This window comes from Chelonia mydas, chromosome 5 (genome assembly GCF_015237465.2).
Source record: "Chelonia mydas isolate rCheMyd1 chromosome 5, rCheMyd1.pri.v2, whole genome shotgun sequence".
Lineage (NCBI taxonomy): Eukaryota > Metazoa > Chordata > Testudines > Cheloniidae > Chelonia > Chelonia mydas.
Genome location: NC_051245.2, coordinates 83953443 through 84025531, shown reverse-complemented (window position 1 = coordinate 84025531; position 72089 = coordinate 83953443). Strand labels below are relative to the sequence as shown.

The 72089-nt window shown below is 40.2% G+C and overlaps 1 pseudogene; it reads left to right on the top strand.

The window, feature by feature from the left end:
* Positions 1-61815: 61815 nt before the first annotated feature.
* On the top strand, positions 61816-63470 carry LOC102943515 (annotated as a pseudogene).
* The last annotated feature ends 8619 nt before the right edge of the window (positions 63471-72089 follow it).

The following is a 72089-nucleotide window of genomic DNA, read 5'->3' as shown; positions in this document are numbered from 1 at the left end:
CACCCCAAAAAAACCAAACTGAGAAACTCCAGCAAACTGAGAAAATACTCAAGTAGAATAGCAGTTAGGTAAATATTTTGCTGCTGTTTGCACACAGCAGACACTCTACTGAATGGTACATTAACAGTTCTTTCTTTAGTAAATGTATGGACTGATTCTCTCTTCCACTTCAGCTCCTTTACATCACTGTGGTAGCAAAAAGGTCCTATTAAAGTGGCCGCAACAGCCCCCAGGGAACACCTCTTCAGAAAGGGATTCCCTAGGCAGCAAAGAGCTGCTTCAGTGGTGCTACATTGCCACCCAATGTCAGCCCATGCATTCGGGCATGCCAGAATGGGGCAAGAAGGAGATGCAGCAGAGTGCAGTGCATTCTAGTTATTCTAGGCTGCTACAGGGCTGTTGTGGCCAAAGTGAAAGTTGGAGCCACCCTGAGGATGATCTAACTTTTGCTGAGGGCCACAGAGATCAATCAGCCAACCTACAAACATGGGAGGCACAAGATATCATAAAGCTACCTTTGCCTCTCCTCCACTGCTGGGCACTTAGTCTATACGGAAGTGGGATGGGAAAAAATACTTATAACAAAAAAAATTTAAACTGATAGAAGGAAGCCTGGACTGAGGGGGAGGGAATGACAAGTTTATTAAAAAAATACATCTTCCAAATAGCATTTTGTTAGCGGAACCTGAAACACTCAGCGACCTGCAGTACTAAGGTTATATGTGCAATGCTACAGTAGCCACATCCTTGTAATTCCAAACATCAGATCCCTCAAGTATTTGTGACTGGAGCAGAGAATCTAATAATGCTCAGCATCAGCCACTTTGGAAGTAGAAGAACTCCCCATCCTGCTATTCCCAGTACTGCTGGCACTGGAGAGTCCATGATAGCCTACAGGGAAGATATTTTATGGCCCTGAGAGACTCATTTCTATTAAATGCCAAAACTCTCACAGTATCTCCAGCTGGGCTTGATAAAGGTGCAAAGGGCACATGCAGTGGCCGTAGCAATAAGTTTAACTCTCTGAAGTAGAATGAGAGAGGGCCCTGGCAGCTCTGTCCCATCACTGCTAACTCACCAGGTTCCTAAATACAACACACAGAGCAACTACCTCTTCGCTGCCCCCTCCCACACAACTGCTGTGGTGACAGATAGCTGAAGATCAGCACCCTCTACTGGTTTCAGGCTTGCAGAGGAAAGTTCCCAATCCTCCTCCTCCTGGGGCTGCTACTTGCATAAGTGAGCAGTGAAGGAGCATGTATCGGCAAGGACAGGCAGAACTTTGACTCCATCCCCAGCATCCCAGACAGTGCTACTGAGCTAGGAGCACAAGGGAAGCATTCTACACCTGGTAACGGGCTGCTACCGATTACTTCCCCCCTAGACCAGGCAGGGACCCTGGAACTCATCTGTGTGAGTGAATTGTCACAATTCATTCCTGAGGAAGCACAGCTACCTACTGCTCAGGACAGAGGGCAAACCTGCAAGATAGTCCTTAATTATTTCATATTTTCATAAACCCTTTTTTCATGCTACTAAAGTTAGTTGCAGAACTATTAACTTCTTGTTTCCTAACGTTTCTTTTATTTTGTAAATAAGGGAAAGCTTTTAAAAAGGAAATACACCACATGCAAGTGAAACAGCAATTAAACAACACTAATGCATTCAGCCTCAAACAGTAACTTTCAAATTAAGTAAATCAAGCCTAAGTGTAAGGAGAGTCAGGATGAGCTCTACCCTGACATCTGGTGGCGAGTCATGGTGGGTTGTGGAAAAGAACTTCAGGGGCTGATTTCATTTGCATAGGCACACCCACCCTGCCTAGGTGGTCACTTTGGCTGCTGTAGGAGCCCCAGTTTCTCTGTTATTGGGGCAGAAATAAACTGTTATTATCCTGATTATGTGAATCAAGGACAGTGGAACTGTACTCGGCCTTTTGTTATGATGGAGGAACCCACCATCAACTAAGCAGCACTCGCTAGGCAAGGGTCATGAGTTCCAAAACCCAGTAAATGGAGAGAGGCTGGGGACAGGTATTAATACTTGGTGGCATAGGGCCCCCTGGTGAGGGCCTTACATGCTACTTGTACTTTCTCCTCTCTCCACTGTGGAATATCAGAGCTAATTTTGGTTCCATTAGTAGTCTAGTTGTAGGCTGCTGAGCTGAATTCACTTTGGGCTAATGGTGTAGCAGCACTGAGGCTCCCCTACTACAAGCTGAAATCACAAAAGAGCTAAACTTACTAAGAGTCAAGTGTTGTGTTAAGTAGTGGGGGAGCCTGAAGATATATGGCAGAGCAGTTGCGGGACGGTGAGCAGAGCGGCTGGTGGAGCAGAGCAGTTTGCGGGACAGCTGGCAGAGCAGAGCGGCTGGTGGAGCAGAGCAGTTTGTCGGATGCCTGGAGCAGCTCATGAGGGCGACTGGCAGAGCGGAGCCCCATGGAGAGGTGAGGCAATCAGCTTTGGACCATGTAAGGTTTCCCTTAACCTTCCCCCCACCCCCAGTCTCCACCCAGGTTGGGAGGTAAAACTACAGATAAACTTTCGAACTCTGGGGCTGCCCTGACCAGGGACAGAGACTTTTGAGTCATTGGACTTTTGGGACTTTGGGTGATTTTGGGTTGCTGGACTCAAGAACCAAAGGGAAAGGACACGCCCCAATTTGCTTGGGGTGGGTTTTTTGCTCATGGGTTGTGTTATGAATCCTGTTGGTGGTGTTTCCCCAACATAATGCCACATTGTTTCTCTCTGTTATTAAAAGGCTTTTTGCTACACTCAGACTACGTGCTTGAGAGAGGGGAAGTATTGCCTCTTAGAGGCGCCCAGCGGGGGTGGTATATATTTGTCCCAGGTCACTGAGTGGGGGTACGGGCCGGTTTTGCATTGTGTTATTGGAATGGAACCCCTAGATACTGAACCTGGCCCTTGTTGCTGCCAACTCTGACGGGCAGAAGGGTTACATAAGTAATGCTAATAGAATAATGAATGTATTACCCTCCAGATCATACAGTAAAATGTAACATGGAGCTTATGAAGGTAAAAAAGAAATTTTAGGAGCAAATTGTCAAAGATCTCAAGACAAATTATTTTTTTAAGTATGCATAAGCAAGAAACCTACCAGTTAGTCCAAATGTCCACTAATCTACCACAGTGTAAAGAAAATAGGGAAAAAAAGGATAAGGCAAATGAATACATTATTTTCATGATTCATCAGCAGAAGATACCAATCCCAAGGTTAATCTTTGCAGATAATATAGGTGAGGCACTTGCAGGGTTATCAAAGAAAGCAGTGATGGAACAGCTCATTACTGCTCCCTTCATTACTACGACTTTCCCACACTGCCTTGCTAAATGCTTTGTGTTTTGCCTCCCAACATTTGGCATTGGCAACATTTTTCCCTCCTGCTGTTTACAAACAAACCATTCTTGAAATCTTCCTCCATATTGAGTGTCTGATAACACGTGTCATTTTTTATCCAGAAGTTTCCTTCGGCATGCCACAATGCCACTTTCATGAAATTTAGACAAAACATCGAGGAAGAGTTAAGAAATGAACTGGAGATTTTGAAAGTTAATAAATTCCTCGTGCTTTCACCATCTGCATCAACAACTCTGTATAGCTGTATTTATAACTCTAGGCACTGATCCTAGAAGATTTTGCTCCATAACACATGCTTTTAGCTGACATTTAGTATATTTTACCTACATCTAACTTTTAAAACATCTTAGAGACTAACAAATTTATTAGGGCATAAACTTTCGTGGGCTAAAACCCACTTCATCAGCTGCATGCCCCAATGAAGTGGGTTTTAGCCCACGAAAGCTTATGCCCTAATAAATTCGTTAGTCTCTAAGGTGCCATAAGTACTCCTCGTTCTTTTTGCTGATACAGACTAACACGGCTACCACTCTTAAAATATCTTGTGCACCTGCCCTATAATTTTCACCTTCCTCCTGCCACTCACTTGTAATATTATTTCTCCCTGTATGAATGATTATAAATATCATTTAACAGTAAAGTTTCCAGCATCACATTTGTTGTAACCTATTTGCAACTGTATCTTCACCTCTCTACTGCACACGAAACAGCCTTTCAATGTAAAACACTTTATTTGAGGGTCTTGAGAAAGACTTTCATTATAAAAACAGCTACATGGGACTTGAGACACAGAAAAACCTCCATCAAATGAATCAAGACACGCCAGTAGCTCCAGAAGACTGACCAGAACTGCATACTGTTCTTATAGCAGCCAACAGGGTTGTGACACTGAGCAAAAACCTATGGAAATTTAGCTCACAAACATTTTGAAATATTCATGAACATAAGTTCAGTGCAATTCTCAGTGCAGCACAGGCTACCACCTCCTCTGAACTGACTTGGGGGTGAGGTTTGAAGTCTTGTGGGAGGAATGTAGGTATTTGGTTTACTACCTGCAAACCTATGTCTGTAGCAGCTTCAACTTTACCATTCAGATAAATGTCATGTTCAACAGCAACAAAGTAGAACTTCAGTTGCGCAAACAAAACTGGGGTCATTCAAGTAACTGACATAACTAGGGTACAGATTAATGGGGGATCCAGTTTTTTGGGTAAGTGAACTTTTGTGTGCTGCAGTCTTTGCACATAGGGCCTGGTCTAAAGCCACTGAAGTAAATGGAAAGACTCACATTGACTTCAATTGACTTTAGATCAGGCCCATAAAGGGAAAAGTTGTGGCATATGTCACTTTGGTAGAGCAGTGCAGAGGTGCACCTCCCCAATGGGCATGGCTGGCAGCTTTGTGCCCAGCTTCACTAGCTGGTAGGAAAGAAGCAGGAGCAGGACCAAGGCCGTGCACTCTCACCCTGCTGCCCACACAGGAAGGTAAGAGCCTCTGTTGGCACTAACTTCACACAGCGAGTAATGAGATTCTGAACAGCCCCTGCACACTAGTAGGAAAGGTGGGGCAGACTTCTTGCAACCCCTCCACCCCACACTCTCACACCCCTAGCCTATACCTGCAGGACTATTCAAACACTAGCCCAAGGAAAACATTCATGTGTAGATTTCTCCTTACCTATGGAAAGAATTTCATGTGTAAGTTCTCTCTGTGCAGGGAACTCTAGATACTGAAGCCAAATCTCAAGAGTTATATGTGTGATGGTGTTGTAGGGCAGTTATAACTCCATCACCCTTTGGGGGTGTTACAGCCCTGCAGCCAAGTCCAAATAACTGTCCTTTTCCTCAGGGCAATATGACCTAATGGTCAGAGTCACAAGGACCACCCTTCAATGCTGGGTGGTATTTCCCAGTGGCCAGAGTCAACAAGGTTGCCCTTATATGCAGGGCAGAATGACCTAAGGCCCAAGGAATGGTGGACTGCCCCCCAGGGGTGAGTTGACAACCAGGATAGGAGGACCCCAACCCTCCCTACTTTACTGGGTCCCAGCCCAGAGCCCTATCCACAGTGAATGCAACACACTGGCTCAGTTCCCAGTTCCATAACCGGATCAATATCTGGTTCCTCTGGGCTACTTCCTACCCTGTCTTCCTGCTCTGTAGTCTACAAGCTCTCTGGGGTAATTAGCAGACAAAGCTCCTGATGACTCCTTCTCACAGGCTTCCACAGCTGGCCAGATATTTGCCTGGGTCTCAGCATGTCTGGCCTCTGCTGTCTGAGGCTCCAGCAGCTCCCAGCTGTGAGCCTGCAACACACATCCTCTCTCATCCACAATCCCTGAAGACTGAGCTGGGCTGCTCCTTTTTATACTGAGGTTCCAATTGGAACATCCGCAGCAGGGGCAAGGAGGTGTGGCTTCTTCAGCCCACAGTAAGGGGTTAACTCCTTCTTGTCCAGTGCAGGGCAGGTATACTCTGTCACTGGCGGTCATAAGTAACTCCATAAAAACTGTGAGGGATCTTAATGCTACTGACAATACAGTTTCAGTGATGGTAACCTGAAGCTGAGCTTTTACCTCTGCTGGCTTTCTCACATCTGTCTCTTTTTCTTCTCCAGTAAATAGAAACCAAGGGTGTGTCTACAATGCATTGTAAACTCAAATCTGTGGGACCCAGCCTTATAGACTCAGTGTTTCCAAGCCCACTGTATTGTAAACCAGAGTTTAAAATTGCTGGGTCTGGATCTCACCGTCACATTAATGTGTGCCTACTGCAATAAACAGACCTCCTGACTCGGGCCTGAGACTTCAGCTGTGGTCACACTGAAAAATGACACAGTGACAGCTTGGACCAAAGCAAGGACTCTGACCCACCACTTCAGCAGGGTTCTAGGACTTGGATTCTGAGTGCTTGCTGACCTACGTCAGACTGATTTGTGTGTGGTCAGAATTGATGCTTGGACTCAAAACTGAATCAGATCCCAGGCTTAGCACATAGTATGGACATAGACTCCTAAATGAGCTGCGTGATGGGAGGAAACAAAGGTGGCTCTAAGTTACCTTTTCAACAAACCAAAGACTGTCCCATTCATCAGCACAAGCTACAGAAACCAAAAGAGATGTGCAGTCACAAAGAGAACTCCTTTTGTAACCTTCAAATAGCTTGGTAAACCAGCTTCCTAGCTTCTGCCAGTCAGGCAGTGACTAGAATCTGGTCAAAGAATATTTCACAACGTTTAAATCCCATTGCATGCCTGTTGTTCCTTCCTCAAGAGTTCTTTCCCTTTATATGCAAGTGCAGCTGGAAGAGTGTAAGACTCCACACAAAAACAAAATTGCATCAAGGAAGGTTGATCCCCTACGCTTCAAGTTCTCCTTCACGGCGACATAGACTCATGACTCCCAAGTACAAAGTCAACCATTAGAACTGCTTGAAACTTGGAATATCCATTCTGTGGGAAATTCTGACATAAAAAAAATAGCTCCAAATCAGAACAAAAAGTCAAAAACAAAATTTCCAAAAAGAAATCGTTTCAGGTCAATCAAAAAGTTTCATTTCGATTTCAACTTTGGGGTTTTGGTGGTGTGTTTGTTTGTTTTGACTGATAAAGTGAAGTCTTGCACTCAGATTGACAATCCAATATCCTCCCCTCAATCTCACCCTCCCAATACAGTTTAAAAATGTTGACACCTTGAATGCCTTATCTCCCAGACAGAAAGAGAACAAATAAGAATGGTGGAAGAAGTGGACATGAGAAGAAGGGGGGAATAGGGTGGTATGCAGAAGGGAAGAAAATGGGAGACCCTGGTATGAGGAGGAGGAGGGAATGGGGGTACACGGTGCCCTTTGCAGGAAGGAGAATAGGGGACATGGAGGAAATGAGGTGACACACTAAGCCCCTAGCCTAAGGGATGGGGCAAGGGTTTGCAGAGAGTCCTTGAAATAAAGGGAGATGGACGGTGGCAAGCAGGGAGCTTGTGATGGGGCTGAGTGTGGGAGTGAAAGGGTACAAGGACCCCCTGCTGTGTGCAATATGCTCTCCCTACAGAAGAAAAGTGTACAACCCTCCAGTTATATTTTTCTTTTATATCTTATTTATAATATAAAATAAAATAAATTTCTAAATGAAAAGTTATTTTGAAATGAAAAACAAACATTCCATTCCAACAGGGCCACATCCTTTACTGAAATACTGTGTTCTGATTTTCTTTTACAACAAAATTTCATCTTAATTGACACTGTTCCACCGAACATTTCAATTTCAACAAGTCAGCATTTCCTGACAGAAAATCGTTACATCAGAAAATTTTTGGCCTGCTCTGCTAGCCATATTCTCCTGGATGAGACCAATTTAAAGTTTGCTTTCCTCACCCATTAAGCACTAAAGTAAAACCCAAATGAAAAAAGAACTGCTTCTAGTCATAGAAAGCAAAATTCTCTCCAGCCCCTGAATGGATGGATAAGAGGCAGGGACAGGGACTGACCAGAATCTTGCCCAGGAGTGTGATCCCTTGATCCTGGTTAGCAACCCCTGTGGGTACTAAATGTGAAAAGGAACCAAGTGACAACAGGTCCATGCCCCCAGTCTGCACTGGCTAGCAAAACTGGCTGGGTATGGAGCACAGAGTGGCAGAGCTATTGATCCAGGGCAGGCTGCCTAAGAACATCCAGTAGGAATTCTGGCTGATCAGATTTCATCTTGGATGTTCCAAAATAATGCTCACTCTCAGCATCCCTTCTAGCACAGCAGAGGGAACCCAGGGCAGAATCTTGCCTAGGATTGTTTCAGCATGACTGTAAAATCTATTTTATCCCTTCCTAAAGTAAGTTAGACACAAAGGAAATGCACCCAGATAAAGAAAAGAAAACTTGCCTCCCATGAGGAACCATTACACCACATCACCACAGATGAGAAATGAGCCATTTTTTAGACCAAGTGAACAATCTGCACGTTTTCACAGTAGATCAGCGTAAAGTTATTTGGCACAAGCTGTTTCTTTAATTGTGATATATTGAGGGAAATTCACAGTGTTCAGTGACCCTCAAACACCTCCTTCCACCTGGATAGGGTAGTGCCGTGATCTTGGTACATAGTAGTTGTATAAATAACATAGGGATACTGGTTGACTGAAGACCTACTGGAGGGTTTTATTTTCTTATACTGTATTTATCTATCCATATTTGTTTGTGCAAACCTGAAACCTATAAAAGAAGCACAGGAATTTTTATTAGTTTTAAAACATTCAACTTAACTTTGTCCCCAGAGTCATTTTGACCAGTGATATATCCCTATGCTTGGAAGCAATGAAACAAGGAATGCAATCCTACCACTTTATAAGTAGAATGGCTCCACAGCCTCCAAATTAGGTTAATAAATATCAACATTAATTTATATATCCTAATTACCCAAACATGAATACTGCAAACACTTGGATAATGTGGTAAACAGGTTAATTGTTTTAGCTTCTTTTATACTCTGAAAATTGCCTAGTGAAATCAGAGGAGGAAGATGTAGCTTACTGAGAAAAATAAGGTTCTTTTAAAGGCACCCTTGCTCCTCCTCCCTCCCAAAAAAAACAATGACATAATAAAATGTTTTTGACTCCAAAACTCAGATACTTGTGAACATTCTGAACAGGAGCAAGGCAGTCTCAAGGGATTAGCATGATTTAAACCAGGCCCTGGGGAAGATGCTGTATATTTCAAGAGCAATCAAAATTACACTCATTCTCAACAAGGCTAGCTGGAAAAATCTCTTCATTCATGTATTGTGGGTATAGTCAGATATGAAGTCTTGTGTGGAGGAAGGTGTTCCTGATCTCCATACATGTTAACTGTGGACATTAGGAAGTGGTCAGAGAATACCATTAGTGTCACACCAAACATGAATACTTCTCTCTCTCACTCAGAAAGTACAGATGAAGGTTTTGGGCAGAGAATTAGGAATGGATATAAAAAAATACTGGAGCCTATGTAAAAAAAAACCTGCATATTTATATCCATCCCTGACCATCTTCATGTTCTTATTTTTATATACATATAAACACCCATGGGATCACAACATTTTACTGTAGCCAAGCTGGCAATTATTGCAGTTCTTTACAAATTATAAATCTGAAGTGCAGAGAGAAAGAATCACTTTCATTCATTACAGGATTTCCATCTTCAGTTAATTTCATTTAGAAGGAACCAGATATTACTATGAATCCTTCCGGATCATAAAATGCATTCTCAGTTTTATTTAAAATGTTACACTTTAAATGCTTGCCAGATTCTGATCTTAGTTACATGGTGTAAATCCATTATAGTGAATGGAGTTACCCTTCATTTACACCAATACAACTGAGATCAGAATCTGGTGCTATAGCACCTGTGGGCCTTAAAGGTATAATGAATAATTTTCAGTGTGTTGTGGTGGAATTTATCATATATAACCAGCGGTGAGCTGGAGCCGGTTGTTAAATTTAGAAGACCTTTTAGAACCGGGTTGTTCCGCGAGGGACAACTGGTTCTAAAAGGGCTTCTAAATTTAACCGGCCAAAAGTGGCGCCCAAGAGGAAAATTTGGTGGGTGCAGAGCACCCACCGGCAGCTCCCCGCCCCACCTCACCTCTGCTCCGCCCTGCTCTGCTTCTCCGCCCCCCACCCCAGGCTTCCCGCGAATCAGCTGTTCCCGTGGGAAGCCAGGGCGGGCTGAGAAGCAGGCGGCGGCTTCGCACTTAGGCCCAGGGAGGTGGAGGCGGAGCGGAGGTGTGTTGGGGCAGGGGGGCGCGAGAAGGGCCGCCCACGCTGCAGCAGGTAACCTCGGGGGCGGGCGCGCAGGGGAACCAGTCCCCGCCCCAGCTCACCTTTGCCACCCTTGGCCTGAGTGTGAAGCTGAGTGTGAAACAGCTGATTCGCGGGAAGCCGGGGGGCGCAGAGAGGCAGAGCGGGGCGGCGCATTCAGAGGAGGAGGCGGAGCAGAGGTGAGGTGACCTGGGGCCAGGTGCGGGGCGGGGAGCTGCCGGTGGGTGCTCTGCACCCACCAAATTTTCCCCATGGGTGCTCCAGCCCCGGAGCACCCATGGAGTCAGCACCTAAGGTGCCACTTTTGATGTGATCAGTGGTGGGAGCGGCCGCTCCCCCTGCTTCCCCCCCAGCTACACTACTCTGCCCCTAGGAGCCAGAGGGACCTGCCAGATGCTTCCTGAGAGCTGCCCCAGGTAAGCACCACTGGGACTCCCCAACTCGCCCCCCGGCAGCTCCCTCTGGCTCTTAGGGGTGGAGTGGGCACCCACTATGCTGGCCCAGTCAGGGGACAGGGGAGGGGGTGGATGGGGTAGGGGTCCTGGGGGGCGGGGGGGCGCATCAAGGAACATAGGGGGTTGGATGGGGCAGGAGTCCCTGGGGGTGGGCAACGACCCCCTCCTGGGGTGAGGAGGGAACCAGTTGTTAAGATTTTGGCAGCTTATCACTGTATATAACTCTCATTCACATTCATAGAGCTGCATAGCTAAATCTACAGGTACCACACTGAATAGCTTTTCCCCAGCTGTTGTTAGTTTCAGCCTCACCCTAATCCCCACCCTCTCCTTGATTTTACTGATATGGAATAATAAAATACATTTTAAACAGATTATAGTTAATAATACAGATAATATCTTTTTAGAGAGATTCCCCCCTCCATTTACTATGCACTCCCTCTGTCTGGATCACACATGCACAGCACAACCCACACACTTGAACAGCAGGTGGGAAACAGTAACTGCTGTTAGCGACATACTTTAGGAACTGTACACAGATAAATAGGTTGTTTAGGCCTGATTTTATACTATTAAACTGGTGCTGAATATGAATATGCAAAAGAAATAAAGTGCAGCCATTTTTTAAAAAAAACACACACAATAAAGGTTTTTGTTCACAAGTGTAGCTGGAAAATTATGTTAATGAAGGTGCACACGTTTTATTAATTAAACCCTACATATTCTCAAAACTTCTACACTGAAATTATTGCCTAACTAATCACATAACAAACTATTTAATAAGATCTCATTTAGGAGACATCCCCAGGTGGCAATGTTCCACTGTATAAGAATCTTTTAATGGTTTTCATATTAAAACGTTTGAATCATTCTTGGACTTAAGCTTATGGGTTCATTATGAAATATAATTACTCTTGGGAAAGAAAAAGAGTTTGGTTCCAAGACATTTAAGGACTTTTTTTAAATTATTATTTTCCCCTCGTTAAACCTGTTTTCTGATCCTACTGATTTTCCTTCAGTAAGAGCTGATATTTTACACTTTGTGAGCCAAGGCAGATTTTGCTGCATGAAAAATCCAGACACCATAAAACAGAAGTGGAAGTAGTTTGACATCATGTGAAGTAATTTATTAGCTTACGTGTAATTAGATGTACGCTCCTGAAGGCAGGGACCTTCCCTTAGTTTACTTCTGAATTTTAAAATAATTAAAAAAACATTATAAAATAAGAATAAAAAATTAAAGAGGGCATCACTGCCCTCTGCTGGAGAGACTTTCAAGAGATAGTAATGATGGCACCCTCTAGTGGCTTTGCATTCGAGGATTTATTCATATTGTGGCAGCTAGGAGAGAGTCTCCTTTAGCTTGTATGGTATAAGCTTATTTTTTGTAGCAGAAGATCCTTGTTTCAATTCTCTATGCTGCATGTGTGTAGTTAAAATAGTTACTAAAGGGTCTGTATGTACACAGCAAGATTTACCTGATATGCTCAGAGGCCCTAGGTATGTCTAAACTGCAGCTCAGGTAGACAGCTTTCAGCCCCAATAGACAGATTTGTGCTAGTGGAGCTGAAGCTAGTGCACTAAAAATAGCAGCAGGGATATTGCCACTCTGGGACAGCTCCAGATTTCAAGTCTGCACGAGGTCCTGTGTCTGAGCTCAAATAGCTAGCCCAAGTCTCTGCCAGGGCCACAATATCCACACTGCTGTTTTTAGAGCTAGCACAAGTCAGTCTAACTGGGCTGGGAGGCTCGCTCCCAGCTGCCATGTAGACATACCTTGGGCCCTATCGAATTCACGGCCATGAAAAATGTGTCACGGACTGTGAAATCAGACCTCCATGGTGAAATCTAGCTATTGGAGAGGAGGGGAAGGGAAGGGAAGGGCTGGGATGCCCAAGCTAGGGGCTCCTACCAGGCCCTTGGCTCTAGCTGCTAGTCCACTCCAACCTGGGGAGGGATGGGACTTCTTCTGCACAGCCACTCTGGCGGGGGAGATCAGACCCACCTCCAGGTACCTACCCCAGTTTCCTGCAGCACAGGAAGTTGCCAGAGATGGGTCTGATCTCCCTGTGCTGCTGGGAGTGCCCCAGTCAGGGGCTCCTAGTGGCTAGTCCCAACTGGACTGGGGAGGGACGGGACATGCTCTTCCCCTGCATGGCCGCTCTTAGGATGACATCAGACCCACCTCCGGGTACATACCCTGTGCTGCTGGGAGCACCCCGGGGGAGATCTGACCCACCTCCACCTCTGGGAACCTTCTGTGGCTGCAGGAAGTGCTGGGGGAGTGCTGCCTTCAGAGCCCAGCTCTGAAGGCAGTGCAGAAATGAGGGTGGCAATCCCGCAATCCCCCTACAACAGCTTTGCGAGCCCTCCACATCCCCATTTTGGGTCTGACCTCCACGGTTACAAGACCATGAAATTTCAGATGTAAACATCTGAAAATGTGAATTGACTAATTTTCAAATCCTATGGCCGTGAAATTGACCAGAATGGACTGTGAATTTGGTAGGGCCCTAGATATACCCTAAAAGTCCACAGCAATTTTTGATATTTTCATATCTGTGCTAATATTTTCTACTATAAGGTTCCCTGGCAGTCCCAAAAATACTCCTTGCTATGTCAATACCATCAATTACTGCAGAGTGTAAGAAGAACATCGTTCACCTAGGCCCAGACCAAATCTTCAGATCTAAATTTCAAATCTGAACTTCCTGGGTGAAACCTTGGCTCTTGGAAGTCTATAGGTGTTTTATCATTGACTCTATTGCAGCCAAAATTTCACCCCATGTGTCTCAATCAAGGGCAGAGCCAAAAAGCCTGGTTTCAAACATTCCTGAATATTCCCATGTCAATGTCCAGATCCAAACTTTCCCAAAGCCCAACATTTTTCAGATTCAGCGTTTGGATTCAGCCCATTATAGATAGCTTTAAGCTAGAAATTGAGATTCAAGCCTAGATCTGGAGCTGGTGTTTGCAAGGTGGCGGGGTGGGGGGAATTCCAAAGGTAGAAAAGCTGGAAAGAAGAACTTAATAAAGGTATCTATGCAGTGTGTGTATTTCTGTGCCAACAGACCTTTACTGAGGGTATTCTCCAGAGCTCTCCAGTGCAGGCAGAAATAAGAACTTTGCATGTGGTTTAATTAAAATATATTTGAATGTGTTTCCAAATGTGCGTACTACAATGTGGTCTAAAGGATTTATATGAAAATGTTCAGATATACTTTCCAATAGGTCTGTGGTGGGGGGTTGACCCCACATTAGCTTGGAAAGAGTTTAGAAGGCTGAGATGAGGCCAATTAACCAGAGAGGCCACACCTGAGGAGAATTAGGTGGCCTAAGCAACCCCTGAATGATGATGGAATCCAGCTGAGAAGGAACTAGTCAGACTGATATAAAGCTAGGAAGTTGGCAGCAGAAAAGGGCTGCAGCAAGGGTATGTGTAGTCACTTTCTGGGCATGGGGGGGGGGGGGGGGGGAGAGAGAGAGAACACGTGTGCGTGCGCGCGCGCTCTCTCTCTCTCTCTCTCTCTCTCTCTCTCTCTCTCTCTCTCTCTCTCTCTCTCTCAAACCTAGGGGTCTAGGCCCTGAAGGAAGAGTTTACCAATAAGGGTGGTGGAACAGAACCCTGAGAGATGAGGCAGGAAAAGGCTCAGAGAAATGGCAGAAAGGTGGGACTTTGCAGACTTTGGCTGCTGATTAGAGGGTCCCTGAACTGCATCCTGGAGTAGAGGGTGACCCTGGGTTCCTCTACCAGCTACTGGGGAAGTGGCATAGTCAGGACAGTGGATTTGAGGACAGCCTGGGATGGTTTCTCCTGTGGGACTTTGAGACCCCAAAAGTGGGAAAACATAATGAGCTGGCCAGAAGGCCACGCCAAAAAGACAGAGAACCTGAATTGCATAGGGAGAAAAAGAGGATACAGGGTGTGTGAATGAGCCATCGAAGGGGGTGTAGGACTTGAATGCTGCTAATTCCCAGAGCAGCCAGGAGGAGGTGCCCTAGCAGTGCATATACCCTGTGACAATGCCTATTCCTATAGTTCTGAAAACAGCCCTAGTTTGGTTGCATCTTATATTCATTTTGAGTAGGTGTAAATAATAGACAAGCTGCCAGGAAGAATCAGGCCTTTTATGCCCTGAATTCTTGTCTACCTACTTTTAGTAATCTACCACTCCTACCTGATAAATTAGTGGTGGCATAATCCCAATGTGAGTTACTGCAGTTTCATGCAACTGACACTCTAAGATTTTCAGAGCTGTCCCTAGGAATTACAAATTAAAATCTCCTATCCAACAAGCTTAATAAGACTTTTTTTTTTCCTTCTTGAGTGCCTATAATTCCCTTTAATGGAGATAGGTGACCTCTATTAGAAAGAGCTTGGAAGCTTTGCTCTAAGGGTTTCTTATGGAGAGGATATCTCCTTGGCTCATAATATTAGAACATTCCCAAACACAAATGACCCAAATCAAATTTAGTTTAGTTTCCAGTGGACTGTAACTCATTTCAGAAACCTGCTGGAAGGTTCTGAATTTTTAAGCAGCTTGCCACCCTCAGATTGGGTTATTTTGCTACTCAAACAGCCCTGGAAATGCCATATTAAAAATGAACAGTATGCACAGTGCTATTGGAACATATTACTTTTTAAAGATTTTGAAATTTAAAATATTAAATACTACCTTTTTTTAATACCATACTGGAATGACACTTGTCCCAAACAGCTTACCCAGCTTGATAATTGATCTTGCCCTCAATTATGATTCCTGGGCCTTCAGCATGATGTACATAACTCACATCACTGTCAATTACCAAAAGGTAACATCTACAGCAATGGGGAGTATTGCTGAATACATTTCTAAGAACTTCAGCTCTTACTGTCAGCTTATTTCTAACCCTAGCTATGGGTACAGCTTCAAGCCAATTGCAACCAAACAAACTGTGTAGAGAGTCGGGTTTAAATGATACCATCAGCTCCATGGGTCATATATTGGATAAGTGGATTAACTGAACAATTTTGAGGATGAAACATCTAACTGGAGATCCACAAGATGATTTTTGACTCCATATGGTGACACTAAGGTCACTTAATCACAGAAATTTTGATCTGGGGGGCAAATCTGTCATTGGTATATGGGGAGGGAAAAGGCAATGTTGTGGAGTCTGTGGCTAACAATAGATGTGTTCAATGAAGGATGGTGTATGGCTGGATCTGTGGGCAATATGTGGCAGAGAGGTGGGTAGGTAGGTTTTGAGCACTTGTAAATCTCATTGGAAATGTATGTGATCTGGGGTAGATAAGTGCTGGGCAAGGATAGAAGGGTAGAGCTGAGGTAGCTTTTTATAACATGTAATATGATATTTTACACAAGTATGTTGATTTTAGAGATTGTAAACTGTGAGTGAATTTGAATATTTAACTATCTTTCCTTACCAGTTATTTCCCAACTTTTAAAGACTTAATTTTTTGTTTAACTATAATGTCTCTTGGTATACAAACATTGTAGCAACTTTAACTTTTAGTTTATTTCAGATCATTGGATGCAGGTTGCTATTTAAGTGCAAAATATTATTAATATGCAAAACTACCCATCTGAGTATTGTGTTATAGATACTTAGACAGCTAAATATTGGGATAAGAGCCCAAAACACATGTTCAGATCTCCAGAAATTCTTCAAAAACTTTGCAGAAAAATCTTCAAGACTTTGCTAAAATCTTTTATGGTGCATATTGTCTTTTGTGATCATTTTAACACTTTTTCTAATGGCATTTCTCATAAATGCCATCCCACTTCCTGGAATATACACATTTTAACTTTAGTTCCTGGCTTTACAGCTTGCTTATAAATAGTAACTTCTCAACTACCAATGCACTAAAATATTTGTTAAATCAGGGTTAATATTTTTCAATGCCTTCTTTTCCTCAAAGTTTGTTTAGTTACTTATTCGTTTTAGACATGATTTTTTGGTTTTGGGGGCTTCATTGTGCTGTCCAATTATCAATTCCTTAAATGTCCTTCCACTATTACATGTACAAAGGAATACGTTTCTTGGACTCCATTGTGACTTCTAATACTGTAAATTGATATTAATCCCATTGTTAAGTACTATACCATATAAACCTCAGGGTATTAAACTAAAATGAATACATAAGTTATGCTGCTTCTTAGCAAAATTTAGTGTAAGAGTAAACCACTGATATCAGCTGCAAGAGCAAGTTATTCATCTCACTAAAACCTTTAGAAAAAATGCAATTTTGATTTCCTGCCTAAACCTCTAGCTTTTTTCCAGCCATTTGCATTTCACATGAATTAAAGCATAAAAGGTTCAAGCTAATGTTCTCTCTACTCTGACATTTTCTAATTAAATTATTCATAATTCTCTTACTCTTGTAGCTTTTGTTTCTTTTCTTTCCAGAAGCAGCGCTTTTCGCCCATATTGTAAAGTAACTGGAAAATATAAAATATTATTCAGTGCGCCATTGAACAAGAAAAGCCATCCAACAAGAGTTCTTGAAACTCTCATGACAAACAAACATGTTGTATTCAACTGGAAGAGTTATTTTTTACCTAAAGCTAATGACCCTAGGTCAAATTCAGCAGTGATATAAATGGTAGCATAAGGTACACTTTGTGTATGTTGGGGAATAAGGACACTGCACACTAGCATTCTGATCTTAGTCACTGGGGACTAAAGTCCACAGGAGTGTGAAGCAGGTCCACTACAGGAGCACCTCAATGGAGTAGCAATCAGGAGCAAGGTACAAAGTGTGGGGGAGGAGGCAGTAACAGTAGGTTGGACACAAGGTGGGACAGGTTAGTACTAGCCATATCGACCCTTCAGAAATCTAACACAAACTCAACTGCCCCTGGATCTCCGCTCGTCTAAAAACAGTTGATTTAAAATGCCCAAGACACCCTCCAAGTCTCCCCCTCACCCAAATAGCCATGCTCCCTCCACAAACCCCCACCAACAACTCATTCAGCTGAGTTTCATTTTTAAAATGTTGAAATGAAACATCTCCATTTTTTTTCTGAATCTTTTGTTTCCAACCAAATCAATTTGGAGAAATCAGAACAAATTTGCAAAAAAGAGCTTTGGTGTTGTCAAAAAAGTTAGTTGAAAAATGTCACTCCAGTTTAGAGCTGAGCACTTGCTGTCTCTCTGGATACCACTATTGTAGTAGACAGAGGGAATGCAGCTGCTGCTCACATGTGTAACCACAGACCAGACAGAAACAGAGCGTTTTCTTCACACCACCTCCCCAAGGACAGAGTCCCAGAACCATGGGATGGGAACTCACATGAGATGCATGCTGAGTGCTGTTTTGGCTGACAGAGGGTGCAAAGAAGTGTGTGATCCAGCCAAGTGTAGCAGGGAATTGAGACTTCAGCCCAAAAGTTCTCAGCCTCTGTTTGTGAAGAAGGAGCTCAGTGGGGTCTGAGACAGAGGGTCAAAAAATAAGCAGTTTCCTGGAACAGAAGGATACAGAGGACACTTTCCAAGAAGAAAGGAACAAAGAAAAACTGTATTTGCAAGAACCTGGTCTGAGGAACTAAGAGGTGGAAAAGATGTTTTTATCACCTGACCGGTTTATGATCTTGGACCCCAGGGAAACACTGGATTTGCATGTCACTGGTGACAGTCTGTAAACAATGGGTTGTACAAGGGAATCGAACATGATTTGTCCTGCAGAACACCTATTATTGATGATGTTGAATAAGATGGAAAGAACCCAGGTTGATTGTCAGAATCCAAGATGAGTTTGAGGGACTGTTTGGAAAATCCACATTTTTACTTCCAAACTAAGCACATTTGATATACAAGCAGTAAGATCCTACCCACAATGATCATGGAACCTCACAATGCCATTTTTGCAAAATCATGTTTTAGAGTAGAACCAGACTTTAAGCATTTCAGGGCAATTTACAGCTCAAAAGGTGCCTTTATTATCTTTTCTCTTAAGCAGTTAGGTACAATAGGACTTCTACAGATGCTCAACACATCACCTTCAGCAGCCCAGGGCAGCCTAAAGCAATTCAAAGACAGTCCAACATTTTAAAGTGCTTTTTACTTTTAAGGTATTGTAAACTTGAATGTAAAATATCCTCTCTCATATTTTAACAAGCAGTGACATAGTTAACTACACTGATGTCTAAGAATAATCACTAGCATCTGAATTAGCACCCACTAAAACGGATAGGGCAATGTATACCTAGAGCTGTTATTTCAGGCTCTCTGCAAACTCAAGCAGACAATCATGTCATTTTTGAAAGCTTTCTAAGCAACCATAACAGCTAGAGGCAAAATTTTCAGAAGCACCTAGGTAATTCAGAAGCCTAAATCCCATTTTCAGAAGTGACTTAGGGCCAGATTTCAATGGGAGTTAGATGCCTAGACACTTCTGAAAAATCACACTTGGTTCCTTTCTGCATCTCTAGACACCTTAATACCTTTAAAAATCTGGCTTTTAGGCACATAAGAACATAATCTCAACAAACCCAGGTTCTGCCAAACAAAGAGGATATGAGCACTTCAGAGTCAAGAACCCCTCACTGCTGGTGCCCTGCCACTAACCTGCTCCAGTTTAGTTGGCTCAAGTGCCTGGGCAGATTGCAACTGCCACAGTATGGAATGGGGAGAGTGTCACAGTGCATCACAGATGAGGATACCAATTTCAGGACAAATTGCTGAGAAAGAGAGCAGACTTACCCCAAACTGGTGGTTATTCTATCATTAGATTATACCAAGGCAGTAACAAAAGTAACGCTACACTGGTTAAACAGAAGTCAAAAATGCAGTCTTCTTAGACATTCCAGCCCTTGTCTCACCACCCAGACACTGGAGTTTAAACCAATTTAATCAAATATAGGGTCCTGCTAAGACCCTATATTTGATTAAATATAGAAATATAGGGTCCTGCTAATCCCGAGAGATTACCCAATGATCATGCTGATGCCAATCCTTTAGTAACTAAAAACTAAAGGTTTGATAATAAAAGAAAAGGAGATAGTTAATAATGGTTAATAGACCATGTACATACAAATAATTGCAAAGTCCTTATATCAGGTTTGTAGCAGTGATGGAATAGACTGCTGGCTTGCAAAAGTCTCTCCGGTAACTTCCAAAAGATTAGAAGGTTATCAGTCCATAGTTCAAAATGCTCCTTTTCGTTGTAAATTCACAGTCCAGAGAATCAGGACAGGGGAAAGGAGCTATCTCATGGGTTTTCTATAGCCTTTGCCATGTGCCTGGAAATTTATGGTCTCTGCAGAAAGTTACTGGCCTAAAATGGAGTCCAGTGTCACATGAACATATCACCTGACCTGACATGGCTTGACTCACATGGGGTAGCCGCCCATTGCCTATATTCTTGCTGAGGCAGCCACAGGAAGAGCTATCTGGGCAGAATTATTATTCTTAGCAAATCATACCTTTTCTATTGACACCTCACAGAACATACTCTACAAGATTTGTTGCAGTTGTATAACAGTAGCAATATCAATGCTATAAATGGTCATATTCAATCATAAAGTATCACAGAGAGTCTGGAATGTAACGTGTTAAATAAAAAGCTCAACTGGTATTTTTGTAGCTGCTGAGGATGGGCTCAATCCTGCCAGGTACTAAGCAGTACCAGTGACACACTGAGTGCAAGAGTGCTCAGCACCTCACAAGAGGCACTGAATATCTGCCATGTTCAAGCCCCAACATAAAGAGACTGAAATACCGAAGTTCTTTAAATCTGTTATACATTGTTCATAGTGTATCTAATTTTAATTTGATCCACAGTTACTTTGTGACAGCTGTTTACTTATTAGATTAACAGGGAATGTTGTTTATTTCACTTTAAACTGAGGTTACAACTGCATTCCTGTGATAATTATGGTAATTGGCATAAAGGTCTGCATGTGTATATTTGTTTGCTTGTTTCAAACAAAGTCAGTCTTCTGTTTGTTTAGTGGTCAGGATTCAATGTAGGTCCACAATGTTACTGTTCGTCAGAGTTAATAACAGGTAGATAAACCTGTCAAAGTATCCACAGTGTAATTGTGCAAATGTTTGCCTTCCTTTTTGTCTTTTGCTAAAGTGAACAATTTAGATGGCATGCTTCATGATACCACTTAGCCTGACTGTCTGCCACCCAGACAAAACCAAAGACTAGATATTTTTGTTACTTCAAATCAGTTTTACATTAACCATAGAATCATAGAATATCAGGGTTGGAAGGGAGGTCATCTAGTCCGACCCCCTGCTAAAAGCTGGACCAATCCCCAACTAAATCATACCAGCTAGGGCTTTGTCAAGCCTAACCTTAAAAAAAGTTTTACACTACTTTGATCTCTTTGTTATAAAAGTAACTTGGCAGTCAAGCTACTTGGCAATAGTACAGTTTTGTACTGGAATATCACTACAGCATAAAAGTTTCCTTTTAAAGAAGATGTAATAGATTACAGACCTGATTCTCATCTCACCATTCACTTCAATGGCCTAATCCATGATCTACACGGGTATGAAAAAAAGAATCCGGTACTGTATCTGTTATTATTAAGCCCTTCCCTATAGTATCTCAGCACATTCATAAATGATCTCACACAGAAATTCATCCTGCTCACCTTACTCATGTAAGTTGTCTCATTGAAATCAACATACAACTGATCCTCATTTCTTACTTAGAAAAAGCTGCCAGTGAAATTAATGGGAACTCTGTCCAAGAAAAGATTGAGTAGGAATTATTGTATTTGGCCCTTGACTGGGTTCCCGAATGCCTACAATGTAACAGAGTTGTGGAGCCAGGTGATTTGTACTTGACTAAGGGTGATCCTGACCCATGAAATTTTTTACATCTACAGCGATACATGCCACATATGACAGACACAGAAGCATGGTTACATGTAACAGTGATATAGCATTTCTCACACCATATGTTGTCTGGAAATTATGGCTGAGTACAAGAAACAAAAACCTGCGTATTTAACTTTGTTTCTCTAAATAAATTTGTCTATAATAAAAAAAAAAGTATACTGCCACTCTTCAATGAGTGCCTAACTATCTTAAAAGGACTAGAGTAGCTATGCACCTGCCATCCTAGAAACAGCCAAAGGAAAGAAGCAACTGAGGACGGAGTCAAAAGAATAATGCCCCACATTCTTGGAAGAAGATTCTATTGTTTGTTTATCTGATGTTAATAAGAAGTGGTTAGTGACCCTCAAAATATATGGAGGTCCAGATTACAGAAGCAACTGATGTCTAGATGCTTATATGAACTTTATCCAAATGTCCTGAGAAAATTGGACAGGAAATATCACAAGAGAGCCTCCGCACATGCCATTTACAATATATCCTGTTTCAGCTCAGACAGGAAATACTGCAAAACTATCCATTTCTATGATGTTTTAGAATTTTCGCTTTCTGATGGAACTAAGATTTGCTGAAGCATTTGAAAATGAAAATACAGGATTAGCTTACCTTTTCTCAAAAAGAAAAGGAGTACTTGATGAAGTGAGCTGTAGCTCACGAAAGCTTATGCTCAAATAAATTGGTTAGTCTCTAAGGTGCCACAAGTACTCCTTTTCTTTTTGCAAATACAGACTAACACGGCTGCTACTCTGAAACCTTACCTTTTCTGAAGCTCAGTAATGATTCAAGTTTGGTCAAGGGTTGGGTGACTCCAAATAATAACTAAGATGGGTTTTTTGAATGATCACGTTATATCCTGCTTTTCTATTGGCACTGTCACTGTAGCAAACTTATTACTGTAAGTTACTGCTCAAGCCCAGGCTCAAAACCACTCTCAGTGGTCTGTACTGGTTGCCCTCTCTGTACACTTTGCTCACTGTTTCAGGGGAAGCTAAAGCACACAGCATGAAAAAATAACAATGTACTGGAATGCCTGGCTTTAGACTATATTGTTGCAATTTGTTTTCTTGCTGCATTCCCTTCAAGATTTTTCCCCATCTTGACAGAGTGAATAATATATCCATAGACTGGAGCTGTGTGGCAAGTCCAGTGCTGGCAAAACTGTTGAAAAATCAGTTTGTTTCCTCAACTCTTACCATAGATTTCCACTGCAGTGCTTTTGGGTTTTGTTGTTGTTGTTGTTGTTTTGGGGGAAGGGGGGGAGGGGTTTCTGTTTGTTTTAATCCCTCACCCTCCAAGTACTTTGCTGTAAAAAAGTTTTTTGGAATAAAAATGGCAAATATTTTCCCTTAGAAAAAATATTGACTTGCTTGTAGGAAAATCAGCTGTTTGCCACAGAAATAGTGAGAGACAAGGTAGGTGAGGTAATATCTTTTATTTGACCAACTTCTGTTGATGGAAGGTACAAGGTTTTTGAGCTATACAGAGCTGCTCTTCAAGTCTGGGGAAGGAAGACTCTTCTCAAACAAAAAGAACAGGGGTACTTGTGGCACCTTAGAGACTAACAAATTTATTAGAGCATAAGCTTTCGTGGGCTACAGCCCACTGCATCGGATGCATAGAATGGAACATATAGTAAGAAGAGATATATATACACATTCAGAGAAGGTGGAAGTTGCCATACAAACTGTAAGAGGCTAATTAATTAAGATGAGCTATTATCAGCAGGAGAAAAAAACTTTTTTAGTGATAATCAAATGGCCCATTTAGACAGTTGACATCTTGATTAATTAGCCTCTTACAGTTTGTATGGCAACTTCCACCTTCTCTTTATGTGTATATACATATATCTTCTTTCTGTATGTTCCATTCTATGCATCCGATGAAGTGGGCTGTAGCCCACAAAAGCTTATGCTCGAATAAATTGGTTAGTCTCTAAGGTGCCACAAGTACTCCTGTTCTTTTTGCAGATACAGACTAACACGGCTGCTACTCTGAAATCTTCTCAAACAGAAGAGGTTTGAATAAGCTTGGATCAGCCCCTTTTCCAAACCAAACTTTGAAGCTCGCCCACGACTACAAGTTATGCATCTTCACTCTAACAGCCTTCAGATGCTCCTGGGCGAGGCCATATCTAACAACAATGAAGACATTTTATAATTTCCCTTCACTACTTGTCTATAGGTGCAGAGAAAAATGTTGTAAGATGCTTATTAACTGATGTCACAGTCAAAGGCAAATGTACCTGTGCTGATGCCTTTATCTGTACTCATTCAATGAAACCAAAGGATCTTATTAATATAACACAAAGTGAAGGTTTTATGTTTTAAAATACATTTTATTATAAACTCCACTAACCTAAATATTGGACACTGGCTTTTAGGTGTGATCTTGAAAAAGAGTTGCTTATAGGCTCTATAAAACACCAAGTAGTGCAATCCCAACTTTATACATGTAGCACAAAAGTGTGATTAGCAAGACAGACTGCAATACAGTCAGAGGTTTTGGTTTTCTCAGCTGTTTTAATGCAAGCACAGTGGAGAAATTATTTTAAGCTACACCTAATGCAGCACAAATTTTTATTTCTAATGTATCATTAGCCAATTTCTCTGCCACGTTTTTGTTGCTTTCATTAGAATAAATGCAATAGGGTACTAAGTCAAAAAATAACATTGATTACAGCTTTATATTTGCCTATCTATCAGTGGATAAATGTGAGTTATAAGTAAAAACACTAGCTGGTATTTTATCTATAGATATATGTATTTATAGGCTGTTCTATGGCATTCATCTCTATACCATCTGAGCACCTCACACATTTATTTAGTCTCAACAATCCTGTGAGATAGGGATATATAAGTATCCCCCTATATTTGCAGTGGAAAAATCAAGTTGGGGGAGTGATCTATGGATCAGTATAAGTGCCTAAACTGAAGTTGTTCATGCACATCAGAGCAGAATTTGGCAGTGAAGGCTATTGACCAATGAGCTAGAATAGTGGTTCACACAATGTGGCACAAAGAGCACCTGCAGGTGGTCTGCACAGCTGATTCTGTGACATTGGTAAAGTATCTGTCAGTCTCCAATCAGATGTTTCCTATAATTATAGCCCAGACCACACCTCTTTGGGGATTTCTAGATCCGCTAAACTAAAGCAGAAATCTCCAAGCACCTTACTGAACCTGACACGGCTGCTTCTTCTCCTTGGGCTCACTTCAAAAATGAGGTGTTCTGAAACCAAAGTTGTGAGGCCCCATTGTTGAAATTCCAATCAAAGTTGGGTTCACGGTAGCACAGGGTGACCCAAAATCTCCTCTAAAATGAGCAATAATGCATGGGGGATTTGCCAGGCTAGCTAGAAGATGCACTGATTCAATGCATCCCATAAATATCTCCCATTGGAAGCCCCTATGTAGCTGCTTCTCCTGGTGGAATCTCCAGGACAATGCAATGGTGTAAGCCCTGCTCTCCTGCTCCTGGGATGAATCTGTACCCACTCACTACTGCCTCTGCTGACACAGATTGAAATTGCATCTTTGTCTCAGCAGAGGATGAATTAAATACTTTGTCATGTGTTGCTATGATGCAAGTTCAGCTGTAATCAAGTTTTTGAAAAGCACCCTCATTGCTGCAGTTTCAAAGACACAAAAGGACAGAATCAAAGTGCCAAGTGAAGAGATTAGAGCAATGGGGGCAGCAAACAATGATAAGAGACTGGGTATTAATCTTAGAGGTACTAAAAATGAAATCCCAGATCTGAACACTACTGGATCTCCAGAAATTTGGATTCAAATTTTGTGACTCAGAGCCCATCTCTAGTATTAATAAATGTAAAGTCCTTTATCCAGGGATAGGAAATGAACAACACAAAATGAAGTAGGTAGTACAGGACAGATGGGAACAATGTAACCATACCCAACTTATCACTACGAGTTCAATTCTGTCACAATTAGATGGGCCTAAACCACCCAGGTCTATATTTTGGAATAGTGGGGTGTTTGCAGAGGTTAATTGAGGCCCAATTTTAGACCTAGTATTAGTTTTTCACATAACAACGCACTACAGTTACTTCCGGGAAGCAAGGATTTGAGCTTGAGAGTCAGGAATGTGAGAGGAGGGTCTCTATTTCAGGATGTGGTCACAAATGTCTCACATGTCTTTACAGAACAGAAGCTTACCTCATTCAATTAGATCTGGGCTCCAAGATGAGATGAATGAACAAACCAAACTGCAGAAGACCAGTTCTGGTAATTCCACTGAAACCTGGCAAATATATGATGAGTTTGGAGTTTGAATTTTGCAAAGCCCATAGTCTTTACATTACTATAGGTTATAATATGTTTTTTGACAGTGTGACCTTTACATTTTGTTCATTTTAAAGCCTATTATGGTTCCTGACTTTTGTGAGTCATTTAATCTAATTTCACTCCTTGAAGTAGAGTCAAAAAAACTTTCAAGATTCTGATTAATATTGTTTTCATCACTATTTGTTAAACCTGCTGATGCTGTGTTTATCATGGTAGGTGATTGCTTTATGTAGTTAGCTCTCCATCCTCCAGTAGGCTCTGTGGTCTCTCAAATGCAGAGAAAGTCTTTGGGAGAATGGCTTTAGGTTATCTTCTCAAAGCAATGCATCACTTTAATTTAGGGAACAACATTTAAAATGGAGTCAGGTCTTTTAAGCATTCCCCAAAGCTGCTATTCTGTGCTCTGAATATTTTACACTGGGAAAAGGAGCAAGAAAAGTTACTATCTTTCCTTCACTGCTGTTTGCCTGGCCAGTAGAAATTCACAGGGAAGCCACTAGACAGGTAAATTTATCTCAGGCATTGAAGTGGGAAGAGGCATGCTGAAAGTTGCACTTTAAGAGGAAAGCATGTTAGAGTTATTTGCCAAATCCATAGACTTCTATCCCTTATCTGATTTCTCTTGTTAGATGTTTTGTCTCTTGCTGGTTTCAAGTTTAATTTTGGTCACTTTGAGAATCTTGTTCTCAGACCCACAGAAACAAGGATGTCCTTATTTTAAATTGATGAGCAAAAACAGCTGTTCTCAGCATTAGGATTCCTAACAGTCTCTTTTCTATATGGGTGTAGCATCCCTCTCTTAATTAACACAGTTAGGGATGACTTGTCAAGGTGGTTGCAAGCTCTTCATTAGTAAGGAGAATTAATCTCTTAAGAATGACACCGGTGCCCCATTTACTATATATTCTATAACTGATGCTGATCACAATGTTCAAAGACTTTAAAAGAAAAGGAAAATTGTTTTCAAACTGTATTTAGAAAACAAACAAAAGGATCTGAGGGAGGCTAACCAGTCTAAGTCACAATAAAAGTGGGGAAGGTCTGTGAGCCACTGCTCCAAAACAGTATAACTTGTCAGCTGCAAATTATTCAAAATTGGTTGATTCCTGATGAGAATTATATTCCAGTCAAGATCACACAGGGGTTATGTTCTCCTCTTTCACCAGGGCAACTATCCTTATTAGGTTCTCAGATCCTTAAAACATAATATATTATATTCCTCATTCTTCCTTGGAGAGATGACTGTAAACAGTAAATTTCTGTTCATATCCCCATTAGGCCAATCCTAAATCATTCCTATTTGTTAACCTAGCTTGGCCAATTTGATACTCAGGACATGGAGGGAGTATGGTATTTAATATCTGGCTAATATTTTTGGTGAGAGGAGAGATGGCCCATGGTCAGGACATGACCTAGGACACAGAAGATCTGGGTTCAGTCCTTGCTCTGCCATAGATTTCCTGTGTGACCTTGAGCAAGTCATTTGACTTCTCTGTACCGCAGTTTCCCATCTGTGAAATAGGCCTAGACTTGAGTTGCCTGGCAATCTAGGTATGAAAGTCAAGAAACCAACAGAAGCTGTGTCTATCCAACCTTGGTGCTGGAAACAGGAGATGGTGAGTTGTTTCATCCCAAAATCTGTTGCAGGACTACAAACAGAGGTGAAGCTGAATAGAAAACAATCGTCACCTGAGGCATTTCATGAAATAGCATAGATTAGTCCCTAACTCATGCTTATTTCCCTCCCCCTTGGAATCTGTTCTGAACGTATCAGACTCTCTCAAAGGTCTGATCTCTGCTATGTATGTATTAATAAATGAAACAGGATCTGTTGCTATACCAAATGGTAGAATGGTACAAGAATGTACAGAAGGACAAGAGATTGACAAACAAAGCTGGAATGGCAAACACAGCCTTGCTTAGGTGCATACTTTATGAAGTTATTTTAAAATACACTGTGCATGCTCAAAACATGACTTTCATCCCTTCAGTCAGTCTATTCAAAAGCAGTTTCTTCCACAGCAAAACTGTACATTACTCACCAATGGACATGTCTTTCTGCATTAGAAAATTATGTTGAATTAGAATATGATATTGAGAAATCTTGTTTATATTACCATACTACCTCGGAGACCCAGTCATGAAACAGGACCGCAGTGTGCTAGACTGAGCAAAAACAGTCCCATAACCATGATTTTGCTGTCAGTGTAAAGAGTGACAAGTCAGGTCATCTTTGTGACAGCTGATCTTAAGTAACCTCCTCAATGGCATTTTCTGACTTTCAATCCAAGTTTGTTTTGGACTCTTCAAGCAAGGGTTGTAACACTTTTTTTATTCTAATAAGAAAAGTGCATTTCCACAGACTACCTCCCTTCTCCACTTTCCTTACATCCAAAAATGGCTAAAACACACCTGTTCAAACTTAAAAAAAATAAACTGAAATCATTACTTATTACCAGCCAACACATTATTGAATGTGAATTGTCCCTATCTACATTAACTGAAAAGTTATAGTCAATATTATGTTAGCTAACATGACTCCTCAGGTCACTCTCTAATGTGATGTGATTTTTCTAATGAAGGCAAGACCTTCCTAGAACACTTACTTCTCACATTTCACCTTTCCCACCCAAGCTGTTTTATATTCTTCAAACAAGGGCTGAAGAATGTATCTTTTTATAATGGAAAAACAGCATCTTCCTTCCACCTGCCCTCCCGTCTTCTTGCACTACCAAATGTCTGAACAACTTTTTCTCAAACTTATATATAAATCCCTTCAGGCAGAGACCATACATGGAAATATTCTGCCCCAGAGGTGAATGTTTCAGAAGGTTATGAGTGACTGAAAAACAGAGAGATTAGATTAGAAAATTATGTAAACATAACTATAGCAGGTCATGCCCACCACCTGTTCTAATACTATATACCAATATATTTTTATTGAACAAAAGTCATAGAAATGGAATTACAGATAAATGATACTTTATTAGGATTATGGCTCTATTTATGTTGTGACTTCAAAAGAATTGGAAAATTCTCAGCTTAAATCTCTATGTAAGGGGTAGTTCAAAGGTCTCATTTCTAAGGCTTTCTAGTCTCATCCCTGATTAGAACTTTAGAATGAACTTTCTGATTCTGAAAAGCTCTCATCAGTGTGACTAACAGGTAATTCTTCCCATGTCCTGCCTGGTAGCAGTCTGCTTACATTCTCCACTGCCTCTCTCAAACTGAATGTCAAGCCACTAAAAGACCTTCATCCATCAGTGTCCTCACTCTCCAGGTTTTACAAGCACTCTGAGGTTAAAGAAAATATTCTCTGCAGGTACTGGTACCAGCACAGTAAGAACAAAAATGTATACAGCAATGAGCTTCTCTGCTGGAAAGAAGTCTGCAAGAGTGATGTTTCATTTCTGTTCAGCAGGAAAAGACAATTTTTTTTTGGTCGTAAAATTTTTCCATGAGCTTATTCATTGTGCAGCAATGCAATTGTAGAAAATACTTGAAATGCATAAGAAAAACTCCTGAAAACTCATAGCATAGTGGCTGCAAGTTAATGATGCTTTTCTATGCCTGAAAAATCTTTTAGAATTGAGAGTTATTATTATTGTAGGCATCCCTCTAACATCTGAGGGGCTATTTTTCAGTGCTGAATTAGTCCCATTGAAGCCAGTGGGACTTCATAGTGTGCAAGTGAGCACCTGAATTTGGCCCGAAATCCCCAATAGTCATGTTTATGGTGCATGTGGCAGCAATAAATTCTAGATGATGATGGATCTGAAGGAAAGGATCTGGATCCGAAAAGCAGCATGTTTAGATTTTGCTCCAGCTTTTCACCGGACTGCTTATTCCTCTCATGATGTAAGTTGGGAGTCTAGTATGCAATCATTATTCATATGGAGCAAAATTCTGGAACACGGAACTAAGCCCAAATAAGAGGGGTTTTCCTCAACATCACAATGCAGAGGACTGAACCTTCAGCTCCAGCTAGCTAAGGAATCCACACAGCCAGACTGCAACTAGGCTATGAGAAATAGCCACAGAGCTCACTATTGCTCTCTTTCTGTGCTGTTCCCTCTCTTCCCCTCCTCCCGCCACACACACACAATGCATGGGCTCACTAGCTACCTTCCTGTCCCTCCCTCCCATAGGCTCTGCCTCTGTGCCAAGGCGTACTATTCAGGCCTGCTGCAGAAATCTCCTTCCCATTGTGTTCTAGCAAGGTCTTGCCTTCATTAGAAAAATCACAACATTAGAAAGTGACCTGAGGAGTCATGTTAGCTAACTTTTTCCATGGGAGTGTCTCTGCTTTTGTAACCCCAGACAATTTACATGCAGCTCTTGAAATACTTCGAAGCCTTCTGCACCAGAGGAAGAGCCCCAGAATTTGAAATGGAATGAGATTTAACAATAATCACACTTATCACTTTTATGTGTTCCCTGTACAGTAACCCACTAATCCTTGAAACATCCCAGTAAGCTGAAGGGGAAACTGAGTCAAGTAGAAATGACTAGCCTACATTTACACAGCAAATCAGTGGTATGTAATGGATCTGCAGAACAGGAGACTACAGCTCCCATCGGCTCCCTCCCCATTGTACATCCCCTTCTCCTGGCCCAGTAAGGAGAAAGTTCCTAAAGAAAGTGTGGCCAGGCTCTGTTTGGGAGTGGGAGCCACATGACAAGAAGAAGCTAGAGAGAAGCCCCAAGGAACTGTGGATAGAGATGCATGTGGAAGAGGCTGAGAGTGCCGGACATTAAAGCTGAATGCAGGTCTGTGTCTGACATACAGAGGCTGCGTGGGAACCAGTGCAAAGGGGCACCCATCAGAAATGTTGACTGAACCTGGCTTGGAAACCCATAAATGCTTAACTGCTTGAATAGAGACTGGACTGGAGAAGGCAGCACAGAAACAAGTCCTGAGTCTCAGCTGGACTGCTCCAGAGGCCCAAACAGGAACTGCTACTGCTAACTTTGAACAATATCTGCTTAAGCCTCTGTACCTAGGGTACTTACAAACTTTCCTGCCACTCCTAGTAAAAACTTTTCCCTTAGCCATGGGCCTGAGCAGTTAGTGGGACTGACACAGCTACTATCAACAGGGTTTTATCTGCTGAAGCACCTACCATGCTCTGAGATGCCGTACTCCTTAGGGGCTTGGGGTACATATACAACGATTATTAGAACCCAGGAGTTTCTGACTCAAAACAGTCTGCTCAACTTCTAGACTACACTGTTTAGCAACAGGATGGCATTTGCTACTTATTATTTGCATAGCACCAAGAGTGTTTGTTGTTTTACAGACAGGCATGACCACATTTAAATTGCATGGCCAGGGACCAAACAGGAGATTAAATTTAAAAAATTTAGATTATAAACTATGTCACTGTGTTCATGAGAACATGAACAAGTAAAATTACATTGTACATTTCTTACTGCTTCCTAAATATGGTTATTTTATGAAAGCGGGGCTTTTTATGCGCAATTTTTAAGGGAAACATACATTAGTAGAACAGTACTGAGTTTACTATCTGTACAGTATTTTGAAAGCAATGTTTACATTGGAATTAAAAGATTAACTATTCTGCCATGTCAAGATTATGTACTCTTCACTGTTAAAATAGTGTGAGTTTTATTTCAGCATTGCTAGATGTTGGTTTGACAAATTCCAGAAATAGGCTTCTTGCCAAGTTCAACACAACTCCCATCTGCTTTTTAGAACTATCCCTGTAGCCCATCTCAGCACTGATGAGCAAATAGACCCATCCCTGGTATCTCTGCAATCCCGCTAATAGTCCTAAGAATAAGTTGAACTGAAACAGCAATCCTTTCTCCTGGAGAATTACATCAATCTCAGAAATGATCACTTTATCCTGCCAACGCCCCTACGTGAGAGAAAGACCAAAGAAAGAGACACAAGAGAAATAATAGCTGCAGAATGCTGAAAAGAAGATGAGGTTTATTTATTTAGCATAAACAATATTCACTATAGTCTCTTTTTAATGTGTCTGTATTTTAAATGCATAATTTAAAACAACATTAAGAACCTCAGGCTTGCATAAAAATTAATCTAAAATAAGGCACAGTTGTTTTTAATTAATTATCTGAAAAGAAAAGAACTCCTGCTATAGAGCATTCCCTTCAGAAAATCTGACCATCTCAACTCCCCTTATTCCTTCAGTATTTGTACCACTCATCCATCTCTTCCTTGTAATTCTTTTCTTAGAGAGACTTCCTGCTGTAACTGAAGGCTCAGTGCATTATCTTGTGTTCTGCTGAAATTAAGAGTACAAGAATAGAAAGGTAAAGTGGAATGCTTCCAAGCCCTGAGGATATTAGATAATTAAAGGTTCCTCTGAACAGGAAGATCAACAAGCATTAGAAATTACTTCAGGGTAAAGTAGCATTTTCAATTAATCAGAAGCCTTTTTATTTGAGTGATTTGCTTAGCTCTGCCTAACAACCAAATTGTGGGTGCACGTAACATGGTGCAAGGAGCCTTTTCCCTGTTGGGCCATTCAGATACAAGACAAACTTGTAGTCCTAGTGCTGCGCTGAGTGAAAGAGCCACACAGGCTCATGCTTCCTTGGTTGCTGGCCCCTTCCAAAGGGATGCAGAAGGGAAATAGCTGGATACCCCAGGATCTCCAAGGGGCACTCTACCTCTAATGCAGGCTTGTACTTTTATGATACAGTCTCACCCTTAACATACCACAATTTATCCTATTAACCAGATTCAAATATGCAAATGACAAGATGCACTGTCCTTTTCTCATTGCAAATCCAGAAATACTGGTAGCAGTATACTCCCTTGTATATACTTCCCAGAATGAAACTGGGCAAAGACCAGAGCTAGGGTATACTTTCCTGGCCCAAAGGCAATCCTGATCGCATGGATGAACCCAGCAGGACTATAAAGGACCGTATGGTTGAACCTAATCACAACGAACTTTATAATGGAGCGAGTGTCAGCAAGAGCAATGCAGAACTCAGATGAGTCTGAAAGGAAGTAGCAAAAAACTATCAATTATTTTTTAAACTAATTAGCAATAGATTTACCCTTATGGGTTTGTATCTATTTGGAAGTGTATAGGCACAGTGCTATCCTCACTTTGATTTAGATGTGTTACTGAAAAAAGGGGACAACATTACATACAAACATATTCTTGTAATATTTACAGTAAACAACAGGAAAACGCCAGCTCTCTGCAAAGACAACAGGAAAACCCCAGTATGATGCAAGACAATCTTGAGAGGATTTCAGATCCCAAACATTATAGACATAAACCAGAGCATCTCCTTGTAGCTTGATGGTTTAAGTCTGAACACAAACAATATTTATTTTGTGTTTCCAGTATTCGTGCTTTGTAATTTAGTATTAAATATAGAAGCAGACTCATTTATCCCCCAGATATAAAATTGCTCATAGGCATTACCTTGTCATTCTCTTCAATAATGCTTTGAGGTATGTCAAAGTGAACTGAGTGCTCCTTGATACACTTCAATACCTTTTTGACATGACGCATCATAGCAGTGCCTTCAGACCCATTATGATGGATTTTGCCAGTCCTTGGTATCCAGCCATTAGAATGATGAGCTGGCTATGTCTAGTCACAATATTATAAGTTACCACACATGTAATTGCAAACAAGAATATTGATTTTTTAAAATTTATTTTAAATTCCTGAACTCCTTGTCTGTACTGTGCATTCATGACCTGCAATACTGCTTTGTAAAAGAAAGTAAAGCTGATTTTAGGCAGGTGAGTGCACAAAATCATCAAATACTCTTATCACCCACTTTTAAAATATGTATAAAGGTATTTATAAAAAATAATTAAAAGATTTACTCATGATCGGGTGGAAACACTTGCTACTGAAGAAGTTTTCACATGACCTTAATTTCAACATTAAACAAGAAGCAAAGAGTTAAATATTTGATACTAGAGGGATTTTTAATGTAGCAGACAAAGGCATAATAAGATCCTGTGGCTGGAAGTTGAAGTCAGAAAAATTGAAACTAGAAATAAGATACAAATTTTAACAGTGAGCATAATTAATCATTGAACCAGATTACCCAGGGGCATGGTAAATTCTCTATCACTTGGAGTTTTGAAGATAGGATAATTTTTCTAAAAGATGTGCTTTAGCTCAATCACAATTTATCAGGCTTGAAGCAGGAGTCACCAAGTGAAATGACATGGCCTGTGATAGACAGAAGGTCAGAATAAATCTGTAAAAATCTGACTCCACATGAGCCTGATGCACCCCAAATTCCAAATAAAAGCCAAATAACTCCACTAACGACAACCCAGTGATCTGTGAATTACACCAATGTAAATTAGATCAGAATTTGGCCCACAGAGTCTACAGAAAAGGGGAGGCAGATGAATAAAATTGGTTGCTTTAAGCTCTATGCCACACATTAAGATCCTGTCAGATCTATATCTATAAATTGTTCAAATTCAGTTATATATATATATATATATATATGCCATAAACATGCTGTGGACATCCATGAATACTATGAGTAAGTAATATATTGGATGTTGTTTCGGATACCATGGAAAGCACTGTTCCCAAAGAAAAAAGGAATTAAACATCAATGTCTAAATATGGAAATTTAGAGGTGATTAACAGATTAAAAAAACAGCTATTAGTCATAGACACTTAAAACCACTACTACAAGCTTTAGTCTTATTTAGATATCTAATGTTGTAGTCTAACAATTTAATTTTATTTGAGGACAATTAGAGAGGTTTTCAGAACTGTGCAAGCACAACTCTAGGACTAATTTCCATCCACAGTTTTTGAAAATATGGTAAATGACCATGCAAACGTGCAGCTGTGCTTTTAATTATTTCCATATGCAATTACTTTGACTGTAAATGTGTAGGTCTGAAAACCTGACAAGCAGAGTTTCATACCTATATAAACATTTGAGACAACCAGCACTATTGTTGAAAGAGCTATATGACAGTTATAAAGAGAAAGTGCCCATTTGCTAAACTCATCCTTTAGAATGAAAACATCCTACTCCCTCAAAACAAATAGCTCAGCTGTCTGTTTTGTGTATGAACCTGTTTGACCTCACATGTATATTTTGTGTATGCAATTCAGGTGTCTATTTTTTGAAAGTTTGGGCTATGAAATCTAAAGATGGGTGGGAAACAATTTTCCTGTCCCAGGAGAATTTTCAATATATCAAAAACTTTCCCCGTTTCAAGTTGGCACAAAAAGTCAAAATCTTTTTTAAAAATTGTGAATTGGAAATCTGAAAGAACTTGTATTGGCTTAATTGAAACATTTTGTTTTGATTTCAGCTTTTCCTTTTTTAAGAAAACATTTTATCACTATAAAAATGACTTAAATTATGAAACAAAGTCCTTTTGAACCAAAAACCTTTTTTTTATTTTGAAAATGTCAAAAGTGGATATTTTGACAATTTCAACTTTTTTTTCTTACTTTTGAAACAGGAAATTTGTTGAAACTCACCTTTTCCCACCGACAGGCTTGATAAATCTGCATTTTCCCATGGAAAAATGTTTGATCAAAATATTCCCAACCAGCTCTATAAGTTATCTCTTTTCCAGCAAAAATCCTTGAGACGTTGCCTAATATAGTCTTAGATTTTGGCAGAAACAAAACACACAAGGTATCTAGAAGCTCCTTCTACATAACAGAATGCTAGTCCAGCACATTGTATTTCTCTTTACCTGTAAATCATTATGCTTTCAGCACAAACAGAAACAGTCCAATCTATCACTAATAGTTTTCTTGTTGGAAATTATCCTACGATAATTACACAACGAGAGAATAGCATATGATTTGATATATGGGGCAGAAGGTCACATTAATGAAGTTGTTTAAGAAATTTGTTTTACATATTTACCTTCCCTAATATTTTCTTGTAATCTAACCAAATGATGTGTAAATCCACTCCTGTTTTCATACATCATTGTGTAGGTAATGATCCCTTTAACTAGCTTCCATCATTTTAAATGGCTTCACTCTCATCAACCCTTTTTCAAATATTAGATGTGCATGTAACTTTACATACATAAAAAAAACCTAGCTCCTCTCAAGGGTGCCAATTCATTTCAAGTATTACGTTTATCCATACTTGAGGAGAAATGTACATCTAGTCTAAGATGACATTTTTAAATTAAGGAGAAAAAGAAAAAGAAAAAGAAAAAAACAAAAGTACAGTCTCCATAAGGGTGTAGTATATCTGTGCTATTACAGGTTAGAAGCAATTCTGAGAGTACAAATGGTTCCTTTGCTGTGCATGCAGAATACAAACTCCGTCAGTGTTCCACAGCTACGCATACCACACAACTGCATTCCAAAGGCTGATTCTGCATGGGGCGGAGTACCCTCAATTCCCATTGATTCCAGCAGAGAGCTGTGAGCGTTCAGTACCTCACAAATTAGGCCCAAAAGTAGGTGCAAGCTGAAAGATCATGTTCAAAGTAAGCCTGTAATTCTGTACGTAAAATGTCATTTTCAGTATCTATAGAAGTTTTAAAAATGAATGCTTTCCCTTTGGGGCAGTGGTTGGATCCTTGTAAGTCTGGAAAACTGGACTGGAAATCTTGCAAAAACAAGATACCTTGAGAAATTTTGACACTTCCATTTTCTAGCCCAGCGCTTCTTGCTGTGTTTCTAATACGTTGGTGGGTAAAACACCCTAAATGCTATATAATTCATGATTTGCCATTCATGCATATTTACCCTGATCTTGCAAGGGTTAATGGGCTCTGGACAGTACAGGAGTCTGTCTCTAGAGCTGTCCTTTGTGCGTCAAGGCCATTGCTTCCCTAAGGAAATTAATGCAATATATTAACTAGCTCTGAGACAACAAGGATGATGCGTCATTATGCATGTGGACAACTGGTTAATTCTTATGATTATGTTTGTTGTTGTTTAATATGATTTTGTGGCCAAAAATCCAAGCTGCATCTGTGACTTTTAGCAAAAAATGTGCATAATGCATGATTCCTAGTGTGGCAAGATGTCCAGTTTTCGAGCGGACTTTCTGGTGAAAGGTGGGACCTGATGGTGTCCAGTCAGATCTACTGACCGGACACCCAAAGTCCAGTTACTGCGGGTGAGGAAGGCGCCAAGTCATCACCCGTGCCTACTCCGCCAGGGCCACCTCCTACCTGCCTCGGGCAGCTGCAGCTCCCAGCCCTGGCTCTACAGGCGAGTTCCTCCCGACCTGCACAGGGAAGGTGTGAGAGGGGAAAAGCAGTGAGTGATGGAGGAAGGGGGAAAGAGGAGCAAATGTGGGGAGGGGCCTCAAGGGGAAAGGGCAGCACAGGAGCAGGGCCTTGGGGAAAGAGACGAGACAGGAATGAGCCCTGTGGGGGAAGGGGCAGGGCAGGGATAGGTCCTCAGGTGGGTTGACCTCACAGTAAACCTTAAGTGCCCTGTCTTCACTGTGTTTTTACCTCAAGATAGCATTTGTTACTTTGAGATAACATCTTCACTGCTAAAAAGGTGTGTGTAAGGCCTAACACTTCTATCCCCAATTAGCAAGGTGTTAGCAGTTTTATTTGGGTATAAGATTAACTGAGGAGGTCTGTGATGGAAAGAAGCTAAGGCCTGGTCTATGTGAGGAAATTAGGTTGGTATAACTACCTCGCTGAGGGTTGTGAAATAGCCTATCCCTGAGCAATGCAGTTAAGCTGACCTAACCCCCATTGTAGACAGAGCTCAGGTTGATGAATTCTCCCACTTAGCTACTGGAGAGGTGGAGTACCCCTCTTGTAGATGTAGGTAGCATCTTCCCTGAAGCAGTACAGCGGTGCCCCTGCAGCATTTTAAGTGTAGAAAAGCTCTGCAACTCCCAGGGCAGACCAAAAGACTATGTCCTAGTTTTTATTAAGCAAATCTGGATTGGACTGCTCACTATACTACAGAGGGGAGATAGATGTAGGGAGCTGGGGAAGGCAAATGGTAGAGGAGAGACAGAAAGAGGTGCCAAAGTTATAAAAGAGGAGAAAAATAAAAAGAAAGCAAAAGAAAAAGATGCAAAGTTGAAAGTCAGAGACTGGAGGGAAAAGAAAATAAAGGAATAAAGAACAAGACAAAGGAATAAAGAACAAAACAGGAAGGAAAAAATGATATACAAATATAAAGTTTGATTTTTTTTAAAAAATCAATCTCTTATTCCTCCTACTATCTCCCCCTCTCCAAATCCAGTATTGGCCTTGCTGTTGGCTCCCTAAATTCACTTGCCCAGTGACCCATTTTCCTTACGTCAACCCTGATTGATATTTGAAAATATATATAGTTTTTTCTAAACTGGCCAGCTATCATCATATTACTTTTTCCTTAGTCAGTAAACCATTGACTAGAATCAGCATGGAGTTCCAAAGTCACTACACTTTCTAATGGGCTGTATGATTTTTTTTTCTAGATGAAGATACATAATTTTTCTTTTTATGGCTTGTGGTAATACTTTGGATGGCACATTTCCTTATTTGCTATTTAATCTAACTACCAAGAAAGGGCTTCATCCTCTGGATTAAAATTCTTTCACACACATTTAATTCTTTTAGTTCCTCAAGGCAGAAATCTATTGCCATTCCATATTGTCCGTAGCAAGAGGGCAATTTGTCTTTTTTTTTTATTTTATCCGAACAGAATGTATATAACACCACCTTATCTAGAAAGACCGTCATATCTGACTACATAGTATGAAATTTACAGTGCCCAGAAATTGTTCATTTCTAATATTTCTGTCTTTTGCAAGACCTACATATACTATACAACAAATGTTTTCTGGTTTTCCTTGCCAACTTTGAACAATCTACGTTCTATATTTTGTTTACATTCTCAGTACAGTAGCATTATGCCATAGGATCTTCCTCATTTGTTTCATCAGTAGTGATGGTTCCTTTAATTATTTTATTAAGAATTCAAGACTTGTTTAAATTTTTCTTGTTTCCTCCTACAAGTAAATCATCCCACTGGTTTCCTACGGTAACTGAAGATTTAACATTGTAAAAGTTTTCATTTCCACTACTGAGTTCAGCTGGCATTCAGAAATGATAAAATCTTCTTGTACAAATTGTCAAATCTAAAGATCTAACAAAACATCACTTACAATTGTTTTCTCACAGGACATTTTTGTCATTTTTTTTAATAGTTGAATTCCCCCCATATTTACCAGTGTTCTTTGATTGCCTCCTCAGCTTGGAAAGATTCAAATCTATAACATGACCTTCAAATGATTTATGTAATGTTTTATCTTTCTTTTCATCACTCTCATGTTGAGATATTTGTGGTAAAGAGTTTCTGGGATTTACTCATTTATGTGGCTGGTATTTTAATATCACGCTCCTGTGAAGGAGTAGGTAGTGTATCCTATGAAACTTCAGCTACAATATAAACTACAGGGATTTTGTTTTTGTTTCATTTCTTATGTTCTCCAAATTTCATTGTAAATCTTCCACCTATTGACTCCGTGTAACTTCTAATATTTAAGGAATGTAAATGTATTTACATTAAATTATGTTCAGTTTTAGGAATTTAAATTTGTTACTATTTACAGTAAAGGTTTTGTTTTCTTTTTTAAAAAAGCATAAATTTTCAATCTTAGTGCTCTCCGCAGTTTTTATTTGTTGCCACGACTCTCTCCCTAGAGTGTATGAAAATTGTATTTATTTCAAATCATATGTAATTTTACGGCTAATATTTTTAAAGAAAAAAGTATGTCCATCAAATAATGCTTTTTGTAGAAGAGTCTTCTAATATTTATTATTCTTGTTACCTCTTTTGGATTTCTTTGAGAGTTATATCCAGCATTATATTTTCCAGCTGTATTTATGGGGAGTTGTACTGACTTTGAAATTTTGTTTTCTGGGTGATTTGCATCTTGAAATGTAGTTACTTTTTTCTTTTTAAAAATATTTATTGATATTTTCCTTGGCCCAAATCCTGAGTTCAGTATCCAGGTCAAGTAGCAAGGCTGGTGCTGGACAGATGTATCGGAGGGAGGGGAAGGGAGAGGAATGTGCTTCCCATCCAGACCACAGACCTGTCTGCAGTCAATCAATGGAAGCTACTCCAAGGCAATGTCTGGAGTAGCCTTTCCAGGCCCACATAGTCTCCTTGTAGGAGATGAGTTGAGACAGATCCCATACAGCAGCAGAATCTTTGGCCCTACACTTAATGCCTCACCATCGGACAACTCATTTCCATATGTAACCCCATCACATATCAATTATGATTTTCCCCCAGTGGTCATATGAATAGCATGATCAACAACTTAATTTCAGGAAGACATTGTACATACTCAGTTCAGGGACCCTCAGCAAGGGTTGAGAAATCAGTGAATATGAAGTTAGGAGAATAAGAAAGGTTAATTTATTTTCTTGCATCAAAGTTAATTTATGTCCACATTTTAAAAAAAAACCTACTTAAAGGGTTCATATAACTTTGCAAAACATTCTATTCATAAATGTAGGAAAACCTTGTTTCCAATACCCCAGATTGTATTACCTTATGACAGCGTTACTAGCTAACAGTAAGTATTATGACAAAAATAGTTCATCCAAGAAAGTATAATGTCGTATCAGCATGTGACTGCTTTAGGCTATCATTAAGAATGTACAGTACTCACTCTGGAAGCCAGGAATGAAGCAACTTAAATGACTTGAGAAATGGTTATCATAACATTATTATTTGGCATTTTATTCTCATGTTGTGCTACTCCTTGATGAAGCTCATTTTCAAGGTACTACTTGAAACTTGTGAGTGATGGACCTATAGAGTGAAGCTTACACAGTGGCATTTTACTTTTAAGTGAGCCATCCAAGAGTCAGGAGTTTTTAATGTATTAAAGCTAATGCTCCTTTGCTCATTGTTCATTGAGATATAAAATCTTTGTCACCAAAATGATTCGAGCATTAAACCCACCAGCTCCTTCTCCCCATACTTCCAGGTCATGGCCAAATCTTGCTGCATTTTCTTCAAATACATGTTGAAATCCAACATTTCCTATCCATCCTGACTCCTCAGACTCTTTTCCATGCCCTACTCATTTTGGCCCAGAGCCTCAAAGGTATTTAGGTACCTAACTCCCAGTGAGTTCAAGCACCACTGAAATTACTGAGCGTTAGGCACATAAGGATCTGGGCCTGTCTGTCTAGTATTGTGATCTCCTCCTCTCTACCCCTCTATTACCCAAATCTTTTCAGACTTCCTTAATGCAGTTGCCAGAAAATTTTTCTTTGCCCATCTATAAGGCTGCATCACTCACCTCTTTGAATCCCTCCTCTGCCACCTCGTAGCCCGGGGCGGGCAAACTTTTGGGCCTGAGGGCCACATTGGGTTTCTGAAATTGTATGGAGGGCTAGTTAGGGGAGGCTGTGCCTCCTCGAACAGCTGGGCGTGGCCCGACCCCTGCCCCCTTGTAGAACTGATCAATGAAATTGTTTTTAATTGTTCGCTTTATTAATATAACTTCATAAGTAAAGTTTTATGAATGAAACTACATTCATTCATAAAACCACGTACCCCAATAACTGGCTAATTGAGTTTCACTTGTAATCCAATTGCTGGTTAAATAGCTGAAACTTACACTGTTTCAACATTGTAACTTCTGCTCACTGTTTGTCATTCATTATACTTGTCTATATTGGAACTTCTGTTCACTGTTTGCCATTCCTTACACTTGTCCATGTTGTAACTCAAACTCCATTTTAACTTGTCCCAAACTCCATTTTAAAATGCTCACTTCATTTTGTAAAAGCTTGCTGCAACCTTCATTTTTGCAAAACCCTGCTGTAAACTTATTAGTTTATTTTAGATGTGTGACTGAGGTATGTCTGGATGATGGAATCAACCTCCAGCCCCAGCCTGTCCTGATGAAATAAAGTGTAAACACCCAACGGCTGAAGATGCAGACAACAGCCCTGACAAAGTAAGAGGAGTCCACCCTCAAAACAAAAGAACAAAAGTACAAGTGAAGAAACATCAAAGCCAGGTCCTAGGCTGAAAGTCATGTCTACAATTGACGGGTGATCAATCACACCGAACCCAGAGGCAGCATGACACAGCAAGACCTATAGACTCTGGAGTCAAACTAAAGCCTACAAAAAGGATGGGTGAGATGGAAGACTTTGAAGGGTAACATTCTGCTGCCCACCAGAGACCCAGCTCTTCCTTGTGCCCGGCTTTCCTGGCCAGTGAGCCGCCACAAGCTACGAACCCAAGCCACGAACTCAAGCTACATTCAGGACTGGTAACTATACAGCAGCAGCAGAGCCTGTGTGTGTGTATGAACGAACGTGTGAATGAATGTGAAACTGAATGAAAAGTTATAGCGATAACTGACTGCCTATTAGGATTCTTTCTGTATTCACAATAAATGTGACATTTTGTCTTATCCTCTTTAATAAGATCCTGCTGGTTTTTATTTTATTGGTATAACACCTTATCTGCCCCTCCCCCGGGACTCCTGCACCATCCAACCTCCCCCCGCCCCTGTTCCCTGACAGCCCCCTAGGGATCTCTGCCCCATCCACCCCCCCCCACTCTCGGTCCCCTGACCACCCCCAACTGCCCCCCGCCTCCCCATCCAACTCCTCCCTCTCCTTCGTGATTGCCCCCCCAAGATTCCTACCCCATCCAACCACCCCTTCTCCCTGACCGCCCCCAGATCCCTTGCCCCTAACTGCCCCCTGATCCTATCTGCCCCCCACCACTCCATTCAACCCCTCCTCTCCTTCCTGACTGCCCCCCCGGGACTCCTGCCCCCATTCAACCCCAGTTCCCCACCTTCTGACCGCCTGACCGCTGCGGGGGAGAGGAGACAGCCTCCCGGGCCAGGAGCTCTGGGGCCGGGCAGGACAGTCCCGCGGGCCAGAAATGGTAGTTTGCCCACCTCTGCCCTAGCCCATCAGCTCAAGTTTACACTTTTTGTCGTCACCTTCAGTGGGACAATTCAGGCAAGTAAGGGGCCCAATATGCAAATAATGATGACCGCTATAAGCCATAATTCAAAGCAACCTCCTGCATTCCCAGGGAATCAGGCCTTCTTCATAACCATCTTTTAGGCTGTAAGTGTGATAGCCTCCACCCTGAACAACATAGTGAAGACTGAACCAGGAACTTCCCGAGCTGGAAGCATGAGCTGTTACAGTTCATAGCCACAGCTAGGCAGCTTTAGCGCAACATATTCTGTGCATAGTGGGCACACAGTGTGACCGTGCCCCACACATTGACCAGCATGTTACATACGCTCTTCGGGGCACAGACTGTACTCTTATGATTGTACCACACCATGCACTTTTTTGGTTCTTAAAGAAATTGTAATAGCAGCAGAAGCAATGGCCAAGCAGCAGTCCTTGTGCTATGTTTATCTGAGTGACATTCCAATGCATAATATTCTAAGTACAGTGTTGTAAGAACAGTAAACCTAAGTAATTTGCAGGTTCCTTTTCAGCTATGTCTTCCGTGACTGTAAACATTTTAGATATTCCCTGAAAATGCCTGCACAGTGGTGTATACAGTATTGTAGCCATATTGGTCCCAGGATATTAGTAAGACAAGGTGAGTGAGGTGATATCTTTATTAGAGCAAATTCTTTTGGTGAATCATAGAATATCAGGGTTGGAAGGGACCTCATGAGGTCATCTACTCCAATCCCCTGCTCAAAGCAGGACCGATCCCCAATTAAATCATCCCAGCCAGGGCTTTGTCAAGCCTGACCTTAAAAACTTCTAAGGAAGGAGATTCCACCACCTCCCTAGGTAACGCATTCCAGTGTTTCACCACCCTCCTAGTGAAAAAGTTTTTCCTAATATCCAACCTAAATCTCCCCGACTGCAACTTGAGACCATTACTCCTTGTTCTGTCATCTGCTACCACTGAGAACAGTCTAGAGCCATCCTCTTTGGAACCCTCTTTCAGGTAGTTGAAAGCAGCTATCAAATCCCCCCTCATTCTTCTCTTCCGCAGACTAAACATCCCCAGTTCCCTCAGCCTCTCCTCACAGCTCATGTGTTCCAGTCCCCTAATCATTTTTGTTGCCCTCCGCTGGACTCTTTCCAATTTTTCCACATCCTTCTTGTAGTTTGGGGCCCAAAACTGGACACAGTACTCCAGATGAGGCCTCACCAGTGTTGAATAGAGGGAAACAATCATGTCCCTCGATCTGCTGGCAATGCCCCTACTTATACATCCCAAAATGCCATTGACCTTCTTGGCAACAAGGGCACACTGTTGACTCATATCCAGCTTCTTGTCCACTGTAACCCCTAGGTCCTTTTCTGCAGAACTGCTACCGAGCCATTCGATCCCTAGTCTGTAGCGGTGCATTGGATTCTTCCGTCCTAAGTGCAGGACTCTGCACTTGTCCTTGTTGAACCTCATCAGATTTCTTTTGGCCCAATCCTCTAATTTGTCTAGGGCCCTCTGTATCCTATCCCTACCTTCCAGCGTATCTACCTCTCCTCCCAGTTTAGTGTCATCTGCAAACTTGCTGAGGGTGCAATCCACACCATCCTCCAGATCATTTATGAAGATATTGAACAAAACCGGCCCCAGGACCGACCCTTGGGGCACTCCACTTGATACCGGCTGCCAACTAGACATGGAGCCATTGATCACTACCCGTTGAGCCCAACAATCTAGCCAGCTTTCTATCCACCTTATAGTCCATTCATCCAGCCCATATTTCTTTAACTTGCTGGCAAGAATACTGTGGGAGACAGTGTCAAAAGCTTTGCTAAAGTCAAGGAACAACATGTCCACTGCTTTCCCTTCATCCACAGAACCAGTTATCTCATCATAGAAGGCAATTAGATTACTCAGGCATGACTTGCCCTTGGTGAATCCATGCTGACTGTTCCTGATCACTTTCCTGTCCTCTGAGTGCTTCAGAATTGATTCCTTGAGGACCTGCTCTATGATTTTTTCCAGGGACTGAGGTGAGGCTGACTGGCCTGTAGTTCTCAGGATCCTCCTTCTTCCCTTTTTTAAAGATGGGCACTACATTAGCCTTTTTCCAGTCGTCCGGGACTTCCCCCAATCGCCATGAGTTTTCAAAGATAATGGCCAATGGCTCTGCAATCACATCCGCCAACTCCTTTAGCACTCTTGGATGCAACGCATCCGGCCCCATGGACTTGTGCACGTCCAGCTCTTCTAAATAGTCCTGAACCACTTCTTTCTCCACAGAGGGCTGGTCACCTCCTCCCCATGCTGTGCTGCCCAGTGCAGTAGTCTGGGAGCTGACCTTGTTCGTGAAGACAGAGGCAAAAAAAGCATTGAGTACATTAGCTTTTTCCACATCCTCTGTCACTAGGTTGCCACCCTCATTCAGTAAGGGGCCCACACTTTCCTTGACTTTCTTCTTGAGAGAGACAAGCTTTCAAGCTTACACAGGGTAACATTGTTTTCTTTGAATAAAGAAGCCTGACGTACTTCATGAGTTTTTAATTTATTCTCTATCATCAATATTTAAAGTCTGCATGAAGGGTAGAAATCCACAGGCATCTGTATAACAGAAAGGCACATAGGTACAAAAATATTTGTTAATTCTTTGAACCTGATTCTCTGATACTGTTAGATGTGTTACTTACCACAGAAAAATTCCATGTTAGAGGAAGTTCTCTCTCTTTAGGAATGAAAAAAATAGATCACTTTTATTGTACTTTCATGATCACATTCATATCCCTTGATAATTACTTTGAAATTGTAAATGCCCTACATTTTATGAGGTGGTTCCTAGTTGCAAAACAAAGATGCAAATCTACCATGATAAATAAAAAGGAAAGGGGAGGGATTACACATAGGCTGAGAGGATTATTTTCTAAATAGGCAATTTGCAAAGCAAAAATAAATAAGTTTGCTCAAAGAATAAAGTGCTTTTTTATTTAAAAAGCGTCCTAGTGTATACTGGTTTTAAACCTAATTATATAATATGACATATCCTTTAAAAAGCATGTTGGGAGCTATGAGAAAAGGGCTGTAAACATTAATGAGTCTGGTGATCTGAATAATCAAGAGTGCAGAACTGCAGTTGATTGTAATAGCACCAACTATTAGGGTTTTTTTCTGTTTATAACTCCTCCCTCGGTTCTCCTCAACCATTTCCCACTCAAGTCTCTCTTTCCGATGGTAGTTCACCTTCCCTTCCATCGGTGGTCTGCTTCTGTTATGTCTAGAAGATGGTGGTTAAATTTTATTATTGAAAGAAGCAACATTTTTATAGGAAAGCAATTTCCAGCTGTTGTGCCAGTGTGTACTTATACCCACTATGTGAAATAAATACTGCTTATATAGCTTAGTATTTCACTGAAGGGTGACTACAATTGCCTGGTGACATGACACGCATAGGAAGAGTTAAGGAAAAGGCTATGATAAGATGTGACCTACAATAAATATTTTGTAAACATCCATGCTTAAAACCTGATTCTGACCTTTTTGAAGGAAAAAAGCACTTAACCCAGAGTTTGCTTCAGCTCTCTGTGTTCTATTGAGGCAGCTGAACTTCTAGATTCTGTCATATGATTTTCATGAGTCTGTCTATGGTGCCCAGGGTTTCACATGCTCACTTTTTTAACCTTGCATACGTGCTTTTCTAGTTAAACTTCATAAAAGCTACCCTGTGCCTTCTTCTGGCTGCTTAGTTACATATACCCGAAAAGCAAAGGAGTACCTGTGGCACTTTAGAGACTAACAAATTTATTCAAGATGCTCAGATAAATTGGTTAGTCTCTAAGGTGCCACAAGTCCTCCTTTGCTTTTTGCGAATACAGACTAACACGGCTGCTACTCTGAAATATACCCAAAAGTGGCCCAAAAGGGGCAGTCACATATGCAACAACAAATTGTGTCCCTTATTTACAACAGAGCAACTACAATGAAGACAGTGGGTGCTGAACATATATAAATAAGAACAGAATTAGGCCCACAGGAGTTGGCAATTCTCACGTGTTTGTTGTGAGGTGAATTTTTGTTGTTTTTTCCCCACATACTTCTCCAAGTGGACAGTTGAAGGCTGGCAAATTGAGTACCAGCTTTGTATTTAGCAAGGAGGCTGTTGGGTATAAAGTAATATTACCATTTCAGAGAGGGGGAAATTGACACACAGTGGTAGTGACTGTGGTCTGCCGGATTAAGCAAATTCCTGGAAGCAAGGTTCCAATCTTGATCTGTGTGACCTTAGGCAAATCTCTGAGCCACTGTTTCCTCATCTGTGAAATGCGGATAACACTGTAGTTCCTAGTATCCTATAGTGAGGTACGTTGAAAATTATGCTGAAAAGTGCTACCATACATAAATACAAAATATTATTAAAGCCAGTCAGTGGCAGAAGTAGAGCTAATGTACCAGGAACTATTCTCATTCCATGGGCCCTACCAGTGAGCAGAGCCCCTACCTCCTCCACAGACATCACTATGCCCCAGACCTCTTGAGCCATTTGCAAGGCTTGCCAAAATTTCTTTAGTTTAGATTAACTAAATGCTTCACGTTACCTCCAACATTCAAAGCTGCTCTTATAGACTCTACTGTTCATGTGCTCCCCCAGGATTCAAAGGTATAAGAGGAGCAAAGACATCTATTAGACAATCCTACGTGATGAGTTTAATGTTCAGAATTGCAAAATCATCATATCAATTTCCCTGGCTTGCTGCTTAGATGTAAATGAGACCTACAAACCAAGCGACTGTAAGTGTGATGAAATTGGTTCAGCCTCTGTTGTGCTATGCATGAGCAACAGAAAATACAAGGGAAGCGGTTTTGTTTTATTTTAACTACTGTAAAGTTCTAAGAACAATTGAACAGATGCTACTGAAACTTTCCAGAAATACTTTATAACTGAGTTCAAGCATAGAACATTTTGGCTCTAAAGGGATTTGTTTCAGAAAGTTATGGGAAAATGAAAAAGGACTATTACAGTGGACATTGCATTTCAATCTTAACCATGGCAGACAGAATCCTTCCCTGCTGTATTTTTCATATCTTTTGATTGGAGGGTCTGAAATGCCCTTTGTCTCAGAGGGTCCTTTATTAACTTGAGGCTAGTCAGAAGGTTCACTCTCCAAGCATTTGCTATTCTCCCCATATCTCTTTGAGCTTTCCCTGGTTTTCTTTCACCTAAAACCTCTGCTTGCAGACAAGAACATCTCTATTTGTAGCTCACTTTCCACTCCCCTTCTTTTGAGGATCAGATTCTAACCTTCCCTGGAATGCCGAGTTATGAACTGAACCTGCTTCTGGCTGCTTTTCATTCAACATGGAGAATTTAAATAATAAACAAACAAACCCCTTGCTTTCATGAATAATGATATGCTAATTAGATGCCAGGCTAATTGCTCTGACCCTGATAGCAGGTGACCTGGGATGACTTTGTAAAAGAGAAGACATGCTGAGATCAAGGCTATTTGTTGGGGAAAGGGGTCATTATTGGAAGTATTTTTTCCTCTGATACACGTATATATAATATTTTGTATTTTTGTATTTCATTGTCTTGTCTATCTCATTTTTGTTCATACTTTTATTTGGTGTCCATTGCATACTGTGACAATAGTATCTGTTGCGATCGCAACAATAATACACTATACCTTATCAATATTCATGGCAACACTTTATAAAAGTACTGTAATTTCTATTCATGTCCCTATTCAAAATCTGCTTCTTCTACTAATCCTTCCTACTCTGATCTCCTTTTTAGTGTTCTCTCCATATCAACCTGCACATGAAATGTTGCTCTTTGCTCTGTTTTGTCTGTTAGATTACAAAGTCCCTGACACCAAAAGCTTATAAAATTCCATGTACATTCATGATGCTATAAATATTTATATTTTCTTGTTCTCTAATACATGGTGTTATAAAACAATTAAAGGAATCCCCACCCAATTTAATCAGGCCTTCAAAATCAGATCTGACTTTTAAAAAAAGAAAGAGATCCACACACACTACACTCATACTTTGAGTGCACATATATGCAATTTGTTTATTCAGTCTGAAGTAACTGCACATGCAAATGCTGGTATGCAAAAATGCAGAATCATGGGGGCCCCCTTTTCTTTCTAAAACAGAAAGACCAGAAAAACTGAACAGTAAGAAACACTTCTCAGTATGAAAGACTTATGAAATTATTCTAACCCTTAACACTTAAAATATTTTCAAATACATTTTACACTTTATTGATGCTAAGATTACTCCTTATTTTCTGTAGGTTTAACCTGAAGAAGTGAATAAAATGGATAGACGTCTTTTAAATATCAAGCAATATAGGAGCACAATTGCATCTGTCATAGATGCAAAACTTGATAGCATTTATCCATGATTGCAATCTGTTCATTGGTTTCTAAACTCAGAGTCCTCCAGAGAATGTCATACATCCACATATTGTCTCTGAATTTTGCAATTGGATCACTGATGTAAATAAAAGATCTGCAAAATCTGATGCAGCTAAACAATTCTCTATTGTCTACACATTTGAGATGGCTCAGGGACATACTTTATTGTAGAAAAAGATAGCAGTAACTTGTGCTCCATATTGACCCATTACAGATATCAGTAAAGGGAGAACTTGAACAGTTTGCTAAATCTGAACACTTAGACAATCCATAAGCCAGTTTTGATCTGTCATCCGTCGGCTTTGTCATCACAAATGCAGAAAAGAAGAGGAAGGGGGTCTGATCCAGTCTTTCCATTGACTTCACTGGTTGCATCAGGTTCCTAGATTGCTAACAGTGAACTCAAGGATTAAACAATGGTTTGAGCATGATTGTGGATGCTCTAAATTATTTTCTGTAGCAATGCATAGATTGTCCAAATGTTTATGTTAAGGAGAGAGAAATAAGAACAATTCATATGTCTTTTACTAGAAATTCAAGCAACAATCTGAATAAAACACTATTGCAGACAGAGACACTGAACCTGATTCTCAATTACTTAGTTCTTGCTCTTAGGTCAGGATAAAGTTGGGGTTATGTGGGAGGGGATGGGGAAGTTATACAGCTTTTGGGGCACTGCAGGACCCTGAGCATGCTCCCAGGGAACTTAGGTAGCCTCACGGCTGCTCTGATTTCTGTTCGGTTTGCCAGGACAAGGCAGAGCTGTAGTGCAGGGTCCTCCAGACATCCATCCCTATCTGCCCAGTGTGCTGAGGCCTCATGCCAGCCCTATACCCATGGGGTGGCTTTCTGGCCACCGGTATTCTTAAGGGGCCCTTTCAGTATACTATAAATCCCCTTGATTCTATCAGAGTAGCATGAAGGGGCCTTAGTGTAATTCTTTTCCAACATTTCTATCATGGAATTCATAATGTTTCCATTTTAATGGGTCTTTATCCAGGCAGAAACAAAAATAAATGGTTTTTAAGAGAAAGACATCTCATGTTATAATATGTCCTAACTTCTCGTGACAGCTCAGAGTCAACATTCAGCACTAGGCTGGAGAGATGTGCTGATTAGTAAGTCTTTGTAAGACAATGACAAATGCCCAGGCTCTAGACAAAATGCATCAAGATCTTTACAATACTTCAAAACTGCATTAACAGCAACTAGTTCTACCCAAACTTTATATCAAACTTCATTTTCCAAATGGATCACAGCTTCCTATGCACTTACCATAACAGTGCTCCACACAGTACTAAAGTGATTGATTTATTCAGTTAAAGGGACTAGAAAATAAGCTCAGCAAGTGTGCTTCGCTCTCTAAAAAAGATTATATGATTTTACACATGGACGTGGGGGAAAGTGCAGTTGCAGTATGTAAAAATCAGTACTGTCCTTTGCATAAGTAGCAAGGAGGAAAACTAGCCTAATTACATTTGCCTTGAAAGGTGATTCTATAGAAAATGCTATCATTCCCCCAAGTTACACACTTTAAAGTTCCATGAGATCACATACTTAATTTTATTTAATTAAAACTATCCTTGTGTAACATGAACTCAAATTCTTCTCTAACTTTTCTGTTTCTTCTGCCCACAATATACCCTGTACTTCATTTATAAAGATGAAACTTGAGTATTAAAATTAAATAAAACTTCTTGTTTCATTGCTGAAGTAATGCCATTCTGGTTTTGAAATACAGTACTTGCTCACTGTATAGCTGGCTGCTTTACATCTACTCCTGACCACAGTTGTCACCTTGAACAGGATGAATTACAGGATATTTCTGGAAATACAGGGACTGGCCCTGGAGACTCAAGAAAATCAATCTTCAAAATAAGAGGCAAATACTGTGTGTTCAATTATTTGTCCGGGTTCTTATCTATCATCAGGATTCCCAACACATCTTGTGTCCAGGTTCTAACACTGACATCACAGGAGCTTACAGCTTTCCATACTATGCCATCCAGCAGCTATATACGTGCATACAACCGTAGCTCAGTGTATCTAATGAAGACTTTAGTTCAGTTTGGCTAGCTATAGCATGTATAGTAAGACTTTTTTCTTCCTACAATATAAATGATTTGCTATATGTTTATCTACTGCTCTAAGAAGAAATGAGCTCACCACACCACTGACGATGAGGATTAACTACAATTAGAGCCTCACTGAAGTCAATGGGATTCCTTGCAGACTCAGCTAATTGCAAGATTGGGGCCTAACGTTCTAACTACATAGGCCCACCATATATTATTACAAATATATTTCACAGAATACCAAATTCTGAAACCTCCACTTAAGTTTTTTTTTCCTCATTTTTATATTAAGGTGAGCTGGGCCAGTATAGAGACTGAGTAAGGACCTTCAATATTTGGTGAATTTAAGTCTGGAGAAGTGTACCCCACACTGGACATCACTGAGAACCAATTAGATTAAGAACAACTTGTCAGACAAAATATGAAAAAGGGATAGGTTCTTAAAGGATGTGGTTAGGACTCTAGAGAAAAATTTAGATCTCTTTATAAAGACAACTGGCGTATACTCCCTTCCCCAGAGGAAAACATGGGGTGTCATTTAGCTCAGTCTATAGGTTTTCCAACAGAAAATGCTAGCATTTAATTTGTAACTCTCAGTGATAAATCTATATGGTGAGTTTCACTGAGGGAGCACCAATTCTTCTTCCATACCAACTTCTGCTTTAATTGTTCCCTTTTCTTCCCCCCAAAATCCATCCCCCTGCTCATTTCTTTTCTCCCCATTAACCGTCATTTCAGGATCTCCTTCTGTGTAATTATAATCCTGTACTGTCCGTCTCCTCATGTGCACCATGACTGGGCTGGTAATCTGGGTGGTAGTGCAGGGCAGGATAGGCATTGAGTGCTAGGCCAAGAGACACTTACTGATGTGTTATTGTTGAGAAGGAATCCCTTCCTTCCCTCTCTACAGAGCATCTGTGAGGGCACAGAGGGGAGAAGATAGTGCAAGAACACTTGCATGCCCACAGAATTGGAGGCCTTACGTTTAGGAGAACAAAGGAACTACTTCCTCCCTAGTCTGAGGTGATGTACTATAACTCAGCCTAACTACGAGTCTGTCACGGAGGTCATGGAAGTCACAGATTCTGTGACTTTCCAGGACCTCTATGACTTCCGCAGCTGAAGCGCTAGTGCAGCTGACCCCAGGGCCGCACAAGTTTTTCCTCCTTCCTAGGTTATAAATCCTTCTCTTTTGTCTTCTGCCATCCTTTATGGGAAATGTCTATATAATTTAATAGAAAAATTAATTTTCTACAGGATTTTTTTAATTTCACAATAAAAATTAACAGAAAAGTATATACCTGCCATAGAATTGTATACACTGGTTAAAAACAACAACAACAACACTATACAAAGGATATCTTTCTAAACTAACTTCTGTGGTGTTTTAGAGTAATTTCTATAGTTTGATCCTTATTATTTTCATAGTACTTTTCCAGAACAAATAGAATCGCAGTTCCACATGCCACTATTTTTCACACATTTCACTTCAGACCATCTCGATTTTGGTATTGTCCTCTTGCTAAGGGCCAGATCCTACACTCATTTTTTTAACAATGGGAGTTTTCCCATAGATTTCAATGGAAGTAGACTTTGCCCGTTAATGTCTTAACTATGAATAATCCCAAATGTTACGTATGGAGTATGGAAATCTGAATGACAGAGTCAGCAAATTTGTTCTTGAAATATTTCATTGCAGGCACATGTACTTCCCACGGATGTCCCAGCTAGAAGCAGCCAATCTAGTATTACTCATAAATCAGAGAACTGTCCCCACTTTAGGTGCCTCACAGTCCTTCCAACTTTTTACACAAATACGAAACAAGATGTAAAACCGCTCAGCCAATAGGTCCTTTCTTTGCGTACCCCAAATACATTTCTTTCAGATATACAAACTGATTCAAGACCTAAACCAAAATCATATCCCACAACAACATGGCAGTTGCAGCTCCTTTTAGATACCTTGAATATGAATGTTCTATACAACTAAATTCTGATCCATATGCCTGTTTGTGGTGGCCTAAAATTGGCATACAACTCTGAAATGAAATAGTTTGACATCTTAGCTGGTGAGCTGTGTAGCCAGCTTTGTTTGGGAGTTAAGCCCGCAAAACAGTATTTCACCACCTCGCCAAGGTGTCCACAAATTCTTCTCTTGAATCTCAGCTCACGTTTAGCTAGGTCAGAGTTTCTTAATGATGTTTCTTAATTAGTTTATTAATATTGTCAATATTTCAAAACATTGTGCTTTTTCTCATCAATCATTTTCCTGTCAATTCTCTTCTATTCATAGAGAGTCAATGTAGAGTATCTGTTATAATATAGTGCACATTAATAATTCCAGAAATTATAGGCAATTCTATTGGGTTTTATTTCAGGGCTGGGAGGAAACCATTCAATCAGTAGACAGGAATGTGCTTGATTAAGTATATTTTGTATCAAATCCAGTCTGATTTTCATCATGCACATAGCACTTAGAGAACACTCTTATAGAATACCAGCAATAAAATTAGCTTTGCAATGGATGCTAATCTGCTACTCAAGGTAATATTTATACCCATCAACAAAGCAGTTAATTTTGTCATTTAGTCCATCCTGATGAAGGAGTCCCATACCAGTGAACTTGATTTGATAAACTGAATGGTTTTCATTATATCCTGTAGATCTCAGGAAATTAGGGCTAATGATGATAGATGCTCTTCTCCTTCGACAATGTTCATAATAAGTGTCCCCAGAGGTCCATACTAATGCCAAACCCTTGCAATTTCAATGTTTATGAAAGGTATTTTGCAGCTTCAGACCATCTCTGGAATTAATACATTCTGAGAGAGAACAGAAGGATGACACTGGCTTCCATTACTCAGTGGTTACAACAGTAGTTTGGACTATGGGCTGTTGGTCTCATGAAAATGTAATGGGCCTATTTCTGCCTTCCAAACCACAGAAACAGAAAATCGCCCAATTTGGCATTTCATGAACCTGAAACGTGGTCAAGATTAACTGATGTTTACATCAGTTTACAGTAAACCTACACCAAATTTCAGCTGAGTTTTGGGTCACCTCCCCACAGGTTCCTGCTCCTACATTGGGACCTGGGCTATCAGCTTACCAAAGGTGGTCTACTCAGAGGGTGAGTTTCTTGGGTACCTCAGTGTTCCCTACCTGGCTACTTCCCCCTTCCTGAGCTTATGAAATGGCAACTGGCTAGCTCCTTTCCACCTTCCTGTCTCTTTATGGACTAGGAAGGTAGGCCCAATCACACATACCACAAATCCACTTGCAGTTCATTGCTACTGGACAGTAAGGCCTCTGGGCCCCAGAGAAAGGTAAAAGGCCCTCTCTCAAGCAGCTGTGGGATCCAGTAAAGTCATTTGAATCCTAGATGTACAGAACTGTGGGGACACCTAGCCAGACACCTACTCCAAACAGACAGGAGTGGGTAGAGAATGATTGGCACACTACCAGAGACCTCAGAAGTGATGAGAAGGCTTCTGGACATACTTAATTACATAATACTATACTGTCTCAGTAGCATTTTAAAACATGTAAGCTTCCTTTATAAAGTGCTTTGAGATCTACTGCTGAAAAGTGCTATCAAAAAACTAAGTATTATATTTAAATTTAAAGATGAAGTCTGATGAAAAGTCTGAAGTTCGAGATGAAAAATAAGGAGCCTGAAACTGAATTAGTTGTGCCATTTAGATTACTTATTTTATCTAAAACTTAAACCACTACAGCAACTTCTGCTGACTGACTAATCACCATCACTGGCTTTTCCATCTTCATTTTTGATAGTTCTTGGGACAGTTACATCCACTGTAAGCTATTCTATTCAGAGCTGCAGTCCATCTGTACTGTTTTCTTGTATTATGGCCAGGGCACAACCATTTTTGATTTTTTGCAGTCTCCAGGATTTTCTACACCTAGGTTTGCCCTCTTACACACACTTGTTTATTCTTCTGGCTCTTTTTGCAGTTCTAAGCACACCTATATGCCTCTTTATTCAGCTTTTGGCTTCTGTGCCACTGTGGATATGTACCCTTTCACATTGGCGTGTAGACTATTCAGCATGGCATGAACCGCCAGCCACCTTCATGTTACATGTATGAACACTCTGTGAATGTGAGGACTGGCAGCTTCCTCTCCATCCAAGTCTAAGTTTGCTATCTACCAAATTTAAAGGGGCATTCAGCAAAGTTGATGCGGTCTGACGCTTCTCACTCCACAGAAGTTCAGAAAGAGAGTCATCCTCTACTTCTGTCCGCAGAATCGTTGTCACTGGCAGCAATAAATTAACACTTCTTACTCTCTGAAAAGAACTGCATGTTGGCTAATTGAATTAACCAGGAATGCTTTGACATTTCTCTAATTTGTGACAGGATTTAGGTAAAAAATGAAACAAGCAGTTTGTTGTGTGTTAGCATGTCAAGAATCAGGCTGAAGGCAAGGAGAGGTGGGCATCACCATAAAAGTTTTAAGCGAGATACATCTGGGATCAGAAAGTAATATAGCACATATCACTGAAGTATCAGACAAGGTGAGAATGCACACACCTATGCACAAAAATTCACAATTTACTGTTAAGATGAGACAAGCTGAAGTTCATTAGCAGATGGTGTACCTAATTAACACAGCAGAACAAGAGAGAAGTGATGAAAGGGGCTTTTCAGCACTGTCATATCCCTCAAAACGATTATTTCCACTGTATTGTCGAACAGAAATAGGGCCAAATCTTAAAGTCCTTACTCACTCAAAACTCAGCCAAAAACTTACTCTTTTGAGTAAGAACTACATAAACTACAAAAAAACCTCTACTTTAACTTGAGAATTCTATGAGATAAAGGCAAGAGCAGCAGGTGAAATCTTCTTTCCTTTTCTTTGAAACTCCTCTGACACAATGAAGTTACACATGGAATTAATTTGACCTTCTAGTTTAGCTCTGATAGGATCCAATATAAAATGTGCATCACAGAGGCAATCATATCTCAGAAGTGGAAATGAGCCCTGTCATCAGGGTATTATATTTTAAACAAAGGCAGACAAATTCTGTCCTGACACTCACCCAGTAAAACCTCACAGACACCATTGCACAGAATGTGAGCCAGGGCAGAATTTGATTCCTGTCATATTATAATGGAAGGGAAGTGAACTATCAAAACTAGCATGGAAAAAATGACAACACAGGAACTGCATATTAGAACAGGTCCATCTAGTTTTATATCCTGTGTCTGGTTAATGTTGCATGTCTCAGAGGAAGGTTTAAAACCTATGTACCATAGTGCACCTATTTGTGCAATATTATTTTATAAAGAGACATTTTTTCCTCCTCCTAGTTGGTGATCATCACCATGTGCTGAAGCATAAGGGTTATATTTTTCATATTCCTATACTTCTTATTTATGTAGTTCTGTTCATAAATATTAAATAAGTGCTCATCCCAAACTCTGGCTAACTTTATATACATTAAAATTCCACTGTTTCGTTTTCACCTGACTCAGACAAGTTTTTGACTTCAATTCATTGCAAAGTCTCAAAAAATCTTGTTTTCTGTTCAACCTGCAATTACACTTCTCCTCCTCCCAACCCCTGATTTTTTGGAATTACTGACAAACAGAAATCCATGTTTCTCCCAGCTCTGGTCAAAAACTGCAGAATCAATATAATCCTAATCAGTTCTTCTTGCGGTTTATAGTACAGTATTATAAAATTATGTATGTATCCTATTATACGACATATATAGGAGATTTCTTTCCATGGGATTTTTTTTAAAGTCAGATTTGACAACTGCACAAAAAGCAACCATTTAGATCATGACAAAAGGTGTGCGGTATTGGGGATCACACTGGAAAGCACTCAGAAAAAAAATCACACACACAAAATCATGCTCCAAAATGTTGTAGTACTAAGACTTCTTCACTGCGTGAACTACAAGATCGTAAAATTCACCAGTAACAGATTCTTTCTCTTTCAACCAATTGTTCTTGAGCTCAATTTAACAACAAACTGAAGGTGTACACTTTCAGCTGCACAAAAGCTGCTCAAATTATTACAACTAATGCTGCTGCTACCATGGTACCAGCAATGACCCCCTCCTCCCATGACATATGCTATAAAAATGTGGGGCATGTATTTCTCAAGTGACAGATGGGTGCATGATGCTGAAGTCAAGTAATTCTTCACTGTGCTATTTTCTTACCAAGCATTTCATTCTGGGCTAATTAAAACAGCCATTTTTGATATGTCTTCTGTAACTCATCATAAGGATACTGCCAATATTAGCACTGGGTTGGGCAAATCTTTAAAACCAGTGAACCTTAGCCTGGCCAAATGTTCAGCATTTATATAAGACAATGCATCAGCAATGCATGGGAAGGCAGCATGACCGGGTGCTTAAAAGACCATATGTTTATGGAACGCAACGTGCCTGTCATTTATCTCCTCTTACTAACATGAAAAGGTGGCAAAGTAGCACTAGAACATTCTGAGTTGGAAACATGCGAATGATCTGTTTTGCCACTTTTCTGAGGCAAAAAGTTTTCAAAACTCCAAAGATCTCTGGCATTTTATTGAACCTATCATAGTTTTGACATGTGAAAATGGCAAGATTAAATGAATGCAGTTCTTAAAATTGACTCAGAACTTTGTGTCATGCTTTCATATAAATCTGACAAAGAATATAAAAATTCCATGATGCACAATAAAAGAAGCTGTCTGAAAATTTAAAAAATCAAGAACCTTGCTGCTTTCTTTTAAATAAAGCAAAGTACGGAAGGACAGCAGGGAGGAAAAAGAAAGTGACATCTGCATTAGATATGGAAAAAAGGCACAGTATCCTGCAAGTTTCCCTCTACACCAACGCCTAATTAACTTCAGATCACCTGAAGATTAGAACTTGCACAGTGGTCACAAGAAACAAGAAGCAAGCCTTCAGAGAGAAGAAAGTCAAGCTTATCTGCACAAGAGAGAGGAAAACTAAGTTTCCTCTTAAGTTAAGAATGTGGCTTTTCTTCTCCAGTCTAAGAGTATTAATTTTCTTTTGCATACTATAAGCATACTAAGTAGAGATGGGTCCAACTGGCAGAGTCTGGATTCTGATCCAAATGCAGATTTGAATTTAGCCAAAGTTTGAGACTGTTTGAGTGTGTGACGTTCGCTCTGCCCATTACAGACATACAGTAGTTGCCAGATGCAAAGTTCAGATCCTGATCAAAACACAAAGGGTGCTCTGATCTGGGGTTTTGGTTAGAGCCTCTCTCTAATATTAATCACTTTCAGGACATACTTTAAAAAAGTGTTACTGCTTTGCCTAAGGTACATACTTTTAAAGATTAGCAAAAGAAAAATATAAACTATCACACATAATGTCTGCAAAACAAATAGCGACATCAGAAAATAGACCAAGTCCTTTGACACCAATGGGGAGTTGTGTGTTCACAAGTGACGCAAGATTGGATCCTTTAAATTAGGTAAAATACTGTCCTCTTACAGGAAGGTGGCATGACTTTGTGCGTGTTCTAGTCTCCACCACTAACAGCCTCCAGAAGAAACATGAAGAAAGCATGTGTAATAAAAAATTTGAGGCCGGATTCTCCTCTCCCTTATACCAGTGAAAATCAGAAATAATTCCATTTCAGTCAGTGGAGTTACGTCACTGCAAACCCTACGTACAGGTGGAGCTCTAGCTGTTTTGAATGTCAGGATGGAAAATGTTTTCAGCATCCTGACCCGCCCCCCCAAAAGCAGCCAAGGGAGGGAGTAGCAGGGAGGGGGAAAGCCAGCTAATCAGAGCAAAGTGGGGTGGGGAAGGAAAGCTGAGTGGTGCAGTGGTTTGGTGCCCCCTTGAAGTTGGCATGCAGGGTGACCCTAAATTCAGCCCTACTTATGTAAGAAGGGAATCAGGTCCTTGATATTTCAACACAGATAAAGATGTCTGTAACAAAACTTTTTAGTGATATCAGCGTTCCTGCAGGGGCCAAATGACTGACACACTCATCAATGTCTGTGAGAAAGGGAGTCGGTAACCATGGTCACCCAGCTAATGCTAGATCTGTACTTGAAGACATTAAATCTTTTGAAAATATTATGAATACCTCTACAAGTGAAATAAAAAGATTGGCAAAAGTGAGGTCAGATCTGAATGAGTCTGGGTCCACGCCTTGCTTAAGTGGAAGAAAACGAAGAGTCTGGAGGATAATGTAACAGACACAGAGAAGTAGTAAAGCAAATTCCAGAATGCTCTAGAAAAAGTAGTAGCTAACCCAGAGAATATAAACTGGTGTCAACGATGACAGGATATTGAGTCTGAAAGAAAGGTGTTCAGCGTAATATCCACTCCATTCTTTCCTCCTACAGAGGGGAATGAAATAACACAAGCAATTATACCTATCTAATCTTTGTCAAACAACATATAAATTGTACTTGTTCTTATATAGTTTACAGACAACCTGCTCTTAAAAAAAATAAAACTGTGTCTATATTCTGAAAGAAAGGTTTTCTAATCTAATTACATTTATCAGACTCTCAGCTGCGTAAGAGGTTGTTGGTGGTGGGAGTTTGGGGGCAATCATTCAGAGGGGTGAGGTCTGTTGTCCATTAGTATTTTGGGATAGGCAGGATGCCTTTACATACATGTTAATGTTTAAACAGTGCTTGTCTTTATTATTTCTTTGTACACCTTTGTTTTTAAGTTTGAGTACTACCAGAAATGTAGGCGTCCATAAGGCTTTCAAAGGGAAATTCAGTTTCTTGAACATGATGCTGCCTTATTTTTATTGTACACGAGTCATGTTGAGACCTTCCCTCTCCTCCTGCCTCTGAACACACATCATAAAAGTGTCAACTTCAGTTTATTAAGGGCCCAATTTTGCGTTTCTTGTACTCACAAAACTCCCTTTGAAATCAAGGGCAATTTTGAGGGAGCAAGGAATTCAGAACAAGGCTTGAGAAGTCAGTGGGATTTCAGAATACAAGAAGTCAATGAGTGGTGAGGGCACTCCGCCCCCATAGGACACGCTCAATAACTTTTGAGAATAAAAAAATTAAAAAATGATTTGTAAATAAGCAAAAATATAACTTTAAATATTAAATGTCAATGGCAGTTCTGTACCTGACGCTCTTAGGCTTCTTTGAAAACCTCAGCCAAAGTCAAAGGATTTTCACCTGCTTGTTTTAGTAATGGATTTGGCTCTGTTTCTTGATCTCTGTGCTCTTTTATAATGAGGAAAAGAAAGGGTATCCAGAACTTAAATGCAGTCTTGAAAACTACAGATGATGTTATCATGGATGTAAATAAATTTAACCCTTCACAAAATTTTAGAGCCAGCGTTGGGTAAAGGATGTTATGAAATTAACAAAAATGTTTTTAGAAGTTGGGCTCCATTTTTACATCAACAGTTATATGCACCTTCAGATGGGTTATGAAGAAGTCCAGGTGACCTAAACTGAATGTTCAAATAACCGTGGATGCAAATAATGATGGACAGGTGAAGGCCAGGTTGAAAATTTGGCCCGAAGTTACTAGAACAGTAGGAATGCAAGTATCCAGAGCATGGAAGATCTTACAGGTAAGAGCCAGTGACTTTCTGACTTAAAAAGAAATGTAGAAATGCAGGCAAGTCAATAAACCCATACAACTAACACCATGCATTCAAATTGTACTGGTGCAAGAAGCTCAGAAAATAAATCTGTTCTTAAAAACTCAACCATTTTTCCACAGTGGAAAACCTCAGTCGGTTGAATTGATTAGGAACACATTTTTAACAGCGAGCGTGTTAAGCACTGGAACAAACAATCGAGGGAAGCAGGGGATTCTCCATCTCAATGTCTCAAATCAAGATTGGCTGCCTTACTGGAGGATACGCTTTAGTCAAATTAGTTATTGAACTAATACTGGGGTAGCTGGGTGAAATTTAATGGCCTATGATAAACAGGAGGTCACAATAGATCAGTTCTCAAATGGGGGAGCAGGGGGGTGAAGAAATTCCTAGGGGGCATGAGGCTGTGAAATTTTCATAACAAAAACATTTTTATCAGTGAAAATTTTATGTATTTATTTATTTAATAGACCAACAGACAATTATACATATTCTGTATACATAACAACAACTATTCATAAAATTGTCCAATTACAGGCCTATATTATTTAACTACAATAAAGTATTAACTATCTTCTCATTTTTGATTATGAATATAAGTAGACAAGAATAAAGGTATAACATAAAGTACAATAATAATAAAAATACAACAATAAATAAAAGTATATAACTGCAATGTTTTCAAATTTCATACCACCAACTGCGAATATATATATATATTTTTTGCCTTTCGACATATAGGAGTGCCGTTTCGATCGATGGGGAGGCCAAAGAATGATGTAAAAAGCGATGGAACTTTTTAAAACTTCCTAGCTTGCTCACAAGAGTGTTTGAGACTGTTCTGTCATGGGAGTGGTTACCTCCACCACTCACCGCACAAGACCAGCTACTTGCCAGATTGGTGGTGAGGTATATATAGGGCAGCACACGTCTGTACATAATAGTAGTAGTAAATAAACATTTGCGATAACTCAAATTAACTTGCGTCCCTTATTATTCACAAATCAGGAAAATTATTTTTATAGATTTTTTTTATTAGTATATTATGGCTGGGATTAAGAAAAGGAAGTATGATGAAGACTACATTAAGTATGGTTTCACCGTCATGGAAAAAAACAGGATTGATCATCCTCAATGCGTAGTATGCCACGTAGTTCTCAGCAATGATGCCTTGAGACCTAGTCGTCTTGAGCGACACTTGACAAAGAACCACAGTGCTTTGAAAGACAAACCAAAAGAGTTTTTTGCTGCTAAACTTCAAAATGTAAAACGCATGAATCTGGACACTACTGGAGCTTTTCATCAAGCGTTGGCCAAAGCGGTAGAAGCATCTTATGAACTGTCGTTGCTCATTGCTAAAGCCAAGAAACCGCACATAATAGGAGAAACTCTTGTGAAGCCTTGCTTGTTGAAAGCAGCTGATATTGTGCTTGGTGCCAAAAGCAAGAAAAAAATATTGGAAATTTTGCTTTCTGACAATTCCGTGAAAAGTTGCATCGATGACATGGCGAAAGATCTAAAATTTCAAGTTGTGGAGGCAGTGAAAGCTTCTCCTTTTTTCACAATTCAGTGCGACGATACCACTGATGTAGCACAATGCTGTCAGTTGTTCATCTACGTTTGATTAATTAATGATGGAACTGTGAAAGAACAACTGCTTTTTTTGAAGGAATTGATGATCACATCAAAGGCTTCTGATGTTATGAAAATGGTTTCCGACTTTTTTGAAGAAAATGGACTTTCATGGGAAAAACTGGTTGGTGTATGCACAGACGGTGCTCCAGTGATGCTTGGCTCTCGCTCTGGATTTGTGACATTGGTGAAAGAAAAAAATCCAGCCATAACCATGACTCACTGCGTCATACACAGACAAGCATTGGCTGCTTAAACCCTTCCAGATGACCTATGTGACTTGTTGAATTTGGCCATCAAAGTTGTCAATTTTGTGAAGAACAGCACTTTAAATACAAGACTTTTTGCAGCTTTTTGCACAGATTTGGGAGTGGATCATAAAATTCTTCTGTTTCACATGGAGGTACGATGGCTTTCCAAAGGGAACATGCTTTCGAGATTATTTGAACTGAAAGACAAAGTGGAAATTTTCCTCAAGCAACAGAAAAAAGAAGAGTTATATTGTGCATTTACAGACCAAACGTTTCAACTTTCACTGGCGTACCTCGTGGACATTTTTGAATCTTTGAACAATCTCAGTTTGAAGCTGCAAGGAAACAACACTGCAAACATTATAGCACACCACGATGCCATCAAAGCATTTACAGAAAAAATCAAGCTTTGGAAATGTCAAACACAAGCCAGACGCCTAACTTTTTATCTTTTCCAACATTTTCATCACTTGCTGAAAATGAAGGTTTCCAAGAACTTTGTAAAGAGGATGTGAAGAACAAAATTGTGTTTCATCTGGACTGCCTTGCTGACTAATTCATCCACTATTTTCCAGACAACTTTTCTGGCAACCCCATTCATAAATTAGCACGTAATCCATTCAACGTTGATGTCAATTCACTGCAAGAAGTATTGCAAGAACAAGCACTCAAAATGAAATATGATTCAAGTGTGAAAGATATTTTTGAAAACTTAAACCTGGAGGAATTTTGGATAAAATATTTCCCAATTTACCCAAAAGTTGGAGAAGATGCGCTACATATTATTCTTCCATTTTCATCAGCATACCTCTGGTGAAAAAAGCTTTTCAAGTTTAGTCATAATAAAAATGAAACAAAGGAATCGATGGATGTTGAAAACTATTTGCATTGCACACTTTCATCTCTCAAACCTAGGGCTTCCCAACTCGTGAAGAAAATGCAGCAGCATCCTTCACATTATATTCATTTTGTTTATGCTATTTCTTATTTTAAATTACATTTTTATTAAATTTTTGTGCCAAGAAAAACTATTTGTGCTTATTTTTAATTTTAAATAAAAAAAATTATATCAAGTTTTTGTGTTTATTTTTAAATTTTAAATTACAAATTTAATTTGTTAAAAGGGGGTTTGGACGATGGTAAAGGAGAGGTGGGCATGAGGGTTTCTCAAAAATTAAAATGGGGGCGTGATGCTAAGAAGTTTGGGAACCAATGCAATAGATGATCCAATGGTTCCATCTGGCCTTAAACTCTGCCAGTCTATGAACTAATAAATTCCTGAAAAAAATACCAGAAATAAAAAGTATCTTGGGAAAGCCTAGAAGGTTGGCTTAGTTGGCAACATAGCTGATAGACTCTGGGTGGGTATATTTTCTATTATCGTAAACTTATTCTTAACTGCTCTCTTCACTCGTAGCCTGATTTAAAACCCACTGAATTCAAACTCTGTTTTTTTCTTATGAATAACCCATGTGGAATCCAGCTAAGAAATAACAGGTTTAAGCTCATCAGATATTGATGATGTGTTCTTGCCAAGTGTACGTATCACACTCTACATTCTTCTTCATGTGTCATGGTTAAACCATTTTGGTTCAGAAATTAGCACTTTTATTTCTTTTATTTGAAATGTCCCATTTCCCTCTCATTCTTCTCTTGGGGAGCAGTTATTTGCTAGCCTGTGAATTTGAATGAGGAAAAAAAACTTAAAACTTTAGTTGCAATTCATCTCAAGGTGATTTTAAATAACTGGAAGGACATAACTCAAATTTCATATGATGCATGGTTAAACCTGGTAATCAGCACTTATAAATGTGAAAAGCCTACTGCCCTCAGGGATCAAACACTTCGTAATTTAAAAAAAAAAATTCCCCTATTAATTCCAGCACATAATTGTTTGAAAATATAAACCAAATCATGTAATTATTGTAATGTATATACAAAAGGATCTGTATTTGCAAATATACATCCTACAACTATAGACAGCTATATTCTAAAATTATTTTTCCACCAATGTTTAAGCTGTAAAATATTTAATGGATATTTTTATTTTATTTTTTCAACAGTTAAATACTCAAATCAGACAATATCAAAATTAAGGTTCTATGAGCAAGCTTAAAAAAGCAGTCCATTTTGCATGTGCAGTACTGTAATCTTTAATTACTTGACTGCTTGCTGTTTTTCAGACAATACAATATAATAACAATGTTTTTCTGCATCCTTAGGTACACCTATCTAGCATTTTGCAGTGCTCTATATATACACCAGATAGCATCCATGAATATCCTTAATATGTATGATGTGCAGTGGAAAAGGCGAAGACCCCAGCTCATTCACTATGACCTTACAAAATTGTGATTCTTTTTAAAAAAAAATCCAGACAAGATCATCACATGTTATATATATGCCATGTTTTACAGAAAAACTATCTGAGATACTGTTTGAGTGTTTTACATTTTTTTATTATTATGATTATTTGAGAATACTAATTGTATCTTTCGGCCAGTAAAGCCAAGTCCCTTAGTAATGTCGAGGACTCAAACCCCAGACAGGTACGGTTCGTTGTCTGACCGAAGAGAGACAGGCAACACCAGCAAGGTCCGAACTCAGAGCTCTTTATTGAAGAGTGAACACAACAATAGAAAGCAGCCCATCTCCAAAGAGAACCAGCCAGCCTCTAAGTAAAACTCATAGGTTTTTATAGACAGTCCCGTTGCATCACAGATTTATTCATAAAGCAGCCCACCCCTCCCCTATATTAGTTAAAATCCTCTTTCTCTATATGCATGCACATCTACCCCCCCCTTCTTGTAGATAACTTTTAGCAAATCGTAGTGCTTCACTAACTTTCTTATCGGTATGGGTGTCAACCAGGAGACGAGGAGTTAAAACAGACATAACACAAGAGCAGGGAGTGGAAAACAGCGCCTCTGTATCTCAAGGACTGTTCCCAGCACATCTGGTACAAAAATGCAGGAATGCAGGCCTCCCCTTTTTTCTCACTCTGTAACTTAAACAAATATTCCTTCATTCTACTTTCAGAGACTTTCCCAGCAGCCTCTCTTAGCCTGACTTTGGTTCAGTTGGCATAACTGCCTCCTGTTTAGCTTTTCTCACCTAACAGTAACTTTGGGGCAGATCCTTGGCTGGTATACATTCTCATAGCTCCATTAAAGGCAATTTACACCAGCTGAGGATCTCATGAGTCTAGACGGGGACACCTCAGAGGAAGAACAAATGTAGTGTGCTTGGAAATCTTATGGGATATCCCAAGCTTCTGGAATCAGATCTCTGGGCAAAAAAATACTGAGCAGCTGGAGTGTCTACGTTTTGCAGGGTGTGAGCAGAGCTCTGAGGATGCTGACAAAGGATGACGTAGGTCCCGGAGGAGCCAAGATGCACACTGGACAGGGAGAAAGTGAATAGGAAGAGACAGCTGAGAAGTATTTCTCCTCTTACTAGCAGGAGCTGCAGGCTCCATTATCTGTTTCTCTTCTGTCTGGCCTTACCTGGTTGTAAGTTTGGAGCAGAGCTCTGCTACTATGAAGCTAAAAAGCTCTGCAGGAACCTCCTCAAACCCAACCTTGCCCCATTCCCTCAATCCTCTGTAGTTCCTCTTAGGGGTTCTGCAGAATGCAAGTATCTCCAGGACACATAGCCAGCCCTTATACCTGATTCACAGATAGATAACTACATGTGTGTGTATCTATTTGCATTTCTGGTTTCTCACATTGGTTTGATGCATTTGGTCCTATTGAATAATCTATGTAGCTAGATTTTGCATTATTGGCTGTGATGCTTTATGATTGAAAATGACCATTTGTATCATTTCTGCTACCACTGTTCTACAATTGCAAAAACTCTTATACAAAGTATATCATGTCATCTGTCTATGGAAAAGTTACAATCTATCAGATATGATTATCCTGGTTAAATCCATGTATCATCTTTGTACCTGAAGTTATGAGTATTGTCTGTGTACTTGTATCTTACACATGTGTTGTACTCCTGGGTGACACCCCCAAATAGATTTACATCAAAGCTAGACAGCTGTGTGTTGATGGCCCATTAATGACACTTTGCTCTAACAATGGGCCATTGAAGAAACTCATCCCACCCAGTAGGTCTTCCTGCAGATGCCTCGACTCTGAGGAGCCAATGGCTATCCCCTGTAATTCAGCAAAACATGCAACGGCATGTAATATGCTCAGGAGACCCTGACTCCATCTTGAGTCAGTAATTTTCCACAGACGGGGCTATGGACTTTGGGATAGTACACTTCCATGCCCATGGCAGTGGATATAAAAAGGCACCTAAGACATCTACATTTTGTCTTCATTTCCTGCTTCATTTCTTTTGATTTGATATCTAACAAGGAAGCTCAATACAAGGACTGATGACCCCCAATCTGTTTGGGCAACTCCAGAGAGATTTTTGCAGCTAGAAGTTTATTCTACCACTGCTGCAAACCTAATATAAGGACTTTGCAATCACAAGCTCTTGCATGTATATGATTCCTTAATAATTTATAACTCTGTTCTTTTTTATATTATTAAACTTTGTTTTTAGTTACTAAAGGATTGGCATCAGCGTGATTATTGGGTAAGATCTGAGTTATATATTGGTCTGGCTAAGTAGCTGATCTGGGATTAGGAGGACTCTATATCTGATTAAATTGGTTTTCAGTAACCATTCATCATAAAGTCCAGTGTCTACGTGGTGAGCCAAGGACTGGAATGCCTAAGGGCTGCATTTTGACTTCTGGTTAACCAGTGTGGTGATAGAGAAGTTCACTTTTGCTACTGCCTTGGTACAACTTAATGATAGAATAACCACCAGCATAGGGTGTACATTTCTGTATCTTCTTGTGGAACTGGTTGTTTATTACAGTTAATTGAAACATTTTTAAACTTAAAAAAATCTCTCTCATTTAAATGAACATTGGAAATGGGAGGGTATCATTCCAATATTTTGGCCCTAATCCTGAATTTTAAAGTCAATAGGATTTCTCACATAACTAAGGTATGTAGGATTAAGCCTTGCAAGTATGAGAGCACTGGGAGAGACAGACAGAGAGAGAGAGCTAAAACTATGTGAAGAGTAATTGAGTCACTATTGGCAGGAGAGAATAGAGCTGCTGCTTTAGCAGACGTGGCAATGAACTTGTTTTGGAAGCTGTAGCAATCTCTCTCCCCAATTACATATACTTGTTTGCCTGTGTCCCATTAGAAAACAGAGTACAGAATCTGATTACTGGCTCAAACAATGTATGCCGCACATCCATGGTAAGTGATTAGAAATGGCACCCTCACCAATTCAGGGATAATCACTGGACTAGAAATGGCACCCTCAACAACTCAGGGATAATCATTTGACAAATGTGCTTATGCCAGCCAAAAAATTGACTGTTTTGCAGTTGTAGTTCTGTTCAGTTTTACAAAACATCTGAATGACAAAACAACCATTTAGACTCTTCAATCATCTTCTTTGCAGCCCTAGTCTCTAGTTCAAGTAGTTGTTTGTCCAGTTCTAGATGCCAAGGCAGATTTTCCCAACTGCAGTCTATTGCACTTCCATGTCTTAAGTCCTTAGAATGCACCTTTCCCTCTCTGCCTCTAATGAATTTGATTCTTATCTAGGCCAATATAGGCTGCCTTTCTTCTGAGTTATTCCACATGGAATGTGAAATAGATTGGTCAATGCTGCTCTTTTTCTTCTTCTCTTTGTTGCAATGACTCTGTGTTACTTTTTTTCTTATGCAAACAGTCTATTACTAATGTGCAACCCTACAATAATAAAACAGGGACAGATTCTACCTTGCTTGTTAAGGGAGCTATAAATTACACCTCCCTGCCAGCCTGGCCAACTCCACCAGAGGTATTCACCTAAGGGAGAGCAGATAGCAATACCATTATTTGCCCTTCTTTGGGGTTTCACTTAGGATAGGGGAGCAGCTTTAATTTCCACTTGAAGACACAATACCCAGTAAAAGCTGCAGTGAAGATGTAGCAGGGCACACCTTGCCTGCACTAACTCCACCCCCCTCTTGCAGCTGATACCAGCCACTCTCTGGGCTGCACTGTCCACCTACGGACTCCCTGTTTAAAAGGGAGGCTCCATCTATTTTTTACCATTGCACACTCACCACTGACACGCATTCTGCCATCAGGGCTCCAAGCTGCTGGATCCCACCTTCCCCCCACCAAATCTCATTTCATTCCTTCGCCTCTAAACTCATCTGAATGCCCCACCTTCAATGACTGCCAGGATCCTGGTACTTTCAATCTAAAATGGATTTTGATTATATCGGAGGCCACTAGAATTGGGGTCTACTGTGCTGGCTCAATCCTGCAGGCCTTAGTGGCACAAAACCCCACTGAATTTTGCCCTGCAGTTTCTAGCTCCTCATCTTTGTTATGTAGTTTATCAAACAAGTAACATTGCAAAAAAAAAATAGTTTTGAAGTTATGTTAGACAATAATGTTTTGCTTAGGGAGGGACCTATTTTTTCTCCCAACATTTATGTCTATTAGATCATGTCATCAAGCTGGCTGCAGAGGAATACATGGCTGTGCATAAGAAAGGTGGCAGTGGACAGGGACGTGTGCAACAATTTTTGCTCCATTTCCACAGACCATTCAAGGAAAGTTATTGTAGTTGTAACAAATATCTAGCAATCTCTTCACACAAGCCTAAACTGCAACAAATTTAAAATGATGAGGAGAGGGAAGTGAACAGGCAATGGACCATGCAGGAGATGTGCAGTTCAACGAGAACATTGCCACACTAAGTTGATGAATCTGACAGAGGCATTTGTCTCAGCAAATATTCCTCTTCATACCCTGGATCATCCAGCCATGAAAAAAACACACACAGGTTGCAATCTAAAGAACATGGGACTAATCTGTGTTGTTCACCAGCTGAAAAAATTCAACCTGCCTGACCTCTGTGAAGTGTAAAAAGAAATTGGAAACAGAGTCCCTGTGCCCGGCCCTCTCTGTTGTGGGTGATGAGACTACCGAGGTGGGAGATTGGTACTATGTGTTCTGAATATCCTTACTCTGATCTGTTTAAAGTGTGACAGAAACTCTGAGACATTGTGGCTGGAACCCATCATGACAAGCTGTGGTCTTTGACTGCAGAAATTTCAAGGAATCCTGTAACCACAGGCCTGAAAGACAACTCTCACATATGGAAAGCAAACTAACAATATGTCACAGACAATGCCAGCTACAATTTTAAAGCAAATGTCTCTTTAAAAGCTTCACAGCCATTTTACTGCTTACTCTGTAAGGAACATACTACTCAGGACAACTGTCAGGAAGAAATGAATCACAATAACATTAGCATTCATCCAATACCTTTCATCCAGGGACCTCAATGTTCTGTACAAAGCTGGGTAAGTATTATCAGCCACATTTTACTGATCCTATAAACGAGACAAACAGGTTCATTTTTAAGGTCAAGTTTACAGAGTGAGTCAATAGCACAGCTTGAAACAGAACCCAAATCTCCTGGCTCCAAATCTGCTAGACCCTAGTGCTTATCATGTCCAGTACCTGTTGCTCCCTTTGGAGTGTGGCAGCTGTTTCCTCAGAATCACCTCCTGAAATTCATTGGCTTCTGGCAAAAGGAGAAGAAAAGAAAAAAAAATAACTGATCAGGAGCTTTGCTAGGAACAGAATATTAATAAAGCTAACCTGGATTCACATAACCTAAGTATCAGAAATGCTATGTAGGCACTTCTGTGGCCCCCACCACCATAGTATCTGAGTGTTTAGATATTTCTCCTTCCATTACCCATCCTATTTTATCTTTGATGAACTAAAGAATCTCCTGACTTGGACAGATCCTTGAAGTATGTTGATGAAATAACACATTCAACTGTCAAACAGACATGAGGGGGTGAACAACACGGTATATAACAGTTCTCCATCTGAATATTTGGAGGAGCCAATGTTTTCTTCACCATTAACCAACAGCAGTTATCCTGATGGCATACTGTGTATAGAATGTTTAAAAGTGAAGAAAGTAGGAATCCAAAAACAAAGGCTTGCCTTGTCAGCAACAGAAAACAAAAAGAGTTTGCAAAGTCAGCTAGAACTTACATGTGCCAGAGACCACATGCAGCTTTGGCTCACACTTAACAGTTCAGCATTTGCATCAACAGCAGTGCACTGCAGGTCTGTACCTGTGAACAGGATCTCTATAGAGCATTCATTAGCAACGTATGAAGATGTCTTAAGAAAACAAGAGATCAATCAAGGAATATGCATTATGTTAATTCCAGACTACATGAACTGAACTACTGCTTTTAAGCTTTTATGCACAATGCAACTGATTATCGTTTGATTTTGTTTTGGGGCTTGCTTTGATGTGCTTCAGTTTTGAAAAGAAAAAAACAGGTATTTTCAAACCATTTGATTTGGACTAAAAATTTAGCAAAACGAAGTTATTTTGTTTGCTATCAAGTATATCTATGACTTTATATGAATTTCGAGGATTTGCTTTATTTTCAATATTAACATAGCTAATGCAGCATTTTACCCAAAGGTTGGTATAACAAAAATATAGCCAGGGTGATCACACATCCACATTACAGTTGGGAACAGAACCTGTAGGTCAGTAACCAGTTTAACTGTCCACAGAACAATGTTCTCAAATAGACATATTCTGACAGAGGGAGGCTTCTTCTCACCCCTCATGTTAGCCCCCTGCATACAACTGCTGACTGATTCTTGCTGACTCACTGTAACAGGTGCAGGTCATTATCCATATCCTAGCTAGACAGGAGATGACAGTGGCTTTCTGGGCAAAGGAATCTAGCATCTGGAACACATGGAGGATGTTATAAATGAAGTCAATCCAAGGGAGGGGGTGAGTTTGGCTATACACTAAGTATGTATACACTTTTCAAAGCGGGGTGCAAATTCTAGGTTCTTACACCATTTCTGACTTGCCTGAGTTCATTCCCATTGGTTTGAAAGGCATGACTCTTGCAGTTGGTTAGACATCAACACAGGGCAGGCATATGAGGCAATAAGACATGTATATGGGCAGCCTGCATAACTTTGTGAATGACAACTGCAAACTATCCCCATGCAAAGGAAAGAGGAAGAATAGCAAGAAACCAATATTGCTCCATCAGGAGCTGGTTAATGACCTGAAAATCAAAATATGGAATCCTACAACAACTGGAACCATGGCAAAGGATGTCTACAAAAGAATAGTATAAGTAGCTAAGAACAAAATCAGAAAGACTAAGGCACAAAGAAGAGGTTCTTTAAACACATTAAGAGCAAGAGAAAGATGAAGGAAACCATAGGTTCTCTACTTAGCAGGGAAGGAGAGCTAATAGCTAAGTAGTTTAATTACTATTTTATTTCAGTCTTCACTAAAAAGGTTAACAGTGACCAGCTATTCAACAGAATTAATATTA